This window comes from Magnolia sinica, chromosome 5 (genome assembly GCF_029962835.1).
Source record: "Magnolia sinica isolate HGM2019 chromosome 5, MsV1, whole genome shotgun sequence".
In the NCBI taxonomy this organism is placed as follows: Eukaryota; Viridiplantae; Streptophyta; class Magnoliopsida; order Magnoliales; family Magnoliaceae; genus Magnolia; species Magnolia sinica.
In genome coordinates, this window is record NC_080577.1 from 81,979,694 (window position 1) to 82,051,782 (window position 72,089).

The window sequence follows — 72,089 nt, forward strand, 5'->3', positions numbered from 1 at the left end:
CTTAAACCCCCTCTCTCATATCCCATACGAATTTGAAAAACCCTAAGAGAGAGAGAAGAGAAAAGAGAAAGGAAAAGAGAGAAAGTAAGAGTGAGAGTTGAAAGATCTTCTTGAGATTCGATCCCATTGCTCCTCGGCCCTAGCTAGCGCATCTACATCGCTATTCCGACGAATTTCATTCCACTATTGGGTAAGGAAACCTAACCCTAATCCGTTTTAGGATTTCTGATAGTGTAGGTTATCAAATAGCTAACCTAATTTATCCTATAGGTTGCCAAATCTGCCGTAGACAAAGACTTAGCTTTAAAACTGAGTTCGTTACAAGTCTACCGGCGAAAGGAGCGGACTATAAACGTATAGGTTATGGTTTTCAAGGCTTTCAATGTTAGTTAATGGTTTAATACTGATGTGGGTGCAATTTCACATGCAAAATGCAATGTTTGTATTGCATTTCTGATAAATATGAACTATATTGAAATTTATGTATTCCATGTATAAGTAGAAAGTATCGTATACGTATGAAATATGAACATGTGTTTTCCATAATTAATTGTCGTGTGTTTGTGCTAGTTGTATGTATAATAACTCCTTGGCAAAAGGATTTGTCCTAATATGTGTTATCACCAACATACGTCATGTATGTTGAAATATGTAGTCTAAGTGTTTTTAGAAATGTCTGAATGAACAAGTGTGTAATATATTGTACTTTTTATGGGAGTTGAGAAGAGATTCTCAACTACCTTAACAATGTGTATGATTTCCTCCATGCAACTTACATTCTTTATTTGTTTTACTTAGACACTGCTTAAGTGTGAATTCATGCTTAAGTTGAAATCCATCAATGCTCACATGCTTGAATGATTGGAATTGTTGATCCATTACTATTCTGATTTGCTGGTATGATTATCTATTATCATTGAATGTGTTTGGGACTATGAAATAGTCCAGGCAATCGGTAACAAGTTTGGATTGGTGGCTGAGGTTGTCTCGCCATATAGGACGTGATCGATGAATCCGAGCCGTACTTGGGATGTCGGCAGTGGTTAGGCCACACGGAGTTCTTACGCATTTCATGTCGATTAACTCAACGTACGCTCGTACTAATTGAACTCGTCAAGTAACCCGATTGACCCGATGTATGTTCACCATGTATGGATGCTACTGCTTGAATCTAAGGTACCAAACTCACCAGTGAAACCCTTCTAAACCTTGGTACCTCGATCCGCTAAGACTCATGAGCCAGGCATGGTGGTATGGGATACCGTAGTCGAGCTATCGGCCTACGCTAGGGTGACGAGCCTCCCCGTAGTGACCAGTGAGCAACCCAGACTCGTCAGCCGAATACGGTGGTATGGGACACTGTATTCAAGCTGTCGACCTATACTGATAAGGTGATGAGCCCTTTGTAGTGACCTCGAGCGTACACTAAGACTGCGTAGAGGCGACGAGCCCTTACGTAGCAACAAGAGTACACTAGGCCTGTATTGATAAGGTGACGAGCCCTTTGCAGTGACTTAGAACCATATCATCGTATGAGATTTACTATGATTGACGACCCTAGAATGGATCATTGTTTGGGAATTGATACAAGGGAGGTACCTTAGCTTCTCAATCCTACTGTATGAAAAGGACTAATAAGAACTTGGTAATCATTCTCATGCATCGTATTATGTGTGCGTTTGGCGTAGCAGGTCAAGCACTGTGGCAGTGTTGCATGCGCGAACGTAAGATGAAGTCGCTGAGGGAGCGTAGGCGAGGGCATACATCATTATTCATATCATTCTTGCATTAATCACAGTACTTAGGGATGTTTGTTTGTATTGCGTTATCATTACTACTTGACTGAATTGATAACATGTTAACCTTTGCTTTATTGTTCCACTGAGTTGATCACTCACTCCCATGTTCTGGGTGGTGTTCTGAACACCCACCAGACTCTGTCTTAGTTGCAGATGATGATGCGACTCAGGAGGCGAAGCCTGATTTCTATGATGATCAGGATGAGTTCTCTTATATGCAATTCTCCGGGGGTTTCGCTTAGGCCATCCGGATCAACGGGGACACAGAGTTTATTTTTGTAGTTGAACTCTTTTGAACTATTACATGTATATGATGACTCAGTAATGTATTTATACTCTGGAGATCGATCGTAATCTTTTGGTTCATTTACGTTTATATACATTTTCCAGTCTTCCGCTTGCGATATATGAATTGATCTGGAGTATGAATTACTGTTTTGATATAATCCCACTCATGATTAATGCACTAACACCGAAAACATTTAATCATCATTATTTATGTTGCATAAATGATACGTTGGAACTCGAGAGTTGGACTTATGCTCGACCCCCGATTTTCAAGGCGTTACAGTCCCTGTGGATTCAACCTTGGTCTCACTGAGATTATTATTGTATCGCGACCCTACACTTGGGGTTGTGAACAATCAACTTGGCTTCTTCACCTTTTTTAGGAAACTTTAGCAGTCTGTGGTTAATGTGATCTTGGATAATATTCCTGAATACAACGCATTTATTAGTTTAATGATAGCGAGTTCTGTGCTATTTGCAATATTCAATCTTTTACAATTCGTCGGCCAAGGGTATATTATGATTATAAGAATTTTGATAAACTTCGCGGCGAACATAATGTTAAATATTTCATTAGCACTTGTGATATCAAAAGTGTAAATATTTTGAGCTTTTTGTGTGATGGATGTGGGTGATTCCACTCTGACCAATGCCAAGCATACTAGTGACTTCTTAGCCAGTACTTTGACAATTGCAACTTTGTAATTTGGGTCATGGTAATATGTCTCTAATGATGAGTTCTTTTGCTTAGTTCCTTCTTGCAAGAGTTCTTCATATCAAGATACCTTATTGGTCAAGTCATGTAAATCTATGAACTCCGTGCCTATGAACTTCTTATGAAGTTTTTATTTAAGCTCATCCTTTGTAAGTTACACGAATTCAACTTTAGTCATGACAATCTTACAGCGGCTATTCGCTTGTTTGAACCATGTGATATAATTCTCACATGTCTCTCCGAGCAATCGTCGAAAGCGGGTGAGATCATCCATAGTTATTTCTCTATTTTAAGAGAAAAACTAAGCATGGAACTTTTCCTACATCTATTGCCAAGTGTGTACCAAATCTGGCAATAGGTTTGAATACCACATGAAGGCCACTGCCGTTAGCGAATGATCAAACAATTGTAATTTATGATAGTCGTTATTTACCAATTCTCTGCATTGCATAGTAAATTGGCTTCATGTTCGATAATCAACTGCTCGGGCTCTCCGAAAACAAGGAAAAATTTGGTCGATAATTCCTTAATAATGGATGTTGTTGATTTATCCATTCAGGATACAGTTTATGATACATTGGAATAATGTTGCGGCTGAGTACTTAACCAGTAACATCTTAGACAATTTGCACAATTTGGTCGCGATCCATCCACTAAGGTTCAAAGACCGATGGAGGGTTAGCGTCGAATCAGTTCAAATTGTCTTAGAATCTGAGAAATTATTGGGGATTGAATCCTCTTAGCAATCCTTGATTTTGATTTCAGGTATAAAGTTTCTATCCTCTCGCTCTGGTCGCCTAAGTTCCACTAGAGGCAGAACATTTCCCATCTCCTGAAATGGGACTGGTGGTGGATTCCTTTGCGGAGGTGGCATGGATGGAATGGGAGTTACATTTCCGATAGAACTTCTATCAGCATTGTATTATATTATTAATGGCATTCGCTCGGCCATCATAGTCATTAGTCAATGCATGACCTTAGTCTGACTGGTCATATATCGATTAGTATTTTCAGCTTAAATACGAAATTACTCTCCATGGGCCCTTCCATATTCTTTTACAAGTTAAATACTCAGTTGTACATCTTAAAGTACGACAACCATCTAGTTTGGAAGAACAGTTTGAGTGGTTGTTGCTCCTCCCTAATCCCCGATATGAGGTGTTGGACTATTTTTTAGATTCAATGCCTCATGGGCCGCGGGAATCAACACGTCCTCGACTGGAGGTGGTATGGTTGGTGTAGATGGATCAATCCCAACAATGTGAGCACTTCTTCTATTCATAACTGGTAATATTATGCCAGTAAATTAGAGACAGGGCCCCATTGGGCATGCTAAAAACTGTTAGTGGTCGGTTTTTGGCTATATGTGTGCAGGCATGCCAGAATTGGATTTACGGATCAATACTAATGTAGAGCCAGTTGTGGATAGTTTCATGGCCAAGATGGATTAGAAAAGGCCCGGTCGACGACAGAGGTGATCCGGACCGTCGGACCTTAGATTGGGTGTATCTCACAATCCAGAATGAGTTATCGGGCGTAAAATATATGATTTTGGGGTAGAACGAGCTACTTTAGCCAACCCTACACTGAGTTGCATAAGATAGATTTGTGAAATACCCTTAGATCGACGGTCGTTTCCCTATTTTAATTTCATTTTTACTATAAATAATAAGTTTTTGTTTGATTATAACTCTTCATCTGTCGGGCTTTAGGAGTTACGCCCAACGTGAAAAGAGCTTAGAATAATTAGGAGAACATTTTGGTGAAGCCAAATAAGACACTTACTATTTTTGGCCGAAAACCTTGCACACTAGTAGACATCACGACCGTCTATAAATTGTAAGTTTACTGTTTATTGTAAGTAGCGAATTCTAGGAGTTTTAGTTGTAGTTTGCTTCTGATTTATCTCTCATTTCTTGGTATCCCTATTTAAAGGGTTTTGAACTCATTTATTTCATTCATTAATCAATTTTGAATTTTATAGAATTTATTTTCTATTTTGCTTGCTTTCTTTCTTGTAGATTTGAGAAGCCTCTGTGAGGAGTCCAGAGAAGTTCCATGGATTCGAAACAGTTGTCCTCTTGAGGGAGATGGTGCTCGACTTCATCACATTCATCCCTGCATCAATTGGTATAAGAGCGAGGATTTATCTTAGGCCAATGGCAAACAACGAAGGAATGAGCCAAAATCCTGAGGACTATGATCTAGAGATTCGTGATCTTATGAAAAGAATAGTAGCTTTCCACCGGGGGAGTCAGTTGACCATGCAAGGGCTGCAAGTAACCCTCAACTATCTTGCAGATGTGATACTTCTGCTTCGAGCCCTAGGCGACGCTCTGCCACCTATGGTTACTCCACCACCCGTGGTTGCTGTATGACACAACCGCGATTTTTGTAGAGCATTACCAGTGGCAAACCGTAGGGCTACACCAGTGATTCTAGTTCTAGTGACAAGGACATTAATGAAGGTTTTTCCCGATAACCAATTCATGGAGGCGATCATCTAGATCTTGGTGAAAGAGACTATCAAGGTAAGGTTAAACTTCCTAGTTATAATGATCTATTATGCATAAAAGATTTCCTCGATTGGCTAGCTGAAGTAGAGAGATATTTTGATTATATTGACGTGTCAGACCATAAAAAGGTAAAATTGGTAGTGTTTAAATTCAAATCTAGTGCTTCTGCATAGTGGGAACAATAACAACTCTCACGAGTCCGTCAGAACAAGGCGCCCATCTCATCATGGCCACGGATGAGATGTCTTCTTCGATCACGATTTCTCCCCAGCGATTATGAGCAGATATTATTTCACCAATATCAAAATTGTCGACAAGAAAATCGAACCGTCACATATTACACTGAAGAATTCCATTGATTGGCAGCACAAAACGATCTGTTAGAATCCGAGTCACAGAAGGTGGCACGATTCATAGGTGAGTTGTGGCCAATAATTCAGGACTGAGTTTAGATGTACCTAATCGGGACCGTGGATAAAGTACTGCAATTGGCAAGTACGGCAGAAACATAACTTGCAAGAGTTCCTAATCGGCCCTATCCTTCAACTCAACCTCCCATGATGGGTCCCACTTAGGATCTAGTGCTGACACGAGAAAAAGAACCAGTAGGAGAACATCCTCAACCTCTTACAACTGCAAGTTGTGATACGGGGAGCGGCTCATTCAGGCCTCAACGTGCAGCACCCACAACAGCGGGCTCGATTAGGATTCCAAATCCTTATGCTCGGCCAAGAATGAATAATTGTTACCACTGTGGCCAGCCAGGCCACTTATCAAACACCTGTCCTCAATGTCTCATGGCACACTTAACCATAAACGAAGGGGGCACTGAATGTGAGGCCGCAGAAGAAGACCCCGGCTTTGATGAACATGAGCAAGCCATTGAGGAAATAACAGATAGTGATGAATTGATGGGCGAGGATCATGGCGAATCTTTAGTTGTGAGGTGATTACTGTATATCCCGCGGAAGGAATTACATCCATAGTGACACAATATATTCCGTACGCAGTGCACTATCAACGGAAAGGTTTGTGATGTGATCATAAACAGTGGTAGTAGCGAAAACATCGTCTATGATGGTGGATAAGTTGCAGCTACCAACGACAAAACATCCTTCCCCGTACTTAATTGGCAGGATAAAAAAAGGTGAATAAGACTAAGGTAATTGAACAATGCACTATCTCGTTTTCAATTGAAAAAAATTATAAGGATCAAATACTTTGTGATGTGGTCGACCTGGAAGCATGTCATATGCTACTCATTTGACCCTGACAGTCGGACCATGACGCAACCCATCGAGGATGAGACAATGTCTACATATTTGTCAAGGATAGTCGAAAAATAATCCTTGCCCCTATGGCACCAAAGATCCACCCCGAAGCCTCTAAAGTGGAGGGGAGTTCCCTTTTGACCATTCAATATTTCATGGAGGAATCTAAGGAAACCGGCGAGGTATACGTCGCAGTGGTGAAGGACGAGGAAGCAGAACCCTCAAACATCCCTCTATGTTTAAGACTGTTGCTAAACGAATTCAAAGAAGTCACCTGAAGATTTACCTGATGGATTGCCCCCCAAGAGGGATATCTAACATCACATAAATCTCGTCTCTAGGGCTATCCTGCCCAATCGCCCTCATTATCGGATGAGTCCGAAGGAGTGTGAGATACTTTAGGGGTAAGTGGAGGAATTGATCCGTAAGGGTCTCTTGAGAGATAGCATGAGCCCATGTGCCGTACCAGCATTATTAACTCTAAAAAAATATGGATGCTAGCGCATATGTGTCGACAGCCATGCAATCAACAAAATTACCATCAAATATCAGTTCCCAATACCACAATTGGACGAAATGCTCGATATGCTAGAAGGGGCCAAAATGTTCTCTAAACTAGACCTAATGAGCGGGTACCATTAGATTTGTATCTGACCCGTTAATGAGTGGAAAATGACATTAAAGACCAAGGAAGGGTTATATGAGTGGCTGGTCATGCCCTTCGTCCTATCGAATGCACCACTTTTATACGTTTGATGAATCAAGTTCTAAAATCGTTTACTGACTGATTTATGGTAGTATATTTTGATGACATATTGATATATAGCCAGGATGAAACAGAGCACAGAAAACATCTCAAGCAGGTTCTGCAGGTCCTACAAATTAACAAATTGTACCTCAACTTGAAGAAGTGTAATTTTTTAACGAACAAACTTTTGTATATAAGATTTGTTGTAACGTCCACATGCATCTATGTAGACGATGAAAATGTGCAAGCCATTAGGAAATGGCTGATCCTGGCAAACATTCATGAGGTGAGGAGTTTCCATGAGTTAGTGACTTTTTATCGCCAATTCGTGTGAAATTTTAGCACAATAGTCGCGCTTATAACAAATTGCATAAAAAAGGACCGTTCCAGTGGACTAATAAAGCTGACAAGAGCTTTCGTGAGATCAAACATCGTTTGTCTACAACACCAGTCTTGGTGCTTCCTAATTTCGACAAGCTTTTTTAGGTTGAGTGTGACACTTCATACGTCAGAATTGGATGTGTATTATCACAAGAAGGCAGGATGGTAGCCTTCTACAGTGAGAAGCTCAGCGAAGCCTAAAAGAAGTGGTCGGCTTATGAGCTTGAGTTGTACGTAGTTGTTCAAGCGCTGCGACATTTAAGGCATTATCTGATTCAAAGAAAGTTTGTTCTGTACACTGACCATCAAGTTACTTTATCTGATTCAAAGCTAGTTTGTTCTGCGATATATGATTTTAGGGTAGAACAAGCTACTTTATCCATCCTTACACCGGGTTGTGCAAGATGGATTTGCAAAATACCCCTAGATCGGCCATCATTTCCCTATTTTAATTTCATTTTTACTATAAATAGTAAGTTGTTGTTTGATTATAACTCTTCATCTGTCGGGCTTTAGGAAGGTCACCCAACGTGAAAAGAACTTACTATTTTTGGCCGAAATCCTTGCACACTAGTAGACATCACAACTATCTATAAATAGTAAGTTTACTATTTTATTAAGTTACGAATTCTACGAGTTTTAGTTGTAGTTTGCTTTTGATTTCTCTCCCATTGCTTAGTATCCCTATTTAAAGGGTTGTGAACATGTTTATTTCATTCATTAATCAATTTCAAATTTTATAGAATTTATTTTCTATTTTGCTTGCTTTTCTTTCTCGTGGATTTGAAAAGCCTCTATGAGGAGTCCAAAGAAGTTTCATGGATTCGAAACAATTGTCCTCTTGAGAGAGACGGTGCTTGACCTCATCACGTTCATCCCTGTGTCAAATTCAAACCGAACAACTATGACCTCAAGTGCTAAGATAGGTAGACACATAGTGTATGACCAAGATCTAATGAGATCGGGTGCCTATTCAGCCACTCACTCAATGTGTGAAAAGGATCGGGCAATATTCATATGGTAGGGTTAGTCCTCTGATAATGGGTTACACCTTTGCCTTCCATAGGAAAAGACTTTTTAATATAGATAAAGTGAAATAAAAAAGGGATTCTTATAGTCCGTCGTGAAGAACAACTACAAAGCACCCTTCCGAGTGAAGAATTGAATCCAACATGCAAGCGTAGACTCAAATTATAGCTAAAATTATCAGATACTTGATTAATGCTATGGAATGTAAACAACAGGCTAAAAGTAAAGGATTACACCAAGAAATGTAATTTTCTTGATAGGAAAAGTAAATGATTATACTATGGAATGTAAATTAACTGGTAATTGAAAGGATAATTGAAAGATAATGTTTGGTTTGATTGGGTTGGTATGAGACAAAATCTTCCTCTTGCATTTCTCTTCTATTTATAGCTTTAATCTGATAATCTAGATCCTTCTAATGTTCTGACGGTTGCCATAACCGTTCACCAGTACTTGACTTCCTCTGTTTCTTTTTCTATCATGTCTTGTAACCGTTCCTTCACAATTACTCTTCCATCGGTTGATTAGACACTGACGTGGTATTGTTTGATACGTTCTCACCATTGTTAGCAAAAAATCTTTTTCAAATCTTCAAATACAACGTGCATATTTGTACACATCACATTTAACCTATTTTTATTGGCTCTAATGAGAAATGGCGACGGTGGGTCAATAATAAAAAACTTTTGTGATCATGCAAATGCTTCAATGGTGGCCCACTCTTTCCTCTCGTGTGGCCACTTGGGTCTTGGATCCAACTCATTTTTAGTTTTCTCTACTAAAATGAACTCCCAAAACGGGTGAACAAGGTGGTTTTCTTACGGGTCTATCATTTAAGAATGTAATTAGAGAGAGGGTGTGGTCTAGAAAGCGGATTGCGTCGAGCTCCCACCCGTAGGATAATCCATCCATGCAGGACTATATGGGGCACACCCTGATGTATGGGTTTTATATACACTACTCATCCATTTTACCAAATCATTTTAAGATGAACCCAAAAAGAGAAATTTACCACTGTACGACCCATTTACGACGTATTTATCTTTTTAAGACCACTTCTTTTTACCTCACCAGAATAAGCCCCAGCTGTACGGACAACTTTTCTAGGTCGAAAATGCCCCTGCTTTTTCATTCAAGCAGATCGGTTGGTGCTCGAAGACGAGCACTGACGCTCCTCGAACTCCTAGTTGTACGAACAGTTCAAAAGAGATCAAAGTTACATGGCCCCACAATTATGTATTTATTATATCCACAATGTTCATCCATATTTCGAGATCATTTCAGAGCATTATAAAAAAAAAAAATCATATACAAAGATTAACTGGACCACACCACAAAGAGCAGCGAAAAATTGATTTTCACTGTTGAAACTTTTGTAGGACCCACCATAACATTTATTTTCCATCCAATCTATTCATAAGGTCACAAAGATCTGGATGAAGAGGAAAAACAAATTTCATAATGATCCAAAACTTCTGTGACCTCTAAAAGGTTTTCAATGGTAGATGTTCAATCCTCCACTGCCTTTTACAGTGTGGTCCACTTGATAGCTAGATCTATCTTATTTTTCTTCTCAAGCCTTAATACGAGTTCACCAAATAGATAGACAGTTTGGATATAACACATACCTCATAATGGGACCCACAAAAATCGATGGGGTTACAATAGGGTTAGAGCTGGGCTTATGGCTACGGATTATAACCGTAACCATAACCGTAGTGCTATGCACCTTTTTTTTAATTAAAAGAAATAAAATTTACATGGAGAACTTTATTCTACCTACATTTTCTCTAATACATATTTATATAAATATGTATATATAAGCATATACAAATTCTCTCTCTCTCTCTCTCTCTCTCTCTCTCTCTCTCTCTCTCTCTCTCTTTCATTTCTTTCCTTATTCATTTAACAAGAGTATCTTCTAAACTAAAATTAGTTACGTGACATACCGCATATGATTTTGGGGTAGGAGAAGCTACTTTAGCCAACCAAACTGGTTATTTTCTAAGATTCTATCAGGTCAATGGTTGAAAATCAATTTCATTCACTTCATGATCAATTTCAATCACTTCGCGGTCAATTTCATTCACTTCGCGGTCAACTCAATTTATTTCACGGTCAATTCCCTTCACTTCATGGTGAATTCCATGTATTTTGTGATCAATTCCCTTCACGGTCAATTCCATGCATTTCATGGTCAATTCCGATGATTCCCCTTCACTTCAAGTCAATTCAATTCATTTCACAGTCAATTCCCTTCACTTCACGGTCAATTCCGTGCATTTCACGGTCAATTTACTTCACTTGACGATCAATTCCATGTATTTCACGGTCAATTCCGGTGATTCCCCTTCACTTTGCGGTCAATTCCATGCATTTCATGGTCAATTCTCTTCACTACATGGTCATTTTCATGCATTTCACGGTCAATTTTGGCAATTCCGCTTCACTTCAGGTCATTTCCATGCATTTCACGGGCAATTCCCTTCACTTCATGGTCAATTTCATGCATTTCACGTTCAATTATGGTGATTCCCCTTCACTTCACAGTCATTTCCATGCATTCATGGTTAATTCCCGCGATTCTGCTTCACTTCACGGTCAATTCCATGCATTTCACGATCAAGTACGGCGCTTCCCTTTCACTTCACAGTCAATTCCATGCATTTCACAGTCAATTCCCTTCACTTCACGGTCATTTCCATGCATTTCAGGGTCCATTCCCGCGATTCCGCTTCACTTCACGGTCATTTCCATGCATTTCATGGTCAATTCCCTTCACTTCACGGTTATTTCCATACATTTCATGGTCAATTATGAACGGAAATGACCGTGACGTGAAGTGAAGGGAATTGACTGTGAAATGCATGGAAATGACCGTGAAGTGAAGCGGAATCGCGGGAATTGACCCTGAAATGCATGGAAATGACCGTGAAGTGAAGCAGAATCGCCGGAATTGATCGTGAAATGCATGGAAATGACCGTGAAGTGAAGCAGAATTGCCGGAATTGACTGTGAAATGCATGGAAATGACCGTGAAGTGAAGTGGAATCGCCGAAATTGACCGTGAAATGCATGAAAATGACCGTGAAGTGAAGGGAGTTGACCATGAAATGTATGGAAATGACCGTGAAGTGAAGGGAATTGACCGTGAAATGTATGGAAATGATCGTTAAGTGAAGGGAATTGACCGTGAAATGCATAGAAATGACCGTGAAGTGAAGTGGAAACACCGAAATTACCGTGAAATGCATGAAAATGACTGTGAAGTGAAGGGAGTTGACCGTGATATGCAAGGAAATGACTGTGAAGTGAAGAGAATTGACCGTGATATGCATGGAAATGACTGTGAAGTGAAGTAGAATCGAGGGAATTTACTGTGAAACGCATGGAAATGACCGTGAAGTGAAGAGAATTGACTGTGAAATGCATGGAATTGACCGTGAAATGAAGGGAATTGGTCGTGAAATGCATGGAATTGACCATGAAGTGAAGAGAATTGACCATGAAATGAATTGAGTTGACTGCGAAGTGAATGAAATTAACCGCAAAGTGAATGAAATGAATGAAATTGACAGCAAACTGATTAAAAGTGACTGTGAAGTGAATGAAATGGATTTTCAACCATTGACCTAATGGAATCTTGGAAAATAACCAGGTTGGTTGGCTAAAGTAGCTTCTCCTACCCCAATATCATATGTGGTACGTCAAGTAACTAATTTTGGTTTAGAAGATATTCTCGTTAAATGAATAAAGAAAGAAATGAAAAAAAAAAAAAAAAGAGAGAGAATTTTTTATATGCTTATATAATATGCTTATATATACATATTTATATAAATATGTATTAGAGAAAAATGTAGGTAGAATAAAGTTCTCCATGTAAAAAATTTTAATAATAATTTTTTTTTTTTTTTTAAAAGCAAGAGAAAAAATTGTATAGCACTACGGTTATGGCTACGGTTATAATCCATAGACATAGGCCTAGCTCCGACCCGTCGACCTGGTCCCCGACTCGTTGTCCACCCCCTTGTAGTCGGTGGCTTATGGCTGGGGTTACAACTACGGATACAATCCGTAGCTATAGGGAGCCCAAGCTTTATAGAAAGCTGAAAAAGCAGGGGCATTTTCGACCTGGAAAAGCTGTACGTACAGTTGGGGCTTATTCTCGTGAGCTAAAAATAAGTGTGTTCATTTTTGAGAAAGGGCCATAAATGAGTCGTACAGTAGTAAATTTTTCACCTGAAAATGAGTCTGAATCAAGGCTCGACCATACAATAGGGATTAAACTCCCACTCTTAAAAACATCTTGTGAACCGTGGAAGTTTTAGATCAATCTTGATATTTGTATTATCCCTTCATCCAGGTTTATATAACCATATGAGCAGTGGTTTGATAGCAAATAAACATCACAGTGGCTCCTAAGACAGTTTCAACGGTGAGTTTCATTATCTCATCTGCTTTTTATGGTGCGGTCCACTTTGAGTATTGGACCAGCCTATTTTTTAGGCTTATAATCTAAAATGATCTGAAAAAACAGATAAGCGGCATGGATAAAACCCATACGACGGTTGGCCCCACAGAGTCCTGCCTGACGCTTTAAGAATTTAATACAAATGGGGGATGTATCTTATTTATATTTTCCCGCTAGATTCCTATCTTAGCTTCGCATCATTAGAAAATTGAATGAGACACTTCCAGTGTAGTTATGCGGAAAGTTAGACCGTCCAAACAGGCCACCTAACTATGGATGAAGCGTAACCTCACAACTTTACTAATAAGACCCTGATTTTGCTCTTTGAATTTGGGCCATTCACTGTTGTACTTTTAACCATCCATTTGATGATGGATGGTCAGGATTGCTTGATCAATATAATTTTTTGTATATATCATTCGTCCACAATGAGATTCATAATTTGAATGATTTAGATAGCTGCCCATCAATACCACGTATAAGATGGATGAGTCACCACCCTTTAAAGAAATGATGCATAGGAGTCTCAGCTTAGCTATATTTTATTACTACGGGTTGGTAGCAATGCTTTTGGAAATAGAGTTATTTGATACCCGTCAAAGTATGATTATCCATGAACATTCTCATAACTAGTGCACACACGCGTGCTTTTATCTCAATTTAAACCGTAAAAGTCATAGGGCCCACTTCAGATCAATTATAATAAAAAATTCAGTCAGAATACATAATAAAAACTCTACTTTTGGGGCCCATCAAATATGCGCTTAAAGAGAAAAAAAATCAACAATTCAACTTCAACAAATAAATGTTCATTTACCGGACGGTAGATTCCTCCAAACACTTTGATTTTGGAGACATGAGCCATCTACTTAGATATCGAAGAGTTGGACGGTTGAAGATGATTTTCATGAATGCCACGTGTACAGAGGCCGTGTGTATGATCATGAATGGCCACAATTGGTGGTCAAATTCAAAGAGCGAAATCAGATGGTTAAGATCGTTAAATCGGTAAGAATTTCGTCATACCATCTTATCCACAACGGTTTGCACGATTTGGACGATTCGAATTGCATCACCACGAATGCCACGTGTACAGTGCGTGGGACACTAACTCAGAATCAATAAAGGCTGGATCCAATTCTAATGGCCGCTCTCCTTTGATACCAAAAATCCATCTGATCAGAAACTTAAATGGGTCACACGGAAGGAAGCAGTTATGGTAATGACGGTCACCATTGAAGGTTTTCCAAATTGTATATGAGTACTTTTTTGTTTAATATATTTTCATCCAATCCATTCAGAAGATGCATCCGATAAGGATGAGTGGATATCCAAAAATTCTTACAATTTCCTTAGTAAGGTGGGCTACAACCCCTGATTTTAAATTTTTTAGGCATGATTTTTCGTGGTGTGGCAGACGTGTTTTGGACCAGCTTGAATTTTGGAATCAAAGGATAATAAGACAGAATATGATGGACAGATTGGATTTCACTAAAACATCACGACGGACCCACACATCGATTTGTACGTTATTCTTTTACCATAGAAACGTTTGTATTGGATGCCGCTTTAGGACACTTTCTTCTGCTCGGACGCGGATTGCGTACTACCCCCGCCCGTCCCTGGCTCCGAACGGGCAGATCTGTGGGCGGGCCCATCAAGATGTATCTGTACATCCAAGCCGTCAATCCCTTTTCTCAGATTATTTTAAGGCATAAAAACAAAAAATGAAGCAGATCCAACGGTCAAGTGGACCATACCAAATAATAAGCTTGGTTGCATTAAATGCAAGAGTCATCTGTGGTGTGGTCCATTTGACCGTTGGATCAGCTTCATTTTTGTTTAAATGCCTTAAAATAATCTGAGAAAATGGATAGACGGCTTGGATGTAAGATACATCACGGTGGGCCAGCCACAGATCTGCCCGTTCGGAGCTAGGGACGGGCGGGGGTAGTACGCAATCCGCGTCCCTTCTGCTCGACTCTCTCTTGTAAAGTTTTTTTTTTTTGTTTTTTTTTTGGGAAGGTGTATTTTAGTTACATTTAAGTTCGAACTGATATATCTGTGTCTTGCAGCATCTCCAAACGGTTATCTAACCGTTCTACATTTCCAATAAGAAAAAGAAAAAGAAGAAGAAGAAGCAGAAGAAGAAGAAGAGGAATTTGAAGTAGAAAAGCTGACACCCACTTATCTTTTTCACTTTTATTTTCTTTCTATTGATTTTGTAGTGTGTGAGAAGCATAGATTTTGAGTTCATTTGCATGTGATGTCCTTGTAATTCCTCCCCATTTTGATTGGATTTCCTTTGCCAAGTGAAAAATATTGGATTTTGGGAGGTTTGGGCAGTGAATGGGGTTTTATTTTGATATGGGTGTGAAGTGATTGGTGAGATCTGGGTCTGAAAAGAAGCGAGATGGAGCCTCCAAGCGGTTTTTGGGCTACTTGTTGGAGATTTCTCTTCTTTCTTCCCTTCTTCCTTGGGCTGCTCCTTCTGGGCATTATTAAAGGTATGTTCTGGTTTTACATTCTATCTTTTAATTTGTTTTGTTTGTTGAAGATTTTGGATTAGGGAATTGATATTTACACCCACCTTCGTTGATTTTCATACACCTATTTTGCACTTTGGGAATCAAACTAGTACTTTTGTGTTGTACTGTTTCAATTACAAAATGGAAATTGGGTGTATGCAATTATTGGAGGGTGGTTCTGTTGATGGTTTTTTGGACAAGGAACTGATATTTTCACCCACCCTAATTAATTTGCACACACCCATTTTCCAGTTGGGAATTAAAGTGGTACTTCTCAATTTTGGGAAGTAGGTGAAATTTCTGTTTGAAAATCATGAGCGTGGGTGTCAGCATATGTTTTTTTTTTTTTTTGTCCATGTTTTTTTCTTTTATTTATTTTTAGTAATTTTCACCCTTGTATTTTAATTCAATTCAGTGTGTTTTTGGAGATTGGTACATCACTTTGCTCAGGTAAATTGTAATGTGTAGTTGGGATTTTGAGATTTATTTGCTTTGATGAATTTTAAGTTCTTTATATTAATGTATGTACCACTGCGCTGGTGGAAGGCTCTAATGCTTTCTTGTAATTTGGGGAAATTGGATTCCTTTTATCTGATTCTCAGTTTAAGTTGTATTCATTCGCTGTTGATTGTTAAAATGCCATTCATGCATGGTATTCGAATATATCTGTACATGCGAGTTATCTCTGTCTTAAATAACGAATGTTTATTTTATAGGTTTATGCTGGAAATTTGTCCATTAAGATTTTTCCCAGTTCTAACCAAACTCGAGATTTTTGGAATATGAATTTGACTTGAAATATTGGAAATCAGGATATTGGGTTGATTTTTGAATATTTTATTGCATTGAAATAAGACATGGTGTGTTGTTGCCCTGATAATTCGATCACAAGTGTATTGCGATCAGTTATAGTAAGAAGGGCATCCAAACAGTATCATATTTATCGGATTCACTCGTAGTTGTTTATGAATGATGTCATTAAATCTACATTGTTTCTCTTCTCAGGTGTCATTTTCTGCCCATTGGTATGCCTTATCATGACCATCGGAAATTCGGCTGTCATTTTGGGTCTTTGGCCAGCTCATGTGTTCTGGACATATTACTGCATAGCTAGGTAATATCTAGCTGCCATGGTTTATCTCTTTCATTGGTCTCCTATGTATCTCATTATTTTTTACTTCTTTGATGGCAGAGCCAAACAGCTAGGGCCATTGCTGAAGGTCACGATGTGTATTTGTGTTACTGTTCTGCTGGTTTTGTGGCCATTTGTTGGCATTATTGGGAGTATACTAGCCGGTGCGGGATACGGCTTATTTTCTCCATTGATTGCCACCTTTGATGCTGTTGGAGAAGGAAAGCCCAATGATTTCATTCATTGTATTTTGGTATGCTGCAGAATTTGATTTTCAAGATCGGTTCTGATTATTGATAAAGGCTTTCGGTTTTGAAATGTTTCATTATGCATGTAGAATGGTACTTGGAGCACCGTCAAACGAAGCTGTACTGTGGTCAGGGACTTCACAGATGTATGCTTCCATTCCTATTTTTCAATTATGAAGGACATTCGCAATCAAGAACCTGTCAATGGGAAACTGTATGAGATCAGGTTTGATTTTTGTCTGTTGAAAACTATCTTCCGCTCTCCTTCATCTTTGGGGTTTGCTAAAAGCCCTCATTAGCCCACCATTCATTTTCAACCCATGTGATGCATCAACTTAGAGCCATTGACAATTGACAATGATTTTTGAAGCTTTTATTATTGATAGTATTTGGGTCATTTCACAAGCCTATAAATTCAAATATACATTCAGCTGAAGATTATAAACAAATTCCAACTTCTTTTTTAATTTGTTCTGAAGTCAAAATTTTCCCTCTTATATACAGCAAGGGTCTGAACATTGTATTGGAGGGTTGATAAAGTGTATTGGAGGGTTGATAAAGTGTTTCATAATATATGCAAAATTTTAGGGATTATAGAGTCATCAACCTCTAACCAACGGCATGTTAAGTTCTATTGGAATATACAAAAGCAGAGAAGGGAGAAGAAGATTTCTAGAGGAGAGGAGAGAAAGCAGAGAAGAGAAGTTTTAGAGATTACAGAGTAAATCAACCTCTAACCGACATCATGTTAAGTTTTATTGGTATATACAATTTAGAGAAGAGAGAAGAAGATTTAGAGGAGGGTAGAGTGAAAGCAAAGAAGAGGGAGAGCTTTCACTGGTTGACCACCACTACCAAGCACTCACCAAGCACGTTTCTCTTTTCACTGGTTGACCACTAGCACTGAGCACTCGCTCAAATATGTAATGAGAACAATATTTTATTGGATGAAGATCTCACTCATCACACCATTGAGCAGTCACTCAAATATGTAATGAGAACAATATTTTATTGAATGAAGATTAATGTTTTAAATAGCAGTAGCGTGTTGCATAGCGTTCAACCCTCTGTAGCGTGTAGCGTAAGTTAAATGATACTTAAAATAAAATAAAATAAATAAATATAGAAAAAATATAATAAATAGGAAGCAAAAAGCAAAAAATATAAAAATGCCTAAAAGATGATTCTTTTTTTTTTTTCAAGTATAATCATATTCAAACAAGTTATTAATTACCATTTATCAAAAGCCAATCCACATATAAAGTCATAAACCAAATCAAATAATTATCACATCAACAACTTTATAAGCAAACCATTTAATTTTTTTTGAATCAAACCACTTTAATTAATAATGTCTAATTGAAACCACAAGTCATAACTCACAAGTATGAAAAGAAATAAAAATCCTACATATTAAGAGTATTAAGTACAATAAAGATGTCATCTATACAAAGAGGGGTTTTTGAAAACTTTCTCTTGAAATCCTTTTTCTTTTAAGTTTAGTTTTAAAGGTTTTTTAGCGTGTGAGTTTCACACCAACTTTAACAAAGGATCACCCAGTAAACAAAGAAGGGTTTGGTTTTAACTTTACATTTTAAGTTTATTATTATTATTATTATTATTATTTTTAAATAATATGAGTTCTACACTATTTTTAACAAACAAAAAAAAAAAAATGTTGTCATCATTCTTATAAATAAATAAATAATTAATTATACTGCAGCGTAGGCTACAGACCCGCGTACGCTACAAGGGATTTACACTATTTAGCTACACTACGTAGCCCTATGGCTACGCTATGCTACCACTATGCTACGAGCACTATTTAAAACACTGATGAAGATCTCATTCATCATGTTTAGCTATGCTCATATGAATGTTGAGATCTCTAAAACCTATCATCAACTTTGGACTAAATTCTAATCAATCAGCTTAAGCAAACTAACATGGAGTTAGCTATGTGTATTCAATGAACAAAGAGGAGATAACTTTATTTATTTATTTACTTATTGTATTGGGTGTGGGCATCATCACATATTTAAAGGTGAACTACAGTGTGAAATTTCAATTTAAATAATCTAAATCCAAAATGTTTTACGGCCCAATCCTTATTTGTTACAATTGCTAGCCGCATCTGTAATATATCTTCAACACCCCTATTCAAACTCTTGCTCATTTGAATGATAGAAAGGTTGTCAATCTGACATTTATGCCGTATTTACTGTTAGACTATTAGTAACTTGATGAATTGTCTGCGGGCTAATAACATGTAGAGGTATGTGGGAAAGTAATAATACCATTTAGTTAGTTTAGCTAAAATAAAGTGATGATATGCTTCTATATGTTTTGTTCATGTATGAAACAACTAGGTTAGATGCAATTTTAATTGTACTTGCATTGTCACTAGATAATGGAGTTGGTGTAGAGATTTGAAAAATTAATGCGACTAGAAGCCATGCTAATTCACTGTATTAGAAGGACATGGCTCCATATTCAACTTCTTTGTTTGATTTGGAGGTAGGTTTGTGTTTCTTGTTTTTCCAATGGCCAGTTTAAGATTTCCTACTCTTAACTTTGTTGTTGATGTCTCAAATCTTTCAGTAATAGGGTTTGTCGATGCCATCGACAGACCATTCGATTCCATCAACAGCTGTTTGATGCCATCAATAGCTGCTTGTCGCCATCGAGAAAATTCGGAAATCCCATGTTGCTTGTTGGACACTTTGTGGTGTTCTACTCGATGTCATCGAAGGGGTTCGATGCAATCAACAGGTCGTCAATGCCATTGAAGTCCCATCGAAGATGCCATCAGAAAAATCTGGAAATCCATGTTTTGTTGTTGGAATGTTTTGGTATTCTACTCAATGACATCGAAGGAGTTCGATGCCATCGGTAGACTGTTGATGCCATCAAAGGTTTCATCGAACGCGCACGTGCAGAATTGCGTAAGTGTGGGATTTGTTTCTGATTTCAATTGTGATTCTCATAGAGGCTATATACATGGGTGTAATCGGGATTTGAGAGTATTAAGAGGTCTTTCTAATTTGTTCTTAGGGTTTCAAGGGCATAACTTGGCTTGTAAGGGAGATTCGAGGCTTTTTCAAATCGGATAATCTCTATCTCTTGTAATTTTCTGCTTTTATAGTGCATTACTATCGTTTTGTGCCATGGTTTTTTCCCGCAAGGGTTTTTCCACATAAAATTCAAATGGTTGGTGTTTGAACTTGATTGTGTGATTGGAGTACTTTGCTTGATTCATCTCTGTATGCTTTCGCAATTCGCCGACAAGTGGTTTTAGAGCTTGGTGTTGGGAAGAAGTTTTGAATATGAAAGCACAGTATCAATGACTTCTAATCCAAAGTTCGATGTTTAAAAATATTTTAGGAAAAATATTTTTGAACTATGGAAGGTTAAGATGACCGGTCTCCTAGTTTAACAAGGATTAGACGATGCTCTCCTTGAAAAGCGACCAGAATTTATGACAGATGATGAATGAAACAAAATGGATAAGCAAGGGAGAACCTCTATCTAATTGTGCATAATGGATGAGGTCATTTACAATGTCATGAGAGAAAAAACTGCAGCAAATACATGGGCAAGATTAGAGGACATCTACGTGAAGAAATATCTTGAGAATCACTTGTACTTGAAGCTTTAGTTGTTCAATCTGAAGATGGCGGATGAGGCTGATGTTGAGACCCACATTAATAACTTTAACAAGTTAATTTGCAAATTGCTAGATGTGGAGGAAATGATGAAAGATGAGGATCAGGTATGCATCCTGTTGAATTCTCTCCCAACTTCGTATAAGTCATTCAAGGACTTGTTGTGTACTGGTAGATCAACCACTAGCATCGATACCGTTATCTCCACCCTTTGATCGAAGGCGATGAGAAAGAAAAGTGGTGACGTGAGTGCCTCTACAATTGCACTGGTTACGAGGGGATGAAATTCTGTGCAGGACAATGGATCTTTTTGATCGAGGTCCAAATCCAAGGGAAAGGGCAAAGGAAAGTTGAAGTGCTGAAACTGTGGGATGTCTGGGCACATGAAGAAGGGTTGTTAAAATCCTAAGGCAATAAAAGAGAATTCAGAGGCTTCTTCTAAGGATGCCAACACTGCAAAGTCCGATGAAGGTACGAGTGGTTATGATGTGATGTCAATGTCCATGGTCGGACTCTCATATGACGAACGTAAGAATGAGTAGATTTTGGATAATGGGGCATTATATCACATGATTCCTCATCGGAGTTGGTTAACTAGTTACAGAGAGTGCGATGGTGGCCCAGGTATTTATGGGCAATGGTAATGCCTATAATGTGGTAGGTATTGGATCGGTACGCATCAAGATATTTAATGATATGAAGCATACCTTAACTAAAGTGAGACATGTTCCTGAGATGAGGAGAGCCTGATATCTCTAGGTGCACTTGAGGCACTTGGGTGCAGATTCATCAGCTTTGATCGTGTCCTTAAAGTTTCAAAGGGGGCACTCATAGTCATGAAGGCACAACGGAATGGAAATCTTTACAGGTTGATAGGGAGCACTTCATCAGGTGGAGCTGTAATGTCTGTAGTGGATTCCACGTCTGCATGTATGTGTCATGCACGCTTGGGCCACATGAGTGAGCGGAGTCTGAAGGTACTTTCTGACCGTTGTTTAATTTCAGTCTTTAAAAGTATTGATTTTAATATATGTGAGCATTACATATATGGCAAACATTCAATATTATCTTTTCAGTCTAGTAAACATGTTTGTAAGGGTATTCTTGATTATGTGCATTCTTATATATGGGGGCCGTCGCCCGTAATTTATGTTGGAGGGTCATCATGGTTTGTCACATTTATTAACGTCTATTTTAGAAAAGTGTGAGTTTATTTTAAGAAAAATTAATTCGATGTTTTCACCAACTTTAAGCAATGGAAGATGGTGGTGGAAAAACAAACAAGGCGAAAGGTGAAGGTATTAAGGATAGATAACGCTGGTCACTTCTAGGGAATTTAATAGGTATTGCAAAAATGAAGGGATCATGAGGCACAATATAGTGCGCCACACACCAGAGAAAAACGGTGTTGCTGAGTGGATGAATTGGAATCTCTTTGAGAGGGCTCGATGCATGATTAATAATGCTGGGTTGGACAAGGAATTCTGGATTGAGGCCGTTAACACAGCTTATTACTTGGTGAATTGGTCCCCTTCTATAGCCATTGAATTTAAAATTCCAGAAGAAGTGTGGAGTGGTCAACAGGTAGATTACTCGGGACTGCGAGTATTTGGTTGCGATGCGTACTCTCATCTATCGTCAGTTGAGAGATATAAGTTAGATTAAAGCTAAAAAGTGCATCTTTTTTAGCTATGGTAGTGGTGTGAAGGGTACAGGCTCTATGACCAGGTCACATGGAAAATCATTCTTAGTCGTGACGTCAAATTTGACGAAGGATCTTTGTTCCAAAAGGATGAGCACAAGGAACTGGAAAAGTTGGTTGTGGACATTCAGTTAGATAGAAATGAGACAGGCAGATATAGAGACGCACACAGAGGTATAAGAGCAGGTGGAGCAACCACCTGTGAGAAGGAATCCTTTGCGGGATCGCAGGTTATCGGCGAGATACATGGATGACTCAAACATCGCTTTTGCCTTCATTACGAATGAGAAGGATCCGTCTATTTTTCAAGAGGCTCTTGATGAGCCTGATGCTGAAAAGTCAAAAGTAGCGATGGATGATGAGATTGATTCCTTGTACAAGCATGAGATGTGGGAGCTGGTAGAGCTTCACGTCGGACGTAAAACAATCAGGCGCAAGTGGATCTTTAAGAAGAAACATGATAGGTACAAGGCAAGATTGGTAGCGAAAGGATATACTTATAAAGGTGTCGACTTCACTAAGATATTCACACCTGTAATGAAGTATTTATCAGATTCGTATTGGCGTTAGTTGTCTAATGTGATCTCGAGTTGGAGTAGATGGATGTGAAGACTGCCTTCCTGCACAAGGAATTGGAAGAGCAGATGTACATGAAGTAACTAGAAGGATTCAAAATAAAAGTGGTAGAGAACAAGGTTTGCAGGTTGAAAATGTCATTGTATGGCCTGAAACAGTCGCCTAAGTTACGATATAAAAGGTTTGATTCTTTCATGGTGAGTCAGAGGTTTACCAGGAGTGAATATGATCATTGTGTCTATTATAAAACACTGAGTTATGAGAAATTCATTATCCTGATTTTGTACGTTGATGACATGCTTATCGCCAGTCATAGTATGTTTGAGATTGACCTATTGAAGACTCAGTTATCAGGCACATTCGAGATGAAAGATTTGGGGGCTGCAAGGAGGGTTCTCGACATTGACATACACAGAGACAAGAGGAACAGGCTATGGTTATCTCTGGCTGAATACCTTGAGAAGGTATTGATAAAGTATGGGATGGAGAAGGTAAAGCCGGTCAGTGTTCCTCACGCGGTTCACTTCAAGTTATCTGCAGAACAATGTCCTAAAACCGATGAAGAAAAGCAAGTTGTCTTGTGTACCTTATTTAAGTATAGTTGACAGCTTGACGTATGTCATGATCTGTACATGACCGAATATTTCATATGTGGTGGGTGTTGTTAGCAGATATATGTCTATCCTCGGAAAGTAACATTGGGAAACAGTAAAATGGCTACTTCGATACATTCGAGGTACATAGGACCACGTCTTATCTTTTGAGGAATTAGTAGGCTATGTGGATCCTGACTACGTGGACAGTGTGAATAATAGAAGGTTGACTTCCGGTTACTAGTTTGTACTAGCAGATGGAGCGATCATTTGGATATCTAAGCTTTAGTATATTGTGGCTCTTTCCACAACCAAAGCTAAGTATATGGCGGTGACAGAAACCTTCAAGGAAGGTGTTTGGTTGAGATGAATGATAAATCATTTGGGGCTTCAGCAAGAGGTCGTGCTAGTTAATTGTGACAGCGAAAGCACAATCAATTTGGCTAAAAACTCTGTTTATCACTCACATACTAAACATATTGATGTATGCCACCATTTTATCTGACAGGTACTTGAGGAAGGAGGCGTGATTCTAGAGAAAATTCACACGAGCATGAATCCAACTGACATGCTCTCTAAGGTGGTTCCCATAGAGAAGTTCAAGTTTTGTGCAACTTTTCTGGGCTTGACAAAGGCGTAAAGGAAAATGGAGTGTGCACAAGAAACAATGGTGGAGCTACGATGCAAGGTAGAACTAGAGATGAGGAAAAGAAGCTATGACAATGTCTCAAATCTTTCACCAACAGGGTCTGTTGATGCCATCGACAAACCATTCAATTCCATTGATAGTTGTTCAATGCTATCGATAGCTACTCGATGCCATCAAGAAAATCTGGAAATGCCATATTGGTTGATGTACACTTTGTGGTGTCATACTTGATGCCATCGAAGGGGTTCAATGTCGTCGAAGTCCCATCGGAAAAATCCGAAAAATCCATGTTTTGTTACTGGAACATTTGGGTATTCTACTCAATGACATCGAAGGAGTTCAATGCTATCGACAGATTGTCGATGCCATTGAACTGCCATCGAAAGTGCCATTAAGCGCGCGCGCAGAATTACGCAAGTGCGGGATGTGTTTCCGATTTCAATTGTGATTCTCATAGAAGCTTCGGGAGTATCCAGAGGTCTTTCTAATTCGTTCCTAGGGTTTCAAAGGCATAACTTGGCTTATTAGGGAGATTCGAGGCTTGTTCGAACCGGGTAATCTCTTTCTTGTAATTTTCTGCTTTCATAGTGCATTACTGTCACTTTATGCCGTGGTTTTTCCCCACAAGGGTTTTTCCACGTAAAATTCGGATTGTTTGTGTTTGAACTTGATTGTGCGATTGGATTACTTTGTGTGCTTATGCGATTCCCCAACAAACTCAACTAGCCCAATCTAAGTCAAGGTAGGCAATTAGTTTCAAAGACGTGTCTGACACTTCGAGGGTGTTTGGATTGTAAGTTGCTTTAGATATGCTACTTATGTCACAAGTAGCTTATCTTGGTTTCTACTTGTTCTGCAGTTATGTATGTTTGGTAAAGAACATATATCAACCAAAAAGTAGAAAATCATCTTTAGTTTCCAAAATCATAAGTATTTGTCCCTCATGTCTATTTGGTCCCCCTCACATCCACCATCCATCATGTGGGGCCAACCTTTGATGTGGACTGTTCATTGTGTGGGCCCCACCTTTGATGTGGTTTGTCCATCATGTGGGGCCCGCCTTGGATATGAGCCATTCATCATTAGGTATCGACGTTTAATGTGCATCGTCCATTATGTAGGGCCCACCTTTGATGTTGGTCATCCATCATTCGGGGCCCACCTTCAATATCCACCGCCCATCTTGTGGAGCCCACCTTTGATGTGGAATGTCCATCATGTAGGCCACACCTTTGATGTGGGTCATCCAACATACGGAGCCTGCCTTGGATATGGGCCACTTGTCATTAGGGCTGACCTTTGATGTAGATCGTCCATCATGTGAGACCCGCCTTAATGTGGATCATCATCATGTGGGGCTTGCCATTATTAATTTACCATCATGTAGAGCCCACCTCTGATGTGGAATGCCCATCACAAGGGCCCCACCTTCAATGTGGGTTGCCCATCATTTGGGGCTCACCTTGGATGTGGGCCATTCATCATCAGGGGCTGACCTTTGATGTGATCCGTCCATCCTGTAGGGCCACTCGATGTGGGACATCCATCATGTGGGGCCCGACTTCAATGTCTGTTGCGCATCATGTGGAGCTCACCTTTGATGGATGGCTGTCCATTATGTGGGCCCCATCTTTGATGTGGGTTGTCCATCATATCTGCCCATTTTGGATGTGGACTATTTATCATTAGGGGTTGACCTTTGGTGTGGACCATTCATTATGTGGGCCCACGTTAATATGGGTGATCCATCATGTGGGGCTCACCTTTGATGTGGACCATCCACCATGTGGGCCCTACCTTTGACATGGACAATCCATCATGTGGGGCCTCCTTTGATATGGACCATGAGAGAGAGTGAGAGAGAGGTTAAAAAGCTATAAAAAAAAAAACTTATGGGGATAAGTAGCTTTAAGCACATGGGCCGTTTAGATGGGAGGAAATGAAGGTAAATGGGAGAATTGGGAATAAAAGGCATTTGAGGTGTGTTTGGATTGAAGTAAATGCATGGAAATGGGAGTAAATGATTCTGTAAATGAATTCCTCTCTCTAAGAGGGATTTGGAAGTAAATGGGGTGAAATGCCTTTTTAAGCTCCCTGGGATAGTCGCATGAGTAAAGAAAGGTGCCGCTACACACATGTTTGCCATACACGTGACTCATTGATGATAATCCAAAACAATCCAATTGTTGGCTACATTACTAAAATCACACAAATAAAATTATCCAAGGCATCCAAAGGTTGACCATTTAAATGGGCAGTTAAAAATCGTTGGCAAGTTGCTTGCTTGTGATCCTAAAGTTTGTGGCCCACTTGAGGCTCGAAATTTCCTCATTTTTAGCTAAAGTATGTATTTTAATGGGCTTTTTACAATCATTTTGTTAAATATCAAATATTTACACTAATTTGGGATATAAAGATGATTTGGGATATCATAGATGTTCCTATGAATATACTGAAAAATTACAATGCATTCTAATTCTTCCCATTTAATCTCATTCAAACAAAGCATTTGAATTTCAAATCCATTTCACTTACTTCTATCTAAACACAACTAAGCTGTTTACTCTCAATTCCACCATGCAGGGCCCACCTTGGATGTGAGCGATTCATCATTAGGGTCCCACCATCAATGTTGGTCATCCCATGGCCCACCATCAATGTTATTGTCCATCATGTGGGGCCCACCTTCAATAGCCACCCCCATCATGTGGAGCCCACCTTTGATGTGGACCATCCATCATGTGGGCCTCGCCTCTGATGTGGGTTGTCCATCATGCAGGTCATGACCAACCTTTGATGTGGACTGTCCATCATGTGGGGCCCACCTTGATGTGGATCATCCATCATGTGGGCCCACCATTATTAATTGCCCATCATGTGTACCCCACCTTTGATGTGGATCATCCATCATGCGGGGCCCACCATTATTAATTGCTCGTCATGTGTAGCCCACCTTTGATGTGGACTGTCCATCATGTGGGTTGCCCATCACGTGGGGCTTGCCTTGGATGTACGCCATCCATCATTAGGGGCTGTCCTTTGATGTGGACTGGCCATCATGTGGGGCCACCTCAATATGGGTCATCCATCATGTGGAGCCTAGCTTCTATGTCTACTACCCACAATGTAGAGCCCACCTTTGATGTGGACCGTCCATCATGTCTGCCTCACCTTTGAAGTGGGTCATCCATCGTGCCAGCCCGCTTGGATGTGGGCTATTTATCATTAGGAGCCGACCTTTGATGTGGACCATCCATTATGTGGGCCCACATTAATATGGGGTCATCCATCATGTGGGGCCCACCTTCGATGTGGACTGTCCATTGTGTGAGCCCCACCTTCAATGTGGACAGTCCATCATGCGGTGCTTCCTTTGATATGTATCATGACAAAGAGCTTCCTGCTTTGCTTCACACTTCGTGCAACCCTGGTTTGATGCCATGAGAAGTCCTTTGCTTGGAGTGGAGCATAACTACCAGATTATGTTGCAGACTGCTTGTAGATGTGGGCATTATGGATCAATCAAGCTGACTAACAATGGGAACATCATGAGCCATTTCTAGTCCTATGGTTGTCAAATAGATCAACTGCCAACTAATCAACTATGGATCAGCGGGTATGGAAGCTTCCCACCCATGGCAGAGTTAAATTTAAAATTTAGCTCAAGAGGTGTGCCGACAATCTTCGAATCATCAGTAAGATTAGCAAGGGTAATCAGATCCTTGGTGTACTGATGGCATGACAGAACATACCTACATGTGGAAGACACGACTTCTAAGCACAACTCAAATTTCCCATGTATTTCATATGAAATCAATTTTGAAGTCACTTCCAAGTTGACAATAACAATTGTTTCATTTTTACTGATGATGTCATCATCATCATAGATGAGCAGAATGGTTGTATTGGACCCAGATTGATGAACAAGCATAGAGTAGTCTTTAGGACTTTGTTGAGCAACATTATTGAATTTTCTCAAACTATGCTCGAGGTGCTTGTTTTAGTTCAAATAAGGCTTTTTGAAGACAACACCCACTTGCAGCAGTTGTGGTAGGTAGGCCAGGTGGAGTAATGCAAGGGCATTTTCACATTGGGCTTGAGTGGGGTTGCTTGTGAGATGCAGGGGCACACTCGAGGCGGGCGGCCCGTGTGAGGTGGGTGGCTCGTGTGAGGTGGTACCCATGTGATTCGGGGCCCACGAGGGGGGTTTGGGCGAGGTCTTAACCCATATTGGTAGTCATATTTGCCATTGGGGAAAATGTTTAATCCTAATCAATCCTAATTCTTGAGAGAACCATTGCGACCAACTGGCTTTGTACCTCAATTGGGAATTGGCTGCAAGAAGAGTTGGGTATATATTAGTGGAACAAGCAGTTGTATTAATTAGAGAAATGGGTGGTATACTTCAAGGGGAATGTCGTGGTGTTAATAATGGAATTTCTTAAAATATGAAAAGACCTCATTTTTATGATTGAGCAGAAAAACACAAACATATCATGAGAACTTACAAATATTTTTGTATAGAAATGATAGGTAGATCGCGAGGTGAGTTTTAATGGTCCCTGGATATCAGAATGCACTAAATCAAATAAAGCATTAGCATGATGAACAAAAGAGCTAAAAGGTGATGAACCAATCCTTTCATGTAAGCACTCCATGCAACAGAGTAGACCAGCTATATTATTAATAAATAAAATTTTCCAATAACAATGGGATCATATGATGTAAGCAACCAAATGAGGAAGCCCTTAACTTGAAAGTTACAACAAATACCAGAATAAGTGTTCAAGTACTGTCGAATGAGAAAAAGAATTTGCAGCTAGTGGGTTGACCCGACCTGGCCAAAATAGGGTATTTAGGGTGTTTCCATGTATGGGGTATAAATATTGTTTATAGGGTTGAATTAGGGTTACGCAGGAAAGGATTGGTTTTTTTTTTTTTTTTTTTTTGCGGGTTTGACAGGAACTCATATGTGGAGTAGGCACAATGCCGAACCATATAAATCGTTTATGTTTTCTAGATGTTTAGTTTCTCTTTGTTGCATCAGTTTGTTTTCTTACAAAATTGCAGAACAGAATTCATGTAGCAGACCACGATTAATTGGTAAAAGGCTTTTATGATGAGGCTGATAAATTGTTCCATAGAATTCAGGTTGAAAGTCAATCCTAGAACATTGAAAGTTCCAATATGGGAAATGGGTAAAATGTAAGAATTATCACTTCTAATTTTAACTGGTCTGATAAGGGAATGAAAGGATGAGATAAGGCCTCCATGCTGTTAAATTCAGATTTTTGAGACCCATAAAAAATTTAGCGAGCCTCTGGCTCGTGGGCCTAAAACTCAATCAAGCGAGGAATAGATTGTTTGCCATTTGTTATTATGTTGGGAATCTGAAAAGAAACATTTCAACAACAAAGTATCGCCAATTGAGGCTAGGCTTTTCTGCTTCTGCATCTTGTGCTCCAAGCTGCTGCTTTTTTCATGATTGGAAAACTGCCATTGTGCCATTGGATCCAAGGATATGAAAATAGCCACCAAAGCATGTCAGAAAACCCCCCACGGCTGGTTTCTTGAAGCTTAAATTTATGACTACTACTTTGTAAATCAAAGTCCCTCTGGTATTGGAGGGTGTTTAGGAATGAGAACAGGGATATTTTGATGGTGTTTGCAGGCCTTGTGGTGTGATAGTCACCAAAGAAGTACTATTGCACTTTGAGGCTTTCTTTCGGATCTTTGCAAGAAAATTTTCGGGGATGTTATCATTAGAGGGGACTCAAGTTTGGGCCCTTGGAAATAGATGCTGTTATTTATGAAATTAAAGTTGTGTACTCTAACTTGAGTTTGGCATTCTGCAATGTTTCTTGGATGAGGAACGATGTAGCAATACCCTCGCTAGTGAGGGACTGTTGAGGAGTCAGAACCAATCCATACATGCAGGACTGGTGCCCCGATGCTTCTAGATTGGTAATCCTGACAGCGGACTACAAATAGATTATTAAGAAAATAAACACAAAAATGGTCCAAATAAAAAGGCCAAAGGCTCAATGGCTAGGATCTTTTAAACTGGACAAATTTCAAGGAATCACCTGTCCATGAATTGTCAACAAGATCAATGGTCTTCTTGCTCATGTATGGAATGGGCACATTAAGACTATCACTTCCCACTCTTCCGGACCAACAATTTCTTGCTTGTAGTAATTTAATACCAGTGACATTTATTATTATTGATGGTATTACCTTATCTGTGATTGTTATGTTGCTAATAAGGTAGTCTTGGCTAATAAAATGTTATACCACCTTCCAGATTGTTTCATCTTCTGGGTGCTCTTTTAGTTGGTGCTGTCGGTGCCATGGTTGATGTGCCAGTCATCACCGCAGTGGCCTTATGCAAGAGTCCATTTATGCTTTTCAAGGGTTGGCATCGATTATTTCATGACCTCATAGGTCGTGAAGGACCTTTTTTGGAGACTGCATGTGTACCATTTGCTGGGCTTGCTATTCTCCTCTGGCCATTAGCAGTGGTAGGAGCAGTAATGGCTTCAGCACTATCAAGTTTCTTCTTGGGTGCATATGCAGCTGTTGTTGTATACCAGGTATGATTCATTTACCCAAGTTTTACTTCTAGTTGAACTTCCTCTTTTTTCTTTTTTTTTTTTTGTTTGCTTTTTGTTGTTCTTTCCTTGTATGCTCATCAATCTATCTCACATCCATAAAACCTATCACCATTGAAAGCCTCTTATGTTAAACAATGTGCAAATAGTGATGGTTATTTCTAAATAATATTCTTTTAAATTAATATGGTTTTATAATGAAGAGCTTTTCTTAGCCCACATGTTCCTCTCCACCTTCACATTTGTCAACCTGGCAATGTGAGTAGGGCTAACGATGGTTTAGTTTGACCTACCGGCCAACTTATTCGACTTGCTTGAAAGACTAGTACACACATGTATGCACACACTTGCACGCATGCATGCACATGCACATGCACGCACACTCTCTCTCTCACACACACACACATTTGTGTAGACATCACTTCACGTACACCTTTGCGTACACATTAGAGGACGCGGGCTGCACCGATTTCCCAGTGGCTAGGCAAGTACCCGTGATCGTGTTGAAGACCCTATGTGCATGTGCGAGCATCTGGAAAACCCCACTGGGAAAATGTACATGGGCTTCTTTATGGAGTGATCCGGATCATTGGATTGGATAGACGTGACGATCGGGCCATTGGATCACATGATCGGGCCATTGATCATGGACCGTCCACACTAGTTTTTCTTAGATTTTATCAGCTTATGTGATTTACTTTTGTTTATGTTATGTTTGGACACTATTGTGAGTGTTTTTAGTTGATTTTAATTAAACTAGGGTTATTTTCGTCAAAATTCACAAAATACGGTGTTTATTGTAATTTTTGAGCTTTCTTGGAGCTATAAAAGAGGGTGAGCATGTGACATTCTCTCTCATTGGATTTTGTGACTAAAAAAAGAAAAAAAAAAAGAAAAGAAAAAAAAAAGGCTCTTACCTTCTTCTTCTTCTTCCATCTTCATATGTGATGTGGAAGGGAGATTGATATGAGGCTAATCTTCATCAACGGAGGTGCGAGGTCTCCATCTATCCCCACATCATCATCACTTTTCCCCTCCATCAAGGTATTTTCTTCAAGTTCTTCGATTCTCCCATCCTAAGCCTTCATCTTCTCCTAAACCCATCTTTCCTTTACCTATCTTCAATCCCAAACCCTAAGAGACCTAACCCATCTATCCCACACCACACGTGTGACCGTATGACCACACGTGTGAATCTTCCGGGTTGGCCGTATGGCCACACCTTGTCATTTTTGCTTCTTTTCATCCTTAAATCAAAACCCCCTTTCCTCTCTACCAAAACCCTAACCCTAAATGTAGAAATTCCTAACTTTTCTAGATTTTTCTAATTTCCTAAAATCCTAATTGTACCCTAGGTTGTATTAGGCCTTCTACTTTGAAATAGACTATACCCTATACTAATTGGATGTCCCTACATCCATTAGATCCTAGTTTCCTTTTATTTAATGATCTCGTGTGACGATGTTGGTAACTTAAGTCAGGATTATGCATGATATTCTTTTGGTTTTCATGGTATTCGTGATGATTATGGCAATGTTTGTGTTTTGTTGTTAATTGTCTTACTTCTACTACTTAATCTCACATGTTATTTGGTTTATGCATCGGTTCTACATCACACACACGCACACACATATACGCATACACACACACATAGGGTTGTCAATGGGCCAGGCCTGGGGTTGGTCTCGGCCCGGATTTTGAATTTTTTCGGGATGGGCCTATTCAAAATTCTGATTTTGGCAGGCTCGAGCCCGGCCTATTGACACCCTTATGTACACTCACACCCACACATGCACACACGCGCACACAGACATGCACACACACATGGAAAGAGAGAGAGAGAGAGAGAGAGAGAGAGAGAGAGAGAGAGAGAGCCTCATTAGGCTTTTGTTTCCTTGGTTTCGTGCTATCACGGGGCAGCCTACTGCATTTTTCCTTTCTTTGTGCCTTTCTTGTTTTTTTTTTCATCTTTCAATGTGTGTGTGACATACACCCGTGCACACACTCATATATGGGAAATGGTACTATGAGGTTGACCTCATGGGAGCTTCCCATGAAGTTGTGTTGTGTGGGCCCCGCCATGATGTGTGTCGGACATCCAGACCGTGCATTTGGTGCGTCCCCTCTAGATTATGGGATATCCCAAAAATCAAGTGTATATGGCTAAAATATCTAAAAGCACTTGGTGGGGCCCACCCAAGTTTTGGATACAACTGAAACTTGGTGTGACCCCTCATCCATGTGGGACACACACAATGCACGGCTGTATGTTTGAATTACATCTCAGTGGCCCTATAAGCGATCACAAAGATTTTAATGGGTAGGTAACCACTCTCAACTGTTGTCTATGGTGTGTGGCCCACCTAAGTAATGGATTGAGCTGATTATTAGGCCTGCGGTCCATCATGGAATGGTGCATTTGATTGATGGTGTAGATGTCCAACATGCATCACGGTGGGGCCCCCACAGCTCGACCTCATGGGAAGCTCCCATGAGGTTGACTTCACAGTGGGGCCCACATAGCACGACCTCGCGGGAACTTCGTGAGAATTTTTTACACAAATGTGGGCACAAAATCTAGACGGTCCACTAAGATGAGTCACCTAATGAAACCCTTGGGGCTAACTTTTTGGCTTGATCCACCAGATTTTTGTATATATAAGCTGATCGATAATTAAAAAGTACTCAACAACTATTGTAGCTTTAGTAAATACTAAGGGCGTGTTTGATTTTCCAAACCTTTGGTAAATACATTGCAAAATGGGTAATAATTATTTCACTAGGTAATTACGGCATTGTTATCGATGCTTGATTTGACACTTACTTTTTTGAGCTCCATAATCGAGGACACTGCCAAATATATGTGGGGCCCACTGTGATGTCTGTCTTATCCACACCCTCCATCTGTTATGCCAGCTGAATTTAGGGCTTGACCCAAAAAATGAGGCCGAAACAAAGCTCAAGTGGACCACACCATAAGATTTAGGGAATCAAACATCTACCGTTAAAAGTGTATTGGTGCCACTGTTTCCTTTAGTGTGGGCCATGTGAGTGTTGGATCAGGCTCATTTTTTGGCTCTGCCTCAAAATGTTATGGTAAAACTGATGGACGGTGCAGATATATCATATATATCATGGTGGGCCCCATAAATTTAAACCAGTCTTTTTGACTCGGTTTTCAAAACAAAAATGCAAGTGCATTTTCAAACAGGTGGAGTAATAATTACTAATTCCCAATGCATTTACATACGATTTGGAAAATCAAACAGGCCCTAATAGACCTGTTGAACCTTGCAAAATGTGTTGGGTTTGAGCCTCCCAATACATTTTCTTTTACGAGCAAATTGCTTCTGGCAGGGAATTGGCATGAGAATCTACTCATTTATTTGTGGCCTGGTAATGTCATCTTTGTCACGGGCTGACCCTGTCTAGACATGAAGTTACCTAAATCACCAACCCCATATGTTTAATATTCTAGTGTGCCATCCAAATTGTGGTCATTTGTAATTCAGGTCACCGATCAGGAGTTATGATAATATGGTCTTAATGTTGATTAAGTTCTAATGTATACTCAGAATGTGGAGATTTATAATTTGGTTTATGCAGTAGTTTGCATATGCTATGATACTATTCACGTGGGATCTATGATATCAACATTCATAATCTTATACATAAATTGTAGTATCAATTCATAGTAACTGTATCAAGTGTACTTCTTGCATGTACTGGAGTGTGATCTTATCCCTAATTTAACATGTAGTGGATGGAAATTAGTGGACCATGTGTAGTGCGGGGGCATTTTCAGATTGGGCTTGAGTGTGGGGTGGCCTGTGGGATGTAGGGGCACACTTGGGGTAGGCAGCCCGCAAAACCCATGTATTTGGGGCTCGTGTGAGGCAGAACTCGTGGATTTGGAGCCCACGAGGGGGCAGAACCCAAGGATTTGGGGCCCATGAGGAGGGTTCGGCCAATGACTAACCCATGGATTTGGGGCATGGGCGATGAGATAAAATAGCGAGTGGTTAATTGTCTTGCATCAAATTGTCGGAGCCCTTAACGCTATCAACAACCGTTTGATGGCTATTGAAGTGCACAATAAGACCAAGGCGCATGTTAATCAGCTTGAAGCCTCCCTTCAGGCAAATCTCGACATTGGGGAAGATGTCCAATTACAAGCCAATGACCAAATTGAAGGAGTTGAGACTATGCCACTTGCAATTGTTAGCCACGCCTTAAGCTAGATTGTAGAAAGTGATTATTGGCGCATGAATTCAATTTTCCACACTTATGCCAATTGTGGTGGCAAAAACTATACGGTAATCATCGATAGTGGCAGTTGTATCAATGTGGTCTCTACTAGCACCGTGGGCCACTTGGTATGCTAGTTGTTCCTGACCCTCAACCCTATTGAGTCTCATGGGTTGATGCATCTTCGATTCTAGTTTCTCAGCGTTGTCACATTCCCATCCAGTTTGGTTCTTATATAGACATGCTGTGGTATGATGTTTTGCCTATGGATATAGGCCACATCATTTTGGACAGGCCTTGGTTGTATGACGGGGATGCAACACTATTCGGTCACTTGAATATGTGTTCCTTTCTGTATGAAGGCAAAATGATCGTCTTGAAGCCTCTCTCACCCAAAAGCACCGGGAAAAGGAGGATGTCAAGAAACGTGGCCCTGGAAATGTGACGAAACCCCAGCTTGAGTCTCTTCCTATAGTGAATGCCAAAGAGTCTGAAAGAGATTAAAACTGATTTGATGTTGTATACCCACGTGGCAAGTGAGATCACACCTAAGGTTATTATGGAGATGCCACCTGAGGTTACACCCGAGGGTAGTGTAGAATTACTATCTGAGGTGAGTCCAATATTGGAGGAGTCCAGTGTTGTTATTCCAGAGGAGATACTGGTTGAACTCACACACTTGCAGGGCATTCGCGCGTTGACTCTACCAAACCTTTGTCACGATCAAATGAGTCCCGGGGAGGAAGTGGATCTAGAAAGACAAATAGATGAGCCTAGGATCCCTATAAATTGCATACCCATATTGTCATGCCTCAAACTTGGAAACTGGGCTTACAAAATTCCCGATCGCCGAATCCAGCACCGACAACCTCCTTAGTATTCCATTCTTGGCTCCTGGCACCCACATACCCGGTTCCAATCTTGGGATCCTATAAGGAGGATTTTCAACATGAATTTGTTCCATAATAAGCATAACCATAAGCATAACTCACGAACAATAACAAGAACACCATCACAAAATCCACTATAATCAAAATCTTTAAGTACATGGCATGAAGGGAAATATAATAAAGAGATTAAAACTCCAGAAGCTCAACTGCACGCTCTTGCCTCAACTCGACTGCGTCCTAGCGTCACCTGCACGCATCTATCGTGCATAAGCTTATAAAAAGCTTGGTGGTGTAAGTGCGCGCGCAATATAGGCGTGCTCAGAGTGCAATATCAGAGTAATGCGGAAACATGTTGGCAAGTCCATAAATACCATCAACTTTATCTAGGTTATGCGATGAAAAAACATAATAGGCCAATGACATATCTAGGCCATGCAATGCAGAATCATGGTAACCTAAATGTCATATACTGATGGTGCAATGCAATATGCAATGCAAAGGAATGACGAAGCTGGAGTGTGTAGTTGGGATGATAGTACGTGGTATCGCAAGCTGTGGGGTTTATCACAAGGGACTTCTATCCAAACCAGTCCCATACCTAAATTTGGATAGCTAGACTTAATGTGATAAACTCTTGATCTCAGGTTGGTCACGCGCCCCAACTGAAATCCTTACCATTGCGAAGGTACACATAATGGTTTGGTGGCGCACCACCAGCCCGAGTGGATAGCGGATGAATGAATGAATGAGTCAAATGCTGAGTACGCAACCCCTGTACAATAGCCTGCCAACCATTGGTAGCTCGCCTAGGCCCTTAGGCCCCGCCCACATCAGCGTCCGCCCACATGTACTCGCCCACGTGTGCAACAGTGATGGGTGTCATAATATCAGTACCGTACATCTCTGAGATTATCACCGGGGTCTAGTACAGTGCTGTCAGCTATACCAAGGCGATGCGATGCGAGGCTTTCGTGGCCAATGTCATATGCAAGATGCAATCCATGTCATGTCAGTCCTCATTTGAATCCACATATCAGTACAGTTCCTCTCTGGACAATCACTGGGGTCTAATACACTATACCAGATCGCCGCCTCAACTGAACGCGCAACCATGCAAGTGAAAGAGACCTCACTACCTGCCTGACTAGTAGTCTGCCGACATTTACTTGGCACGTCGGTAGTGGACCCATTTACGAGCTGGTCAGACTTAGCCTAGCATTGCTCCTACCATTGGGCGGGTAAGGCCACACCCCCTTCCAACCGACCACGATAGAGTGGGAGACGCAGACTAATGGTATTCGGTACTCGTGCGCTCATACATCCATCGGTTTCGACGTTGGAGCATCCTCCATAGTACCATACGAGTTTGGGGACTTTCATCCTGGGACATTTATGGCGCTCCCGTGCTCGAACCAATATTTCTGGTGTCCAATCCTACCATCCATGATATGCCTGTGGATGCTATGGGCCTGATGTTGCTAGAGCGTACAGAAATCATGTCACACAATGCAAGATGCATGAGTCACACTATTCAGTTATGCAGAAAATCCTGTGCGTACCGCGCGCTCATGTGGGGCAACTCCGTCTCTCAGGGAGTCCTGAAAACAACCAGCCCAATGACATATGTTATGGTCAATCACTCATAACAAGCATGCAAATGATGCATATGTGCATGAATCATGGTGTATGCCATGCATGATTATCAAACATAATAATGATCGGTCTCACACAGTCACAATGGGCCTCATACAATCACAACGGGCCTCGCATAATAGGCCTCATACCATCATAATGGGCCTCATACATTCATAATGGGCCTCATACAATCACAATGGGCCTTATACCATCACAACACAATGGTCCTCACACATCGCAGTGGGCCGCATACAATCACAATATGCCTCATACAATCACAATGGGTGTCACACAATCACGATGGGCCTCATACAATCACAATGGGCCTCACACAATCACAATGAGCCTCATACATCACAATGGGCCTACATATCACAACAGGCCTCACACAATCATGATGGGCCTACATATCACAATGGGCCTACTTATCACAATGGGTCTCGTCATGGCCACAAGTTGGGTTCCAAGGTTTGAGTAGTACTAAAGGGTATAGTGGAAAGCATTATTCTCAATGAAGGCCCAATAAGAGAAAATGGAAATGAGCTTAACAATGGGCCCTAAGGAGTTTGCAACGTGGACATTTAACCATCATTGCTCCTAAAGTACGGCCCGCCTTAGATTCTAACTATGATGGGGAATGGTCTTAGCAATGGGCCCTAGGGAGTTTGTAATGTGGATTTTAACCACCATTGTCTCCTAGAATGCGACCCGCTATAGAGACTATCTCAAAATGGGACCCATGGCCCTTAAACTAGACAGAAAAATGGATGGGCATTATAAACATTATCATATACATCATGGTGGAATCAACATCACGATTGGGCCTCACACCAGGGTCTCATCTATATCATAGTGGGCCTCACCATATAGGCCTCAAATACATCGCAATGGGCCTCACCGTGTAGGCTTCATCACCAGGGCCTCATATATATCACAGTGGGCCTCACTACATAGGTCTCAAATACAACACAATGGGCCTCATCACATAGGCCTCAGATACATCGCAATGAGCGTCACCACATAGGCCTTATATACATCACAATGAGCCTCATCACATAGGCCTCACATATATATCACAATGGCCTCATCATATGGACCCCTCATACATCACATTGGGCTACATCCCATGATCCTCACATACATCTCATTGGGCCACATCCCACGTGCCTCACATACATTACATTTGGGTCACATCCCATGGGCTTCACATACATCACATTTGGCCACATCCCATGGGCTTCACATACATCACACTGGGTCACATCCCATGGGCTTCATATACGTCACATTGGGCCTCATACAAGGGTCTTATCAAACAGCCCATGGCCCAAACAATAGCTAAAAAAATAAGTGGGCATCATCCACAATATTCCACACATCATGTTGGGCCTCAAGCAACGGCCCAGCCTAAACACATCAAAATGGGCAACATGAGGAGCAGCCCATGGCCCAAAAACATCATGGGCAAAGAGAACATCCTACTCATGCATTATGTTGGGCCTCATGGGCAACCCATATGCTCCAATTAAATGGCTAAGGTATAGCCAACATCCACCAATGTGGGCTTTACAAATCAGCCCAAAACTAGGCAAGTTGGATGGGCAATGAAGATTCAATCACATACATGATATTGGGCTTACAATCAGCCCACAAGGCCCAGCACAATGGATGGGCAACATTAGCATGTGGAGAGACACTAAGGCTGGACGTCCAGCCCCATCTGGGCCTGCCTGGATGCCTAAAAATCTAGATAGCAAGGTCTTCATACAATCAGATGGTTAGTGGGCCTTATAAGGTATAAACGGGGCCCACAATCTCATAAAAACACAGGCATAGAGGATATACAAAACACCCCCAATCTGGTGGGCCTCATAGCTTCAAACAACCAACCATATACAACAAATTCCAGGCCCTTGCTGGACATCCAGCCTACCCAACTTCCTGGGCTTGCTGGGGTCCAGCAAATACATTATCTGAGCAAAACAATTACTTCATGGTGGCCCACATATATCACAATGGGCCCCACCAGATGGAAGCATGGATAGAACTCACAAAAACAGGGTGGGCCTACTGTTGGACTACAAGTCCAGCAACACCCCAACCATTCTGGGCGTCCATGAGGCCTGGACGGCTGGCCTGAATTATGCACATGGTGGGCCCCAACTCTGGACGTCCCACCAGGGTGGGCTACACAATGGAGGACAGCTAGATAAAACACATCATCAAGGTGGGCCAGCAAAAAGGGGGTGAACGGTCAGCCCACTATGGTCCAGCAAAATAGATGGACAACATGAATATAATCACATATACAGCATGGTGGGCCTGTGGCCCCGCACGGTGTGGATAAAATACATCATGATGGGCCTGCAAGATGGGCCCCATCAAATGGACAGTGTGTATGCAATGCACATCTCACGGTGGGCCTGCTGGATGTCCAGCCCATGGACTGCCTAGTAGAAATACACATCATGGTGGGCTTGCTAGACGTCCAGCCCATGAATGACCTGAATGAAACAGATACACTAGTGGGTCCCACGTCCAGCCCTTGGACGGTGTGGAATAAACACATCCATCAAGGTGGTCCCACGTCCAGCCCATCTAGACGTGGGACAGATGCATACATCAGGACAGGCCTCACCGTCCCATGCTGGACGGTGAGGATAAAACACATACAGATGGGGTCCACGTGGTGGCCCAGTTTGGGTTGGACTGTCTGGATGGACACAAGCATCAAAGTGGGGTCCAGTCTAGATGTGGACGGCGTGGATGAAACACTTACATCATGGCCGGTCCCATGATCTGGACGGTCTAGATGACCACATACACATGGTGGGGCCCACGTCCAGCAATGGACGGTGTGGATATACATCATATGGGCCCCACGTGTCCCAGCCCATCTGGACGGCGTGGGAAAACACATTCATCAAGGTGCCTCACATCCAGGCCCCTAGACGGACTGCCTGGATATAAAACACATACCTCACATGGGTCCCACTGTCCACGTGTGGACGATGGACTGCATGGATGAAACACATACCGTCAGAGGTGGGTCCACACGTGTGGCCCACCTCAGCTTTGAATAGAGCTTCCACCGTCCAGACTTGTTGGTAGGCTAGGCAATGCTGATACAACACATCCATCAGGTGGGTCCCACCCTACGGACGGTGTGGATGCAAAGTGCACATGTCAGGCGCGCCCCATGGACGGATGGTGAGGGGAATAACACATACGGCTTTGCATATAAGCAGATATTCGTGTTTTCTCTCCATCTGGGCCTGTCCCAGACGGTCCAGGCAACAACAATGCTGCTGGATGTCAGCAAGGTGGGCCCCACAAATGGGACAGTGGGGATATACAACGCATACATCATGGTAGGGTCTACACAGGTGGGCCACATGGCCTTGGACCGAGCTGATCTTTGTGTTTTTCCCTACGAGTAGGCCTGTGTGACCGGCTGGTCATGCATGCCGATCTGGGTAGCAAGGTGGGCCGGTCCCACTTGTGGACAGCCATGAGATCGTGCTGGATGGACAACGCAGATAGAATACATGCATCATCAGGTGGGCCATTAAACCAAAAAGGAGAAAGAGAGAGATAGAAGCACCCACCTAAGCTTCTTCTTCCCTATGCTCCAATGCTCCTATGAAGCTCTTCTAATGGTGGAGATTGACTTTTGATGGTTGGATTGGTGGGGAAAATAGATGGAGTATGGCTGGATTTTGGGAGTTTGCTTGGACGTCCCAAGCTTCTCTAGCAATGAAGAAAGAGGGAGGGAGAGAGAGATAAGAGGGAGAGAGAGAAATGATTGTTGGAAGGCAATCATAGCTAGTGTAAGAGGTGTAAGGTGATGATGGTTAGCTTGCCGTCATTACATGTAAGAGGTGTTGACTCATGAAGAGAGGCCATCATTACTTGTGTAAGGGCATGATATCACCCACCTAGGGAATGGTGCCATTTGGAATAGGTGGGTCCCGCAACATGCGGTCTACGACCATTAAAATGCGTGGGCCACGTCTTATGATTTAATCATCGTATTAATGCACGAGATGCGACGTTGGAACCGCGACGATGACGCGGTCACAATGGCATAGGTCTTGGGTTGAGTCGACAGGATGCGACTCAGGGTCGCTCGCAAACGTTGTCTACAGGTCACGGGTCGCCGGAATTTGACCGGGAGGACCACGGGATCCTACGGTACGGAATGGTCACTAGGACATATGCTTGACACATATCAATGTTCCATAGGCCTTTAGAGTCTGCATATGCATCTACATGAGATATGCATGACTCGCATGTGGAGATTAGAAAAAGAATCAATATAAGTAATGAAACATACAAAATAATTGCTAACTCACACCATAGGTTTAAAGAGTGTTGTGGGTGATGAAGTTATGATTAAAATACGTCCAAAAAGGTTTTCATAGGGAACCATAAAAAAAAATTATAAGCCTGTAGTGCCGGACCATATAAAATATTGAAAAGACTGGGTCTGAATGCTTACTTGATAGATCTTCTGCCTAACATGGGTATCAGTTCCACATTTAATGTGGAAGATCTTTTACCGTTTTATGGACCTTCCCATAACCCTCACATGAACTTTGATGATGATGCCCTTGACTTGTCCCATAACCCATGGCCATTACCTAACCCTTCTTCTTAACCTTTACCACACATACCATCCATACCTACGAGAAGAGAGGAGATAGGATATCTTAGATGAAGAAGCGGTTTCCGCGCGGCATGGACGTTACCAAGTGTACCTTGTCAGGTGGAAGGGCGGACCAAAGTTAGGCAATACGTGGATCATACAGGCAGAATTTCAGCAATGAGACCCGGATATCCTTGAGCGTCACTGCGGCTTTATTTCGGTAGAGGGGAAATCTCCTTAGCCGCGGAGAATTGATGAGGACATCCAAGTACCATACCAGAGGAGGGTTGAGCTAGTTTCCTCATGGTTAGAGGACCATTACATGGGGCCCACTTGGCCCAATTCACATTCTAAGCCATGTTGAAGACCCCACGTGCATGTTTGTACATCTTTAAAGACCTCACATTGGGGAGATGCACGTGGGTTGCATATAGGAGCTTGATGGACACATTGGACCGTTGGATCATCATTATCATCAGACATCTTGATCGTGGAACCCCTTAGGTTACGAAATAGTTTAATTGTTTAGATTGTTTACATGCTTTGTTATTTTTGGTATACCTTATATTTGTGTTGAGATTAGGGAGTTAGGAACAAATTTTAATTTATTAAGTGTTTTTATGCTGAGAATCTTAACTGAGAGTCTTTTTTGTAAAAGGTCTTTTCTAAGACTATAAAGAGAAAGATGGGTGTGTGAAGCCCTAATGGCCATTATTTAAAAATTAAAAAAAAAAAAGCTTTGTATTTTCTCTTCTTTAAGTGGTTTGAAGAATACTCCATGTGATTTGGAGCTTGGGTGTGGTGTGATTCCATTCCTCATTCAACGGATGTGCGAGGCTTCCATCTATCTTCTCTCTTCCTTTTCATCCAAAAGAGGTATTTTTTCAAAAGTTTCATATCTCTTATTCCCTTCCTATCTAGGACCATCCAAATTATCTTTTTCTTCAACTTTTCATCATCCAACTTTCACCCCAATCAAAATCAACCATTGAGGACCCCAAAACCCTAGCCAATGACCCACACGTGCTAGCCCTTAGGCTAACCGTACAGAAAATTGCTCAATCCGTTGATTTCCCCTTGCTTCCACCATTAAAGCCCCTTGATTCCCAATCAATAACCCTATCATAAACCCTAGATCCCCAATTTTTTATTTTCCCCAATTTCTAAAAATCTTAATTCCAAAATTCCCCATTCCCATGAACTCTAATTTTCTAAATTTCAGATTTTCCCCTTCCTAACCCTAATAATAATAAAAAAACCTACAAGTCAGTCCCTTGAGTGTGGAACGTGCCTATATTAAATTGGAGGTTCTCTGCTTCCACTGAGCCTAGTTTTAATTGATTTATGTAATTTCTTAGCATGTGGACATGTAACTTAGGTTAAATTAGATTTTATTTCCTATTATTTACTCTTAATTGCTTGGTGGGTTAGCATCTTTTGTTAATTGAATTACTTTATGGACTCTTTTATAATCTTCACGTTGCATGCTAGCATTAAATCCTCTGTCCTGTATCAAATTGGTATCAGAGCGGGAGGTCTCGTGTTCGAGACTCCTTACCGGGGATAAGTAATGCGGGGACATTTTCACACTGAACTCAAGTGGGGGGCCTGTGAGATGCAGGGCCACACTCGGGGTGGACGGCACACGGAACCCATGGATTTGGGGCCCACGAGGAGGGTTCGGCCAAGGTCCTAACCCATGGATTTGGAGCTTGGGCTATGAGATAAAGGGATTGATTCGCTATGCTCTATCAGTTCGAGCTTTTAGAGCAAGTGGTTAATTGTCCTGCATCAATGTGCTTGTTCCAACAGCATGTACTGGAGCACCCTGCAATCTAAGTAACCTTGACACTCAAGCATGAGGTGGGAGCCACCATCTAAGATAACATTGTTGAGTAGATGTCTTAAATCTGTAAATTCAACAGTCTGTTGATGACTGGTTCGATGCCATCAAGCAGGCTTTGATGCCATCGAAGTCGGCTCGATGCCATCAAGATTCTCCGGATTTCCTTTAGTTGGTTGTTGGACATATTGAGTGTTTTTTCGATGACATCGAAGATCAAGTTCGATGCCATCGAAGATGGTTCGATGCAATTGAGAAAATCCAATTTTCATGTTTGGTCACTAGAACGTTTTGGTATTAGTTCGATGCCATCAGAGAGGCTTCGATGTCATCGAAGGCTAAGTTTCGATGTCATCGAAGTGTGTTAGATGTCATCGAACGGTTTCGCCTAAATTTGCAAATTTGCCGAATTTGTTTCCAAATCCGATTGAGATTCTCTCAAAGGCTATATATTTGGGTGTAATCGGGATTGGGAGGTATCTAAGGCTTTCTAATTCGCTCCTAGGGTTTCAAGGGCTTGTAAGGGAGATTCGAGGCTTGTTCGAATCGGGTATTCTCTCTATCTCTTGTAATTTTCTGCTTTCATAGTGCTTTCTGTCACTTTGTGCCATGGTTTTTTCCCACAAGGGTTTTTCAACGTTAAATCCATTGTGTTTGCATTGTGCTTGCTTGGTATGATTGGATTAATCCACTTGATAAATCAGTGTGCTTCCGCGGTCCCCCAACAAACATGACCCAAAAACAGGCCATTCCACTTCTCACGTGAGCCGCCGGATGAACCAGGCATCTATGAGGTTGGGCCTATGATACCCAGCTTGGATGTTCCAATCATGCACCAGTTTGTTATGTGTGGCAACGTCCAAGCAACATATACCAGTGCACACGTGCTTTGCAAAACTATAAATTAACGTGCTTTGATCAAAGGTGGATGTTGCATGGAAATTTTCTTTTTCCGTAGAAAACTTATCTAAATGGTTGTTTTAGCCTAATGGGATTTCAGTCCTTTTTATTAATGGTTGTTGAGGCCTCCCTTAGCAATACCTGTTCCAATATGCAAGCAATTATTGTTTTTTGGTTGTTAGTCATTATTTAACTCAGTTATTAAACCATTCAGCATCAGTACTTCAAATTTTCAACCTCTACTAAGATCTGCTATGATGAGCTCTGGATGTTGCAGGAGTCGTCGATTCTATTTGGATTCAACTATGTTATCTCTTCCTTCGCCTTGTTTGATGAATACAGCAACGACATCCTTGACATGCCAGAAGGGTCTTGCTTCCCTAGGTTCTTTGTACTTACAGCGTTTCCTGTAATTGTTTTTGATGGATTTTATTCAGGTGGCTAATTCTCTTTGAATAGCAGGCGTCAATATCGGAAGGAGAATTCTTCACGCTCCACTTCTTTCTCGAGGCCTCTCTCCTTCCGCAATGAAAGACCGGATGGAAAAGCCCCTCCTTCACGTTCAACATCATTCACGAATTCCATGGTTGAATTCAAGACATTTGAGGTACCATGATATTTTCCACAACATAGTAGATCATTTCCAATACAACGCAAATGGTGCTTTACACTTGGAATCAGTGTCAGGTACACTGATACAATGCAGACATGGACCCATTTTGGAGGAGACCTCCAAGGGTCTGTTTGTGAGAGTTGGTTACAAATGCTGATCTTGACTCATGTTGCAATGTAACATGTTTCTCTGTGATCTGGGCTGTTCATTGGATGGGTCCCACTGAGCATGTGCTGAGGTCAATAAATTAGTATGGTCTGATCATCAGATGCATTACATGTGTACATCGGAAGTGGACTGTTTTTCATCTTCTTTTTCATAGCATCCATTTTCTTTGTACATCCTGATGACCAGACTGGCCTGATTATTATTATTATTATTATTATTTTGAAGGCAAACAAGTTTTTTGGACTGGCCTGATTTTCTACCCAGAGTGCATGCATGGTGGGGTCTGCTTGATGAACTGTCTGGGTCTTGCAGAAACATGGTGAGGGTCGGATTCAGAGTCCTTTCACAAGCAGTCTTCATATTTGTCATAGGAGATATAGTAGACTAATGGATATTGTATCTAGTTACTCGACAGACTATTTGAAGAATGTAAACAACATGGTCGGAATTTGGTTGCTGAAGGGCTGATAACACCTAAAGACATAGAAGATTACAATCATAGCAAAAGTGGCAGCAGAATAATCAGCATAGGATTACCGGCATGCTGCATCCTTGAGGCACTTCTACGATCTGCCCAGGCCAACTGTGATGGTTTATTGTTAAGTAAGTGAAAAGAAAGTGCCAGCTTTTCTTTTTTCCTTCATCACCAATGTGCACTTCATAAAAGTTCAATGGAGCATTATCCCTCACCAGTGTACACCTGGAAAAAGCATTTGGTAATTGGAACCATTGCTCTGGTGGGCCACCGCATGGATTGACCATAAGCCAAAAAGTTGTAATAATTGGACGACTCTAAGCATCCGTTTTTCACAAATTTAGTTGGTTGAACATGGACTGTTGCTCATTTTGGAGTCAAAGGTTCCTTTTTCAGGCCACATTTCAGGCCAATCACCTTGATTTTTAGTTAGGACCACAAATCAGTGGTCTCGATCACCGGCTTACAAGTGTGACATGTACAGTAGAGATTATTCGATGCATGCGCCGCATGAGCAATTGTAGCATTCTCTAAAAACTTGATGTCTTCTTCATCTATGTATCTGTTTTCTAAGACTAGTTCTTTTTCTTTTTTATTTCTTCCTATTCTTCTTATTCTTCTTTGCTTTAACTATTTCAGGTGATAAAACTACTGTGATAAGTTCCGTGAACAGACCCAAAGAGCCCATCTTTGGTTTTTTCTTTGACCCGCTAATGATCATGAAGGAGCAGATCAAAGTGGAAGCTCTTTCAGACGCAGAAGCGGGGTATTTGCGGAAGTTGGTCTTGTTGAATGGTGATCCCGAGCGTCTGAAAAGTTGCACCATCGGATTGCCACCAGAAACAGATCGGAAACGAGCTGAAGTTGATGCATTAGCCCGTAGGTAATGTGAAATGTTTTAAAAGCCATGTTGGCCTTTTCCTTTCCTTTTCTTTTGAGTGCATGTTCATTTTCATCATTTCTTAACATGATTGTGATGTCTAATCCTCTGTACGATGATGTAGACTGCTCAAGTCCTGGGTCCATTGTGGATGAAATATAGTGCAAAAGTCACAATGATCGAGTAATCCTTGGCATACAACATCAGATGTGGAATTTTGAGCTCAGAACATTTTATTTGTAACCATCCATATGATGGCTATCGATTTGACAGTTAGGATCATCCAATCAGTGAGACTTTTTGGATATGCTCTATACACAATGGGTCCCACAATTGGGAAGGTCTAGATTGACCTACAGTTATGCAACGTGGACAGTCATGCGTGACAACCATATGGGAACTTTTGGTGGTCCATTTTTCTATTCTCTTGACTTTGGATTTTGTTAAAGGTTGCAAGGGATCACCAAGTCTATTTCAAGGTATCCAACATTCAGGCGCCGGATCGAAACCCTTGTTAGTTATCTATCAGAAGAGTGTATGAAGAAGGATGGTTCTGTCAATGGCTCTCGATCGACTGCAAGATCGAGAAGTGGTTTAGGTCGCATGTTAAGCCAAAAGTCATTCGGAAGTAAAGGAAGCACCCGGAACACCAATGAAGAGATCCAACTGGTTGCTGCAAATCAATCGGAGTTCAGAGGTTCTGCAAATCAATCCCAGGTCATAGGATCGCAGAATGTGTGATCATAGGTATTTAATGTTCCTGTTAGAATGAAATAATGGCTCAATTGAATTTTATAGGTCATATGTTCCCTTTTCAATTCTTTTTTTTCCCTTCTAAATAATGCCTATAAGAGAAAAATGGAAGGGCACACGGTTGACATGGGTCCCATTTAAGGGACCTCGTGGCTTACCTTTGCCAATGTGGCACATATATGAAAGATCCAAGACACCATCTAGTTGGACCCCACCAATTTGGATGAACTGTCCGAAAAATTGGGCTGGAGTATTTTGCGCCGGCGCCATGTATATTGAGTCCTGAACTGGCATCCTTTTAACTGCCCAGACCAATACGATATTTGGGCCATGAAATGTACTTAGTGGGGGATACCTAGTGAGGACTTGGATATTTCATATAGAAAGGATTGGGGCACTATTAAAGCTTTTAGCACACACGGTGTGCACATATTTCCCACCTGGTAATAATGGGCAAGGAGTACTTAGAACTATTCCGAGACAGGCACTTGAAAGCTTGCATTTTGAAATACTTGCTAGAGTCTCTCCAATCGACCTTAAATTGTGCATGATATGTGCTCACCGACCCTTGATGTGCCTTCTATAAATTGAAGTCAATCTCACAATAAAACAATGAACTTCTAAATAGACAATAAAAAAAGCTTCTGAAAACGCTGAGCTAGAGTCATGTAATCCAGCACGACAAATACTCTCATGTCCATCTCTACCCCCAGCAGTGACGAAATGGACTGGTCGACCTTCAAAAGAAAAAAAGTTTTTGCAAGAACATCGAGACTCTGATACCATAAAGTGGTTGTATTACCATATTTGCTAGCAACATGCTTAATAAATATTCTTTCGTTCTTTGAATGCCCTATCCGTCAGTTCCGTTGTGTATTTGCTTACACGGCACTTGTGAGTCATTTCACATGGCTTCTTTTGGTTGAGCATCTCTTTTTCCGGTTCTTGTAAGTTAGCATGATACCATAGGAACACTTGATTCATGGGCATCTCAGGTATTGCACCTAGCAGAATCGCGTCAAGTTCTTTAGACAGCTCTAGAAGTTATTTACCGAGATTCTTTATGCCTTTCTTGTTGGGTGGACAAGTAGAAAACGTAGCACTTATTATAATTATGGATGGGGCGACATGATTATGCAACTGATGTGGGGAGCCGAAACATGATACCTCAAATCACGCACATGCGGAGAAGATAAGCCAATTTACATCCCTGATGCCATAGCGGAAGTGGTATGCTGACAACATGGCCCTGTTCAACTTGTGAGTAGACGCACTCCCCATAAATTGTTGGAATATGGAGTTTGAAAAACTATTTAAACAAAATAAATTTAAATTAAGAATAAAAGAAAACTTATCGATTTATAGAAGTCGAGGCGTGACGTGAGTTACTCGGCTTGAAATCGAATTTGCTCCCCTTGGACAACGTCCCAAGTGCAACAGGTTTCCAGAGCAATCAACCTCCAGGATACAACGATTATAACCTAGTCCCAGCGGTGCACTCACCACTTGTAGTCTTAACCTGAACTAGAAAATACTTAAACAAAATTTTTAAAGAGAAAACTAATTTTCTAATCCATTTCAAAACTTAAAATTAGAATTATAGATTTTATGAAAATACCCTTGAGGGTGTAAAGACACCCTTTCACAAAGGTTTGTGACTATTGGGTTTAAACCCAAGTGGTGTAACCCTTAGGCTTAAAAGGAAACAACTTTTTAAAACAAAATATGAAAGGATGCAACCTTTCAAACTTAAGTGAAAAGACACATCCATAGGGCACCTATGGCCACAGCCATAGCCCGTCCCAATGGATATTTTAAAACACGAAATTATTTTAAAATAATTTAAAATACAAAAATCCCTGATATGTTTTAAAATTTTTAACATTTCGGGTTAAGATGGAAGAGTTGTACAATGGTGCCGGTGTCACCATAGACTTGAATCGACATTAGAGTAAAAATGACAGGTCTACAGGAATCAGGTGTCACCATAGTCTTGAACCTGATTCCTTTTGATGTAGATCGCAAGTACATGCCACTCACACAACTTTTTTGCTACAAGTGATTCTGCGATTCAGTGCGTTTCGGTCATTTACCATTACCTGGATTTCACGAGTGCTTTAGAGAATTCCCCTAGATTCTTATAAGAAGCGGCCTCCACCTCCACACCCATATAGGTGAATTCCATCAAGTGTAACAGTAATTGGGTACACCACCAAATATATGATTATGGATTCATTAAGAGTTCACAAACTCATCATTCTTCATTGTTGCTCGCATTGTACACCATATAATGAGCTCATTTATATCAATACAATCATCTACATTATGTCTTATTGTTTACCCATTGAACATATCTAATAGGATCTCTGCTCGTATAGGTTGTGTTGCCAACACTGGTAGATCATATATTAGGCTCAGCCTCATTCCCTTCGATGTATCATTGACTAATCTTTTAGATAGTCACTTGGTTGATTTATGACCCATAGGCCTTTTACCTCCACTCGTCATAGTTCCGTTAGGCTTTTTTCTCATATGAGTTTAGCCATGTCTTAATCCCATTGTGGCTAATCATCCTTTCAAATCAGCTAGGAATCATCATATTGGCAAGCTATTGCCTCACCAACTAGCTATTTAGAAACGAGTCTCTGCTTAAGTGGATTCATTCTTTTGCTCCTTAGTCAAGTCTTCGGCAGTCAGATATATGCTCTTTGACTATTCATATATCAAGCCAATGCATACCAAACTCATTTCTAACCTCACAGAGTCAATAATTACGACTCCATAAAAAAATAGATACTGAGCATCACTTTTATTATGATAGTTGTTGTATCACTGGCTTTAAATATAACCAACTTTCTTAGCCTTGAATGTACTCTTACAATTCAAGCAACTCACTAGCCCACCATTCAACTAACTGGAGATAAAGTCAATGACCTTATTGTATCTGCAATACAAAGAGACTGGAGTAATCTGTCATGCATAGACTAAAATAGAGTATAGCTTTTATGTAATCATGTTGCAACATTATCATGTTATCATATGTTCCCTAACATATGAAAGGTTGGCCAATTTATCAATTAGTGATTAGAATTCAATACAATTAATGGATATTTGGCAACTGAATATACAAGAGAAATGTCCAAGTTCATTATCAAGTATCTTGATTGATGGATTGAACAATAAGCTCTATATGTGCATAAGTTTGGCCATTAGATACATTTGTTGATGATAAAATAATACAGTTCATTACATAAACTTATAGTCTCATATGAATACCAATCTCAAATGTCCAAATCTAGCCTCCAATGAGAATAAAATATATCCTCTAAAATCGCATTGATCCAACAATCATCTTATGAATTCAGACCGCTACCAATATTCTTTCTACCATTCATTTGATGGCTACCAATTTAATCATTAAAGCATGCATTATGTTTAATTCCAGATACCTTGTCTCAAAGACCTACACATCAATGTAAAATATATGTATATTGATCCATAACATTCAACATATAGTTTCTTTAATGCAAATATTTAATTTTATGTCAACTCATTTATCAAATACATATTGACTAAACTTGGATTTCATGCGTTAAGTGGTTTATGCATCTGAGTGCACCTCCACAATTTCAAATTTAGCCTTGATAAATATATCTATGGCCCACCTGATAAATCTATTGAAAAAAATCTTTCGTAGGAACTATCATATGAATTGACTGGATCTAACACGTGTCCTAGGTTGGCAAATGATCAGATGGAAAGAACATTTCCTCTGCCTTTCTAAGCAGGTAATATTGTCTAGAAAGTATTGTGAACGATGCCAAAAGTGAATGTAACTTGTCTCATAAATTAGGCTTGTACACTCGTCACCCTATTAACAACTTTATATATAAGAGCAATAATATGAACCGTTTATAGAAAAATAACGATAAGTATGTTAAACAGTTAAGTGATATGTGCCGAGGTCCATCTGTTATTGGACCCAATATTGTATATTACTTTCTACATAATAAAATATAAGTCAGAATTAACATTAAATTAATGCACATTTACTACTAGTTCACTTGAGAAACTCAAGTCACTATTTGCTTCATGGTAAGTGAAACTCCAAAAAGACAAGCATTCATATAATGTGAGTTTCAAGTACTTAATATTTATAAAAGTAATACACATGCAAGATCTAGACCTTTCATCTGTTGGGCTTGCAAAAGGTAATATTTTAAAAATACACCAGCCCAATCATCCCACATGGGCCAATATAATATTTTTATGGATCTATAACTTTGAAACATTGTAGTGCATCTAAGTACATAACCCCCACAATTTAAAATCTTCATAAATGGAATCTTTTTCACATATGTACAATTTCCGAGTGTCTATATATCAAGTGTCATACATTGTCTAATGTTTCATATTATAATAGGAAGACTATATGTCACGCCCCAAACCCAGAAATCGGATTCGCAGGAATCCCGATCACCGAATCCGGTGCCGACAGCCTCCGTAGTACCCCATTCTCGGGTCCTAGCGTCCATACGCCAGATTCCAATCCTAGGATCCTACAAGGAGGATTTTTTTTTTTTCGTTTAACTTGCAATAAGCATAACCACAAGATTACCAAATTCACAAGGCAACATCATCATCGCATATCCACTAATAATCATCTGAGTACAATGCTGAAAGGGAAAAATACATATATCGAAATCAAAGCTCCAGAATACAACTGCACGCTCCAAGCTCAACGCTGCTGCAACCTAAAAACACCTGCACGCATCTATCGTGCATAAGCTTATAAAAAGCTTAGAGGGTAGTGTAAGTGTGTGCACAAGGTAAGTGCCAAGTATTCAATACAATGCCATTATCATACAAACTGGAAGTACTGGTAATCCATAAATCGTACAATATCGGAATAAGTAAAGATACTAGCAAGATCATGAATTATCTGAGTAGGCAGAAATACTGACAAGAGCAGGAATTATCAGAGTAAGCAGAAATATGAACAAGTCCATGAGCCAATCAATATCAGAATACGCAATATATAACAGCTACGCAAACGAGGAATCATAAAGAGCCAAATATCAAATGCCGAGAATGCAATAGGGTATATAATTCCTTATGTGTTCACAAATACGTCAGCCATATCTAGACCATATAAATGTAGAAGCACAGTAACCCAAGATGTCGTATGTCGCGGATGTAATGCAATATGCGATGCGGATGGAATGACCATGCTGGAGTGTGAAGTCGGGATGGTAGTACATAGTATCGCAGGCTATGGGGTCCATCACAAGAGACTTCTATCCAAACCAGTCCCATACCTAAATTTGGATAGTCAGACTCAATGTGGTAGACTCCTGATCTCAAGTTAGTCGCACGCCCCAACCGAAATCCTGGCCATTGCGAAGGCACACGTAACAACTAGTTGCGTACCACCAACCCGAGTAGATAGTGAATGAATGAATGCATGAATGAGTATGCAACTCCTGCTCACTAAATCCACATATCAGTACGGTTCATCTTTGGGATCATTACCGGGGTTTAGTACACTCCAAACGGCACTGCCGCTCTCCCAGCCGCACAGTCCAAGTGAGCGTAAGAAACCTCACTATCCGCCTTGCCAATAGTCTACCAATACCTATCCGGCACGTCGATAGCGGACCCATTCACGAGCTGGTCAAACTCAGCCTAGTATTGCCCCCTACCCTCGGGCGAGTAAGGCCACACCCCCTCCCAACCGACCACGACACAGTGGGAGACGCGGCCTCCTGGTATTCGGCACTCGGGCGCTCATGTATCCACTCGGTCTCGACGTTGGGGCGTCTCCTGACCACGGAGGTTTAGAGATTTTCACCCAAGGACATCTATGGCGCCCGTATGCTAGAACCAAACATTTCCGGTGTCCCATTTGGCCATCCACAATATGCCTGTGGAGGCTACGACCCTGATGTCACTAGGGCGTACGGTAATCATAATGCGAGATGCATGAGTCATACAATCCAGTCATGCATCAATCCTGCGCACACCGCGTGCTCATGTGAGATAACCTCCGCCTATCAGGGAGTCTCATAACAACATGCTCAATGATATATACAATGATCAACCACATCTCATAACAAACATGCAGATGATGCGTATGGGCATGTATCATGATGCTATGCTGTCACATACTCATAATCGGTATCAGCAACCGACATCGACAACCGACCTCGACAATGTGGACATTTAACCAACATTGTCCCCCAAGGAATGGCCCTCATAGATCCAAACATATAATGGGTCCACGGTCTCACACAAAGGCCCGATATACAACACAGTGGGCCTTACTCAAGGGACACAAATACACAACAGGCCGGCCTTGCTCATGGGCCTCACATACATCACATCGAGCTCCATACAAGGGCCTCGAATGTATCACAATGGGCCACGCCCACGGAGCTTGAATACATTACAATGGGCCTTGCCCATATGCCACGAATACATCACAATGGGCCTTGCCCATGAGCCTCAAATACATCACAATGGGCCTCAACTACGGGTCGCATATGCATCATGTAGGCATCAACAATAGGCCTTGACAATCGAAATCGGCTTCAACAATCAAGTTCGACACTCGAAACCGGCCTCGATACTCAGCCTCGGCAATTAGAATCAACCTATACAATTAGCCTCGGCAAATCGGAATCGATCGATAATCGGAATCGGCAAATCGGTCACGTCAATCGGCAATTGGTCACAACAACTGAGGTCGATCGATACTCAGAATCGGTAAATCGGTCATGTCAATCGGCAATCAGTCACGATAATCGAAATTGATCGATAATCAGAATCGGCAAAATTGGTCACGATAATCGGGATCGATCGATAATCAGAATCAGCAAATCAGTCACGACAATCGGAATCGATCGATAATCAGAGTCAGCAAATCGGTCATGACAATTGGATCGATCAATAATCAGAATCGGCAAATCGATCACGATAATCAGAATCGGCAAATCGGTCATGACAATCGGGATCGATCGATAATCAGAATCAGCAAACCGGTCATGACAATCGGGATCGATCGATAATCAGAATCAGCAAATCGGTCACGTCAATCGGCAATCAGTTACGACAATCGAAATCGATCGATAATCAGAATCAGAAAATCGGTCTTGTCAATTGAAATCGGCAATTGGTCACGACAATCAGAATCGATCGATAATCAGAATCGGCAAATCGGTCACGACAATCGGAATCGGCAATCGGCCACAACAATCGGGATTGATCGATAATCAGAATCGGTAAATCAGTTACGACAATCGGAATCGATCGATAATCAGAATCGGCAAATCGGCTACAGCAATCGGGATCGATCGATAATCAGAATCGGCAAATCGGTCACGATAATCGGGATCGATCGATAATCAGAGTCGGCAAATCGATCATGACAATCGGGATCGATCGATAATCAGAATCGGTAAGTCGGTCACGACAACGTGGACATTAAACCATCATTGCTCAACAATGTGGCCATTTAACCAACATTGCTCCCAAGGAGTGGCCCACTTAGAGCCAAACGTATGGTGGGCCCATGGCCTCACACAAGGGCCTAATATACATATCAAGTGGGTCGCGTCGTATGGGCATAGTATACATCACCATGGGCCATGACCCATGGTCCTCATATACATTATAATGGGCTACGACCCATGGGCCTCAATATACATCAAGTGGATCGCATCCACGGGCCACACCAATGGGCCTCATGTATATCGAGTCAGCCATATCACATGGGCCGCACCAGTGGGCCTCATATATTCAACAGGTGGGCCCTACACACGGGTCTCATATGCATCAAATGGGCCCAATACATATCACAACGGGCCTTTCACCAATGGGCCACACTAATGGGCCTCATACACATCAAGTGGGCTTTAAATACACAATAGGTGGACCTCGCATATGAGCCTCAAGTACAAAACAGGTGAGCCCCATCACATGGGCCTCATACGACAGGTAGGCCTCATATATATTAAGTGAGCCAAATGAGACAACCTGTGATTTAGCAAAACAGATGGAAAGTGTGGTTGAAACATATTCATCATGGTGCGCCCCACATGCCAATGGGTGGCATGGTGAATACATACATCACGGCGGGTTCCCACACCACCCTGGACAGATGGATGGCTGGAGAACCATATACCTTCAAGTGGGGTCCACGTCCTCAAGCGGACGGAAAATTGGATATAACAATACATTATGGTGGCCTCACGCCATTCGTTCCAGATGGACGGATGGATATAGAGCATATACATCAAGGTGGGTCCCACCTGCCATGGACGGAGCGGATATTCAACACATCATCAAGGTGGGTCCCATGTCAGCTAAAATGGATAGACAGTGTGCATAAGCACGTGCATTACCGTGGAATCCATTCCACCATCCAAGTCATATGGGCGTAATGGATATACAATACATTCACCAAGGTGGGTCCCACCCCCACACGTGCCACACATGTGGGGTGGGCCCACACCTCCAAATGGAAGGACGGTTTGTATATAAAACATATACATCACGTTGGTGCCACAACGGCTGCCAACGGATGGATGGTTGAGTACGTCTCGGTGGCCCCCTCTTTGCACGGTCCAGAAATGGACGGTGTGGATAAATGATACATACATCAAGGTGGCCCCACACAGCACGCCTCATGACCGGACGGTGGAGGAAGGTGGGTCCCACATGCACGTGGCCCACCACTTACATATAATATTATTATTATTATATACGCATAAAGGTGGGTGGACGGCGTGGTAATACACACATATTGTATGGGTCCCACCATCTTATCCATCTGGATGGTGTGGACCCCACACACATCACATGCAGGCCCTACCGTCCACGTGGACGGTGGGTGTAGTACATACATAAAAAGGGACCCACATGCTGGCGTCCCCAGGAGCTACATAGCTGGTGTTGAAATACACCAGCCAATCTGCTATCATCAGGTGGGTACCACGTGGGTGGGCCACCATCATATATCACATAAAAAAAAATATATATTATTATAATATTTGTATTATTTTATCTGTATAAATATATAAATATTTTCTTTCAAGGAAATAAGGTCCAGCAATCATCGTCCAGTGGATTGGACGGTGTGGACAGTACATCACAGTGCAACCCACCTGGACGGTTGGTTGGATAAATCACATACACGTGTGGGTCCCACGTGGCAGGTGAGTTCACACGTGTAGGACCCACCAGCAAAATGGATGAACGGCCGTGGATAAAGCATGTGCATCAAGGTGGTTTTCCACCAAAGATTTGAGTCTATTCGTTAGATAGATGGTGTGTATACACACGTCCATCAAGTGGGTCCACATCCAGCACTGTCTGAAAATAGTGGATGGTCTGGATTTCAGGCATATACAGCATGATGGGGCCCATAGCATTTGTTGACATCAATTACAGTCAGCTACATGCTGTTGGGACCACAAATGGACGGTGTTAATAAAACACCATGCCCACAGGGCAGCCCACCGTCCAGAAATCTGGACGGTGGTGATAAATAAATAAATCATGGTGGGCCACGTCGTGTGGCCTACCAGTCCACTCGTTTGAATCAAGATAATATTTGTGCTTTCCCTCCACCAAGATCTGTCCCAAAACAGTCCAGGCAGCAATGCTGCTGGACGTCAACAAGATGGGTCCCATAATGGGACAGCATGGATACAACGCATTCATCAAAGTGGGGTCCGCATAGGTGGTCCACCCAGCTTAGAATCAAGCTGCTATTTATGGCTTCCCTTTAACCGGGGCTTGCCCAAAAAGGGGCAACAATGGTGCTGTCGGACGGTCAGCAGGGTGAGCCCTGTTTAATGGACGGCAAGGTTGTCCCACTTCCGGGAAGCATGGATAAACTCGCACATCAAGTGGGCCATAAACAGGAGAGAGAGAGAGAGAGAGAGAGAGAGAGAGAGAGAGAGAGAGAGAGAGAGAGAGAGAGAGAGAGAGAGAGAGAGAAAAGCACCCACAATGATCTTCTCCTTCTTCTTCTTCCCATGGGTTCATAAGCCTTCTAGGACCCCTTCCAATGGTGGAGATGGGCTTCTAAGGGTTAGATTAGGAGGGATCTAAAGGTAAGAGGGCTGAAAAATGGAGCTTGCTTGGGACGTCCATGGCTAGCCATGGAAGTGAAGAAGAAAAGAGAGAAAGTGAGATGATAGAAAGAGTGAAAGGATGGGTTGTAAGAGCTTGCAATAATGAGTGTTGAAAAAAAGAAAAAAAGAAAAAAAAGAGCATTTATGGGGTAGGCTAGGTAGGGGGGGTAGGTTAGGTTGTAGAATAGGGTGATGTCATCCCTAGGATGACATCATCCTCATTATGATTATGGAGAAACGTGTACACCATGGCCCGCAACGTGCGGTCCACCGCTATGATCGTGCATGAGTCATATCTTGGGATCTAGACGTCGGATTGACGCACGAGACGCGGCATCGGAATCGTAGCGACGACATGGTCGCAATGGCACAGGTCTCGGGTCGAACTGACTTGGGTGTACAGGGTGTGACTCACGATCGAGCGCAAATGAAATCTACAGGTCGCGGGTTGCCAGAATTCGACCGGGAGGACCGTAGAGGCATACGGGACGGTATGGGCTAGGATACGGGCCTTACACTATATTTTGTACATGTAACACATGGATATAAGATTTTAACATATCAATTATAAATCCACATAGGATAGATCAAAGGCCACAAGATACATGCAATGATATAAAAGGCGTAATGTGCATTATCTATAAATATACAGTGATAAGTGGGCCCATGGTTTGATAGACTTGACCATTGATTTGATCAAGTTCAATATAGCATACTCATTTATTCCTTGTGTGCACTCATTATTATAAAGGTCATTCATACCAATGGTTAGTCCACGTTATAACTTAATTTTTAGGTCACTATAAATACAAAGAATGACCCACTAATAAACTACTCATGTTACAAACATGTGTGCAGTGATGCCTTAGTATGTAACCGTGCATTCTATTACATTTCTAAAGATCAACATTAATATAGTTATTCATTCTATGCACATCAATCATACAAAAATCAACTCCTTAACATGCACCTGATTTGTAAGCCTCGTATCCTAAACCGTATGGTTCCATAGACTTCTGCGATCCTCCCGATCGAATTCCGGCAACCTTCGACCCTTAACCGGTATTAGCGTGCGACCTTGCGTCACACACCGTCAACATGAATCGACTCAAACTGAGACTTGTACACTTGCGACTGCGCCGTCGCCGCGGTTCAGATCCCGCATCTTACGCACCGATGCGATACTCTGGCAGGAGAAGTGGGCCAGCGTTCAGTGCGAGGAAAATGTCGTGCGTGCGAATTTTGAGAGAATCTCTACAATATGTCACATCAATCAATCCCATCATGTCAAGTACATGTCAAGTACACATCACCTTTCACCTATTCCCAAGCAACCCCCTAAAGTCAAAAAGTCTCTTACACACCCAAGCCTTTCTTACACCAAGCAACCACAAAAGTCAAAAAAGCTCTTACACACATCACCCACCACATCCATCATCCATCACCCATCTTTCACTCTCTCTCTTTACAACCCTCTCTCTCATTTTCATTTCTAAAACTCTCTTTCCCAAGCAAGAAAACACCACACGTCCAAGCCTCTCCAAGCCCTCCCAAGCAACAAGTGCGGCCCACCTTTCCTACTTTTTCATCTCCCATCCCAACCATCCAAACCTCATCTCCTCCGTTGGAATCAAAGCTAAGGAGCAAAGGAAGCCAAGGGAGCAAGGAGATCGAGCGGTGGGTGCTTCATAAGCTTAGATTTGCATGTTTTTTTTAAAGATGGGCCAAGTGAGGCCTACCGATTGATGGTATGGATCTCACTTTGGACCCTAGGTGTGGCCGATGGCCCACCTTAATCCTCATATCATTCCATGATGGGGCCATTCTCCATGGACCCCATCATGATGTTTACCTTCCTAGCTTATATATAGGTCATCTAGACCGTCTATTTTTGTGGAGAAGGAATCTCCACCATTGGATTTTTTTTAAATTAATGGGCCCACATATAATGAGACCCACTTGATGTATGATTGACTGCAACGGAGGGCCCATAGTGTCGGGGTCCCTCCATCACATGCGTGTCCCACTCTCTTTCTCTCTCTCTCTCCCCCTCTTTTTCTATATTTTTTTATGTGATGTGGTTGTGTGGCCCACCTGGATTGGATGGACCCCACCACGAGGTATGTATTTTGTCCAAAACATCTAGAAGCGGGGCCCACCTTATATGCATTGTACCCACACCATCCATCATGAGGTGGCCCACTTGAGCAAAGCCCACCTCCATGCATGTGCTGTGAGAATCCATCCAGCGTCCAGAGACGCTGGACGTCACTGATAAAACACAAATATTAGCTTGTTTCTAAGCTCATGGGGTGGACCACTCATATAGGCCCCATCTTGATGTATGTTTTTGATCTATACCGTCCATTCCTTTCCCTTGCTCATTTTAGACGTTGAGCTGAAAACTGGACTCAATCCGATGTTCTGGCAGGACACAACATAGCAAATGGTGGTTTTTACCGTTAAAAATTCACCTGATGTTTTAATGCACCAAAAGATATTGAATATTGGACTTGTTTAGTTTGTCTCGATATATGGGAACCAATGGGCAGGTTGGATTCATCCGATGCGGGCCCTACACGTGAAAAACCGTAAAAAAATAGTTTTCTTTAATATGTGTGTGTGTGTGTGTGTGTGTGTGTGTGTGTGTGTGTGTGTGTGTGTGTGTAATAACAAGCAGCAGCCGCTGCTGCTGCCAAGAGGGCGCAGGCGGCGCCTGCGCTGTAGGCGGGCGGGCGCAAGGCAGGGACCCACGGCCCCTGCTGTGGACCCCACCATGATGTATATTTGATATCCATACCGTTCATCGGGTGGGCCACTCCCTGAAGTGGACCCACTCCAAAAATCAGTTTGATCTAGAGCTCAGGTGGCCCACACCGTAGGAAACAACAAGGTTGAACGTCTAGCATTGAAATCCTTCTTCTGGTTTTTTTTTTTCTTTTGCTGTCCAGGTCCGTGCGACCTTAGCCACAGGTTGGATGGAAAGCAAACATTATGGTGGCCCCACGTGGGACCCACATTGATGTATGTGTTTTATTCACACCGTCTAGGTGGACGGTGGAATCCCACAGTGATGTATGTGCTTTATGCACACCGTCCACGGACGGTGGGACCCCATGATGTATGTGTTTTGTTCACGCTGTTCAATGACAGTGGGACCCACCATGATGCATGTCCTGCATCCCATCCACCCAACCATTTTAAAAGCTCATTTTGTGGCAGGAGTTAAGGGATGAGCCAGATCTAAAATTCAAGTGGACCCCCACCATTCAAATAGTGGTCAATGACGCCCACCGTTCAAAAATTTCCAAGGGGCCATAGCAGTTTCCTATCAAGTTGATATTTGTTCCCACTTCATCTATCACTATGTAAATTATGAAAGGGGTTGGATGGGAAACATATTTCATGGTGGGCCTTAGGAATTTTAATGGTGGAAATCATCACCACCACTTATGATGGGTGTGGCCCATTTGATGTGCATGGGGCCTAATTGTTGTGACCCATTTGATATACATAAGGCCCATGTGATTAGGCCCATTGTGATGTATTTTAAGGCCCATGGGCTATGGCCCATTGCAATGTACATAAGGCCCATTAATGCGACCCATTTGATGAATGTAAGGCCCATTAATGCGGCCTATTTGACGAATGTAAGGCCCATGTGATACAGCCCATTTGATGTATTGAAGGCCCAATGGGATGTACCTAAGGTCCATTGTAATGTGTGATCCCAACATGGTTTATGTAATGATGTTTACGACGGGCTATGCCTTGGGTGCAATGTTGGTTTGACGTCCACATTGCAAGTATAGTGTTGGTTAAATGTCCGCATTATGACTCTCCCTAAGGCCCATTGATAGGCCCGTACATGTAATGTGTAGGCCGTCTAAGCTCATCTTCGTTATGAACCGCATCCATTACCATATAACATGCTTAGTATAGTTCCATGATTCACGATCATACGTATCATATGTATGCTTGATATGAGAAGTGACTGATCATAGCATATGCATTTGGGCAGATTATTTATGGGCTCCCGGATAGGCGGTGCTGCCTTACATGAGCACACGATACGTGCAGGATTGTCGCATGATTGGATAGTGTGATTCATGCATTTCGCATTGGGTGATATGGTTACTGGATGCCCTAGCGACATCAGGGTCGTAGCCTCCACAGGCATATCGTGGTTGGCAGGATTGGATACCGAAAATCTTATTTTACATAGAGTGCTATAGATATCCCTGAGTGAAAGTCCTTAAACCCTTATGGTACCAGGAGGTTGCTTCAATGTCTAGACCGAGTGGGTGAATGAGCGCCGAGTGCTGATTACCAGACGGTTGCGCTTTCCACTATGTCGTGGTCGGTTGGAAGGGGTGCGGCCTTACCCGCTCGAGAGGAGGGGCCAAAGCTAGGCTGAGTCTGACTAGCTCGAGGAATAGGTCCGCTATTGACGAGCCGAGCTCGATATTGGCAGACGGATAGTGAAGTCTCTTCCACTCACGTTATTGCGCGCGATGGGGCGGCAATCTAGTTGGAGTGTACTAGACCCCGGTGATATTCCAGAGTTGCGTTGTATTGATATGTGGACTTAGATGAGGATTCGCATGCTTGAGTTACATTTCGCATCGCATGGTCGTGGTATGGCTGACGTCATCCATGCCTCGCATCGCATAGCCTTGGTACGACTCATGGCATTCATGGATTCATCAGGATATTCCGCACTACTCTGATACTGCATAATTGTATTACTACCTCATGCACACACTTACACCACCCTTTAAGCTTTCCATAAGCTTATGCACGACCGTTGCGTGCAGGTGACATTGGAGCACAGCAACGCTGAGGTAGGAGCGCTTTGCAGATTATTTTAGAGTTTTTTTTGTTCATTATCATTGTATTTCCCTTATGCTCATTATACTTGTAAAGTTTTTGATCATAGTGAAAATGTGATGGAGTTTTTCATTATTGTTTGTGAGATATGCCTTTGGTTATGCTTATTAAGAATTAAACTGATGTTGAAAAATTCTCCTCGTAGCATCCCAGGATCGGAACCTGGCGAATAAGCGCTAGGAGTCGAGAATGGGGTTTTACAGAGGCTGTCGACGTCGGATTCAGCGATCGGGAATTTTCTGAGCCTAGTTTTCGAGTTTGGAGCGTGACAGAAGTTGGTATTAGAGCATAACTCGGGAATAATCAAGAACAACATTACATGTTTGCTATGAATGATTAAGTCCTAAGTTCGGATAACCTAACGATCTTTTATTACAGACCCTTAACGTGCGTGCCTTCGAAAGTTTTTAAAGTGATAGGCGCCTTCGCTCTTTCCTGTAGGACATGCCGCTGCGCAGGAGAGTGACCCGATAGACTCCCGCTCCACCACCTGGGACTCCCGCGCTACCACCTACGATCCCCGTTCCACCACTAGAGATTCTTACTGCCCAGCCTGAGGATGCCGCTCCTCTACCAGAGGTTCCTACCGTCCATCCTAAGGATGCTGCTCCTCTGACAGAGACCGGTGCGGATCCGATCGTATCCATGAGTACCTCTCAGTTACAGCAGATGTTACAGGCTGTGATGGCCGCCCCTCAGGGGCAAAGCAGGCACCCCATTGTTTCACCTGCCCAGGCCGAGCAGGAGTGCGTGAGTGCCCTCCTTCAAGAGTTTCAACGGCTCGATCCCCCACGTTTTCAGGGTGAGTTAGACCCGTCAGTAGCTGAGAGATGACACGCCGATGTGGAGAAGATATTTGATACGATGGGATGCACGATTGAGCGGCGAGTCCGATTAGCCGTATTTCTTCTCCAGGGTGAGGCTGAGCACTGGTGGACATCAGTCTCCCGAGTAGCAGGCACCGATTTTGTATAGACCTGAGATGATTTTATGGATCGGTTTGACTGACAGTATTTTCCTGATCACATCCAACGATAATGGGCGTTAGAGTTCGAGGCCTTGGTGTAGGGTGATATGACAGTGGCTCAATACGCGGCTCATTTTGTATTACTGTCCAGATTTGCACCATACTTAGTAGATGATGAGGAGCGGAGAGCCCGCCCATTTGAGGACGGCCTGCGTTATGGTCTTCGAGACCGTGTCATTGGGCATGAGCTTCCGACGTTCGAGGGGGTGGTACGGAAGGCCCAGATTTTTGAGGCTGACTGGGCCAGTTCTCAGTCTGATCGTGGTCAGAGGAGAGACCAAAAGAGGCAGGCTCCTTCCAGTGATTCCTAGCAGGGTCGACCATAACAGAGGCGCACAGGTCACCTAGCCTTCCGAGCGCCAGCAGCATCTCCAGCACCACCTCCGAGGCAGTTCACCGGCTCTTATTTTAGGTACGGTGCGACGGGGCACAGTATGTGGGAGTGTCCTCACCTCCAGCAATAGCAGCAGCAGAGAGGTCCACAGCAGCCTCCACCACAGCCGCAACAAAGACGCCCACAGCAACAACGACAGCAGCCCGGCCACCGAGGCCACCTCAGTAGTAGCACCAGCCTCCGAGGCCGCAGCAGCAGAGGCAGCAGTTTCGACCATCTCAGCCACAGCAGTAGCAGCAGCACGCTCAAAGGGGACAGGAACCTCCCCAGCCTGCTCAGGCTAGGTTTTATGCAGCTCAGTAGGACCCGCAGTCATCTGAAGGAGTCGTCGAGGGTATACTTTTAGTATCTACATGTATTGCATGTGTGTTGTTTGATTCTAGTGCATTGCATTCTTTTGTGGCCGAGAGTTTTTACCGATCGACTGGTTTGCCATTGGAGTCTGCTCGTGAGGGTTTGTCAGTATCGACTCCCTTGGGAAAGACTGTAGTGTTTGGTCGATTTTGCTCGTCTTGCCCTGTTTTGGTTGGGGATATCTTTTTGCCTGCTAATCTGTTTGCATTGCCAATGTCTGAGTTCAACGTCATCTTGGGTATGGATTTGCTTGCCGAGTACTACGCCATATTAGATTGCTCCATGAGGACAGTCACGGTTTTGTATACCCAGCTTGCCGCAGTTCCAGTTCATTGCTGAGCCCAGGGGAGAGCCGCTATCTTGTATGATGTCATGTGCCATAGAGGAGCCCATAGTGGCGAGCATCGACCAGTTGTCTGTGGTTTACGATTTTCCCGATGTGTTTCAGGAGATTCCTGGATTACCGCCTCGCTGACTCACTGAGTTTCAGATCGATCTCATGCCTGATACTGCGTCTATTTCGAAGGCCCCATACCGTATGGTACCGTTGGAGTTGCGAGAATTGCAGAAGCAGTTGGACGAGTTGCGCGAGTTAGGCTTTATCCGTCCGAGCAGTTCACCGTAGGGAGCGCCGGTACTCTTTGTAAAGAAGAAGGATAGCTCGTTAAGGCTCTGCGTAGACTACCGCGAGCTCAACAAGGTCACAATCAAGAACAAGTATCCGCTCCCGAGGATTGATGATTTGTTTGATCAGCTGCAGGGTGCATAGTTCTTTTCGAAGATTGACCTGCGTTCCAGTTATCATCAGATTCGGGTCCGAGAGGAGGACATTCTGAAGACGGCTTTCAGGATGCGTTACGATCATTTTGAGTTTCAGGTCATGTCCTTCGGACTGACCAATGCGCCCGCAGTGTTCATGCAGTTGATGAATGAGGCCTTCCATTCGTATCTCGATCAGTTTGTTGCAGTCTTCATCGACGATATTCTGATCTATTCGAGGACCCGTAAGGAGCACAAGCAATATCTGGAGGTTACGTTGCAGACCCTCCGCGCACACCAGCTGTATGCGAAGCTGGAGAAGTGCGAGTTTTGGTAAGAGGAGGTGAAGTTCCTCGGTCACGTGGTGACGAGGGAGGGCGTCGCAGTAGACCCCTCGAAAGTTGAGGCAGTGCGTCAGTGGGGTCAGCCCACAACCGCGTCCGAGATCCGTAATTTCCTTGGTTTAGCGGGCTATTACCGGCATTTCATTGAGGACTTCTCTCGTATTGCAGCCTCGCTGACCAGGTTGACTCGGAAGGGCGCGAAGTTTATCTGGAGCGACGCCTTCGAGCGAGCATTTATGGAGTTGAAGGACCGCCTCACGTCCGCTCCTGTCCTTACTCTTCCTTCTAGGAGTGATGGATTTATAGTATTTACCGATGCCTTGCATATTGGGTTGGGTGCTGTCCTGATGCAGCACGGGAGACTAGTGGCTTTCGCGTCTCGTCAGCTCAAGGTCCATGAGCTAAATTACCCCATGCATGATTTAGAGCTGGCTGTAGTTATCTTCGCACTGAAGGTGTGGAGACACTATCTCTACGGGGTTAGGTTGGAGCTCTTTTCTGACCACAAGAGCTTGAAGTACCTCTTCTCGCAGTCTGAGTTGAACATGAGGCAGAGGCACTGGATGGAGCTCCTGAAGGACTATGATTTCGATCTCCAGTACCACCCGGGTAAGGTGAACGTGGTGGCGGATGCCCTTAGCCGTCAGCCATGAGGCCTGGTGGCGCATATGATGATTCAGGAGTGGAGGATGCTCGAGGATATAGCAGAGTACGACTTTGAGTTTGGCTTGCAGTCTTCTATTGTGCAGTTATCGAGCCTGTCGATTCAACCCTCTCTTGCCGCAAGGGTGATCGAGGCTCAGCAAGCAGACGAGTCGTTACAGGATTACCAGTAGAGGCAGCATCTGATAGTCAGGCAGATTGGCAGATTGGTACAGATGGTGGACTTCCCTTCAAAGGCCGATTATGTGTCTCGGATATTCCTGAGTTACGCAGATATCTTATAACCGAGGCACAACGATCGTGGTTTTCTATCCATCCTGGCTCGACGAAGATGTACCGCAATATAAGGCGACAGTATTTTTGGGCGGGGATGAAGCGCCAGATGGCCAGTTTTGTGGCCGAGTGTGACACATGCCAGCGTGTCAAGGTCGATCATTAGAGACCCCTTGGTCTATTGCAGCCGTTGAGTATCCCGATGTCGAAGTGGGAGCACGTGTCAATAGATTTTATTATGGGCTTGCCAAGGACTCAGCGCAGTCATAACACCATTTGAGTCGTCGTTGATCATCTGACGAAGTCGGCACATTTTTTTCCAATTCGTGCGACTTGGCCTTTGGACCGGCTTGCGAGGTTATTCTTCAAGGAGATTATGAGGCTGCATGGCGTTCTAATCTCGATCGTTTCTGACCGAGACCCGAGGTTCATGTCTCAGTTTTGGGGGAGCTTTCAGAGAGCGATGGGGACTGATTTGCAGCTCAGCACCGCATACCATCCGCAGACTGATGGCCAGACCAAGAGTGTCAACCAGATCCTTGAGGATATGCTTCAGGCCTGTGCGATTGATTTCGGGAGTAGCTGGGATGAGCATCTGTGATTGGCTGAGTTCGTATACAACAATAGCTATCAGGCGACTATCGACATGACTCCTTTTGAGGCACTATATGACAGACCATACAGATTACCGAGTTGTTGGACCGAGGTTGGAGAGCGCCGTCTCCTAGGTCCCGAGCATGTGTAGGAGACGTCAGGGGCTATTGATATCATCAGGCAGAGGATGCAGACAGTTCAAAGCCTGCAGAAGAGATTTGCTGATTGTCGGCATCGCCCCTTAGAGTTTGATGTAGGGGACCATATGTATCTCAAGGTCTCGCTCATGAAGGGCGTAGTTCGATTTGGAGCGAAGGGCAAGCTAGCCCCGAGATTCATAGGACCTTTTGAGATCACTAGGTGTGTTGGCACCGTGGTCTATTTGCTTGCCTTGCCATCTCAGTTGTCTGGCATCCACAACGTTTTTCACGTCTCCATGTTGAGGAAGTGTGGGTCAGACATCGTTCCTATTATTGATTGGCAGCCGTTAGAGGTTCGTGAGGACGCTTCCTATATTGAGCAGCCAGTCAGTATCCTTGATCGGAAGGAATAGGTCCTCCGAACTAAGATCATTCCGTTGGTGAAGGTTCAGTGGGGTCACCATTTTGTTGAGGAGGCTTCTTGGGAGCGCGAGGCTGAGAATCGAGAGCGTTATCCCCATCTTTTTGATGATAGATCATGTGTTATATTTTGTATGTTATCTCTAATTTTATATAGTGAGGTTATATTTCTTCTCCCTCATGAGTTATGACTAATTGCGATGATTATATAAATTTTGAGGACAAAATTTTTATTAGGAGGGGAGAGCTGTAAGCCCCGTATCCTAGACCGTACTGTTCCGTAGACTTTCGCAATCTTTCCGGTCAAATTCTGGTAACCTTAGACCTTTAACCGGTATTTGCGCCGACCCTGCGTCACACGCCGTCAACATGAATCGACTTAAACAGAGACTTGTACCTTTGCGACCGCGCTATCGCCGCGGTTCCGATGCCACGTCTCGCGTACCGATGCGATACTCTAGCCAGGGGATGTGGGCCAGCGTTCGGTGCGAGGAAAATGTTGCGCATGCGAATTCTGAGAGAATCTCTAGAATATGTCACATTAATCAATCCCATCATGTCAAGTACACATTACCTTTCACCCATTCCCAAGCAACCCCCTAAAGTCAAAAAGTCTCTTACACACCCAAGCCTTTCTTACACCAAGCAACCACAAAAGTCAAAAAAGCTCTTACACACATCACCCACCACATCCATCATCCATCACCCATCTTTCACTCTCTCTCTCTACAATCCTCTCTCTCATTTTCATTTCTAAAACTCTCTTTCCTAAGCAAGAAAACACCACACGTCCAAGCATCTCCAAGCCCTCCCAAGCAACAAGTGCGGCCCACCTTTCCTACTTTTTCATCTCCCATCCCAACCATCCAAACCTCATCTCCTCCATTGGAATCAAAGCTAAGGAGCAAAGGAAGCCAAGGGAGCAAGAAGATTAAGCGGTGGGTGTTTCATAGGCTTAGATTTGCATATTTTTTTAAGATGGGCCAAGTGAGGCCTACCGATTGATGGTAAGGATCTCACTTTGGACCCTAGGTGTGGCCGATGGCCCACCTTGATCCTCATATCATTCCATGATGGGGCCATTCTCCATGGACCCCATCATGATGTTTACCTTCCTAGCTTGTATATGGGTCATCTAGACCTTCTATTTTTGTGGAGAAGGAATCTCCACCGTTGGATTTTTTTTTAAATTAATGGGCCCACATATAATGAGACCCACTTGATGTATGATTGACTGCAACGGAGGGCCCATAGTGTCGGGGTCCCTCCATCACATGCGTGTCCCACTCTCTTTCTCTCTCTCTCTCTCTCCCCCCCTCTTTTTCTATATTTTTTTATGTGATGATGATGTGGTTGTGTGGCCCACCTGGATTGGATGGACCCCACCACGAGGTATGTATTTTGTCCAAAACATCTAGAAGCGGGGCCCACCTTATATGCATTGTACCCACACCATCCATCATGAGGTGGCCCACTTGAGCAAAGCCCACCTCCATGCATGTGCTGTGAGAATCCATCCAGCGTCCAGAGACGCTGGACGTCACTGATAAAACACAAATATTAGCTTGTTTCTAAGCTCATGGGGTGGCCCACTCATATAGGCCCCATCTTGATGTATGTTTTTGATCTATACCGTCCATTCCTTTCCCTTGCTTATTTTAGACATTGATCTGAAAACTGTACTTAATTCGATGTTCTGGCGGGACATAGTATAGTAAACGGTGGTTTTTATCGTTAAAAATTCACCTGATGTTTTAATGCACCAAAAGATATTGAATATTGGGCTTATTTTGTTTGTCTTAAGATATGGGAACCAATGGGCAGGTTGGATTCATCCGATGCTGGCCCTACACGTGAAAAACCGCAAAAAAATTAGTTTTCTTTAATATATATATATATAACAAGTAGCAGCTGCTGCTGCTGCCAAGAAGGCACAGGCGGCGCCTGCGCTGTAGGCGGGTGGGCGGAAGGCAGGGACCCACGGCCCCTGCTGTGGACCTCACCATGATGTATATTTGATATCCATACCGTTCATCGGATGGGCCACTCCCTGAAGTGGACCCACTCCAAAAATCAGTCTGATCCAGAGCTCAGGTGGCCCACACCGTAGGAAACAACAAGGCTGGATGTCTAGCATTGAAACCCTTTTTCTAGTTTTTTTTTTCTTTTGCTGTCCAGGTCCGTACGACCTTAGCCACAGGTTGGATAGAAAGCAAACGTTATGGTGGCCCCACGTGGGACCCACATTGATGTATGTGTTTTATTCACACCGTCCAGGTGGACGGTGGAATCCCACAGTGATGTATGTGCTTTATGCACACCGTCCACGGACGGTGGGACCTCATGATGTATGTGTTTTGTTCATGTTGTTCAATGACAGTGGGACCCACCATGATGCATGTCCTGCATCCCATCCACCCAACCATTTTAAAAGCTCATTTTGTGGCAGGAGTTAAGGGATGAGCCAGATCTAAAATTCAAGTGGACCCCCACCATTCAAATAGTGGTCAATGACGCCCACCGTTCAAAAATTTCCAAGGGGCCATAGCAGTTTCCTATCAAGTTGATATTTGTTCCCACTTCATCTATCGCTATGTAAATTATGAAAGGGGTTGGATGGGAAACATATTTCATGGTGGGCCTTAGGAATTTTAATGGTGAAAATCATCACCACCACTTATGTTGGGTGTGGCCCATTTGATGTGCATGGGGCCTAATTGTTGTGGCCCATTTGATATACATAATGCCCATGTGATTAGGCCCATTGTGATGTATTTTAAGGTCCATGGGCTATGGCCCATTGCAATGTACATAAGGCCCATTAATGCAGCCCATTTGATGAATGTAAGGTCCATTAATGCGGCCCATTTGACGAATGTAAGGCCCATGTGATATGGCCCATTTGATGTATTGAAGGCCCAATGGGATGTACCTAAGGTCCATTGCAACCCAACATGGTTTATGTAATGATGTTTACGACGGGCTTTGCCTTGGGAGCAATGTTGATTTGACGTCCACATTGCAAGTATAGTGTTGGTTAAATGTCCGCATTATGACTCTCCCTAGGGCCCATTGATAGGCCCGTACATGTAATGTGTAGGCCGTCTAAGCCCATCTTTGTTATGAACCGCATCCATTACCATATAACATGCTTAGTATAGTTCCATGATTCACGATCATACGCATCATATGTATGCTTGATATGAGAAGTGACTGATCATAGCATATGCCTTTGGGCAGATTGTTTATGGGCTTCCGGATAGGTGGTGCTGCCCTACATGAGCACACGATACGTGCAGGATTGTCGCATGATTGGATAGTGTGATTCATGCATTTTGCATTGGGTGATATGATTACTATATGCCCTAGCGACATCAGGGTCGTAGCCTCCACAGGCATATCGTGGTTGGTAGGATTGGATACCGGAAATCTTGTTCTATATGGGGTGCTATAAATATCCCTGTGTGAAAGTCCCTAAACCCTTATGGTACCAGGAGGTTGCTCCAACGTCTAGACCGAGTGGGTGCATGAGCGCCGAGTGCCGATTACCAGACAGTTGTGCTTTCCACTGTGTCGTGATCAGTTGGAAGGGGGTATGGCCTTACCCGCCTGAGAGGCGGGGGCAAAGCTAGGCTAAGTTTGACTAGCTTGAGGAATGGGTCCGCTATTGATGAGCCGAGCTCGATATTGGCAGGTGGATAGTGAGGTCTCTTCCACTCACCTTATTGTGCGCGATGGGGCGGCAATCTAGTTGGAGTCTACTAGACCCCGATGATATTTCAGAGTTAAACTGTATTAATATGTGGACTTAGATGAGGATTCGCATGCTTGAGTTGGATTTCACACCGCATGGCCTTGATATGGCCGACGTCATCCATGCCTCGCATTGCATAGCCTTGGTACGGCTCATGGCATTCATGGATTCATCAGCATATTTCACACTACTCTGATACTGCATAATTGTATTACTACCTTACGCACACACTTACACCACCCTCTAAGCTTTCTATAAGCTTATGCACGACCGTTGCGTGCAGGTGACGTTGGAGCGCAGCAGCGCTGAGGCAGGAGCGCTTTGCAGATCATCTTGGAGTTTTTTTGTTCATTATCATTGTAT

The 72,089-nt window shown here is 42.5% G+C and overlaps 1 protein-coding gene across 2 annotated transcripts; it reads left to right on the top strand.

Annotated features, from left to right (window-relative positions):
- The first annotated feature begins 15,261 nt into the window (after positions 1-15,261).
- LOC131246204 (uncharacterized membrane protein At3g27390-like) lies at positions 15,262-48,043 on the top strand. Of its 2 annotated transcripts, none has more exons than XM_058246108.1 (10): positions 15,262-15,725; positions 16,752-16,860; positions 16,939-17,131; positions 17,216-17,352; positions 30,616-30,904; positions 45,334-45,470; positions 45,549-45,693; positions 46,272-46,470; positions 46,982-47,225; positions 47,672-48,043. In XM_058246108.1, exons 1-10 carry the CDS (start codon positions 15,632-15,634, stop codon positions 47,961-47,963), a joined length of 1,839 nt encoding a protein of 612 aa, XP_058102091.1. In that variant the 5' UTR covers positions 15,262-15,631; the 3' UTR covers positions 47,964-48,043. The 2 variants fall into 2 exon arrangements, with proteins under 2 accessions (XP_058102091.1, XP_058102092.1); XM_058246109.1 differs by having other exon boundaries at positions 15,265-15,725; positions 45,364-45,470.
- The last annotated feature ends 24,046 nt before the right edge of the window (positions 48,044-72,089 follow it).

Bases quoted from the DNA above. Each gene is read 5' to 3' on its own strand.
- LOC131246204 (XM_058246108.1), top strand. From the start codon at position 15,632: ATGGAGCCTCCAAGCGGTTTTTGGGCTACTTGTTGGAGATTTCTCTTC. The intron at 15,726-16,751 runs GTATGTTCTGGT...TTCTCTTCTCAG, and splicing joins CCTTCTGGGCATTATTAAAG to GTGTCATTTTCTGCCCATTG. The intron at 17,353-30,615 runs GTTTGATTTTTG...ACCACCTTCCAG, and splicing joins GGGAAACTGTATGAGATCAG to ATTGTTTCATCTTCTGGGTG.